The sequence below is a fragment of the Urocampus carinirostris genome, chromosome 6, assembly GCF_059441175.1.
Source record: "Urocampus carinirostris isolate Australia breed hairy pipefish chromosome 6, RoL_Ucar_1.0, whole genome shotgun sequence".
Taxonomy (NCBI): domain Eukaryota; kingdom Metazoa; phylum Chordata; class Actinopteri; order Syngnathiformes; family Syngnathidae; genus Urocampus; species Urocampus carinirostris.
In genome coordinates, this window is record NC_142354.1 from 6425514 (window position 1) to 6477138 (window position 51625).

Here is a 51625-nt window from a genome sequence, read left to right on the forward strand (position 1 = left end):
GCGAAACAATTTTTGAGTAAGTCTGAGTCCAGATGGAGATTAAAATCCCTAATTGGTGTTGATATTCAATGTCGTTCTGGCCTGGGAAAGCGGAATGTCTTTATTGAAAACAATGTAGAGTCATCGAAACCATAAGTTCAGAGTCGGCTTTTTGGGGTATTTTTCACATCTAGGGTAGCCTACCCGACTGCCTATGAAAAATGGTGGTCATATCTAAACTCCTCCCCCTTTTTTTGTTGGACAGAACCACAAACCAGAAAAACACAGTGCATAATCCAATAAAGAGTACATTTTAAAGGCTTTAATGGGACCGTAATGCTTTACAATGGTGATCAGAAGTATGCATCCTCATCAGTCATAAATGCAGAAGCAATTCGGGCATGTCTTCTATTCCATTTACAAAACATCAAAGGTGGACAGGAAAGGTATGTTTTTAAAGTGACAACAGTCAGTGACTTTGGTAAAAGTCTCTTTGGTATTGTTCCTACGTTGACCAGACGCATAGGACACATGCTTGTAAACTCATACGATCTCTTTGAATGTATACAAATTTTTGCTGAATTGTCAATAAGATTGCATGCAGGAATATAATTTAATTTTCATTGAATTGTGTATATTTTTGGCTGCTAGGTGTTGCCATATGGTGTTGTGCAAATGAAAACGGGTGCCAAAAAGCACAAGGAAAAATACAATCTACGTAGATACAAAGTGATCAAAACGCACAACTTTACATCTCCTTTTTGGGCCAACCCTTTTGGGTACCCGTAGCAGCAAGATTGTGGACAATCATGTCAGCTCCCGTTAGGTGAGCCTCATTTAATGTTGATAAGATGCATATTGATAGTACAAGAAATCATCTTTTTTTATGATGGTTTATGTATTTTTTTTGTATTGTATTAATCAATATTGTTACCACTAGAAGGCGTTAAATAATACACACTGTCCCTTTATGATGGTTGTCTTTTGCCTACATTATGTGAAAATTGTTTTATTTCTGTAAAAGTAATTTTCTTTAATGATTGTTTCGCAATCTGTGTGTGTTTGTGCGTATTGGTTTGCTTCCGTGATTACTGCCTTTGAATTTTCACATTGGGCAGAATTACCTCTTAAAAAGACTACCAGATCAACATTTTTGCGTCAAACGCCTTGCAGTCCCGTTACGAGTGTTTGAAATAAATAATGGAATCAAAAAAAGAACCCTCAACATGCCCATTGCAAGTGATTGAGTTTTTAGCCCCCTCAGTGCTGATCTACACAAAATATTTTTACACTTATTTACCAAAATCCCTAAAGAATATAAAAATCTGTTTTTTAGGCTGACCTACAACAAATTTTACTGATGGGTGTGCCTTTCTGCAGCCATGTCAAACATACGGCCCGTAGGCTGGATCTGGCCAGTTGAATGATTTAATCCGCCATACATTTCTGAGTATGTCAAAGTAAGAAGCAAGGCTCTTGGTCATTTCTATCAAAAATATATTTTTTAAATAATTGCAAACCAAGTGCTCTGTCAGGCTGCTAGAGGGCAGTGTCAAGTTTGTATAACATGGTGAGTTAGTTCAGGTGTAAAACTGAATTTACTGGATGTACTGTTAAAATAAACCAGGTAATGCCAAAGGGGAAGATCTCTTTTCCCCATTTTTTGTGAATAAATGTGTTTAGAAAAGATCCCTTGTCATCCGCAGTCATGTTATATAGGGTAGGTAACTAATGTTAAGCTGAATGATATAAATTTGGAGTTTATATTCTTTTACGGATCTGGCCCGCCTTCAAACAGAACATTTGGATACCACCCCAGAGCTAAACTGAGTTCGACACTGAATTGGACCTTTTACTGTTGGAACCTGTATTTTACACCTATTTCATACAATCCCAAAAGAAAAAAAGAATACAACTTTCGGAAAAAATACAATTATTGAGCGTGACTAGTACGATTTTGGTCACTCAGGGTTGAAAGGTGTGAAGACGCCTTTCTGCTAGTTTGTAAAGGGCAAACATCAGCATTGTATGTACACCTCATCTTTGGTGTCTATTTCAAATGTTTTTTTCATTTCCTCATCAGCATCATTATTGTGTCTCTCACATGGGTCATCCTCCATTTTGATCCCCAACTCGATTTCAGTATGAATGTCTGCAAGGGATTCATCTTTGGTATCCCTTTTCTTTGCTTTCCTATTTCTGCCTTCTTCACACTGCCTTTTGTTGCCCTCTATCAGTGCATCCGGTTCATGTTCTGTCTCTGTCTCTGACAAGCCGTCATTCGGGAAACAAAGGCCATTTTTGTGAGCTGCTTCTGCCTCTGCTGCTTCCTTGGCCTGGCGGATGCAATTCATCCACTGCTGCTTGTTGAAGGCATCGCTTGCCTGGAAACAGTGACTCTGGGACGCACCACCCGAAATCAGGTAGGACACACGGAAGAAGTTCTTTGCTGCAAAGACACAAACCAAGCTAATTACAGTAAGTAAACATGAGTACCTTGAAACACAAGAATTTCAATATAAGAGTTTCATTCAAAACAAAAGTCGCTCGCTACACGAAAGACAATCCAGGTCATGAGCAGGCCCAGGGGCTACTACTAGAGACCCCTAAAGATCGCTCACCTTTTGACTGCTCACCGCTACCATCAGCTCATTCCTTTTTGCACATGCAAACTATTACGGGGTGATAGAATCGAGATGACAATTTTCAAATGTTTACATTATAAGAATTTTGGTAGTGTTCGTATCAGAGCTTTTCTTTTGAAACCGCTGATGTGGCTCAGGCTCACCCAGACTCTGTTTCCAACGGTCCTTGGGAAAATCGAGTTTGAGACCTCTGGTTTAGGCCATCTTGGGCTTTCTTAAAAATCGCTAATAAATACAAGCAAAAATGCTGCACAATTACAGAAAAAACAGCATTTGAAGAACTACCGTAAAATTCGGACTGTAAACTGACTTTTTTTCCCCCTAGCTTTTCACCCTGCGGCTTATGCAACTACATGGCAAATTCATGCCTTTTTTTCAAACGGACCTGAGTAGTAAAGGTAATAGTGAGACATGTGGAATATATGTGTCAAGAAAGACGCAAGTTTGTGCATGAATGAAACTAGCATGAACAAACCCTCATCATGGAAAATGTGTCATTCAAAAATATTTTTACAAGTCTGTTAATTTGTAAACGGAAATAATGTGGCGAAATGAACGGACTACGAGAAGCAACTTCGAACGAAGCAGAAATGTTTATGGCGTATTCCTATTTATCTGTTGGCATTATCGTGTGTATTGTGAGTAAATATTTTACACTGTTAAATTCTATGGATTGTCCTTGATGTAACAAAGCCATTTTTGCGGACATTCAAAGAAGTTGAAGACGGCCAGTGACGTATTGGTGAGTTAGCTCGGCTTTATAGTTTTTTGGGTATCTTGTTTCAGACTGATTGTGATGTTTCTGTGATATTTTGAATACCAAGAATTTTAAGCTTTCCAATGATATAAGGCATGACATATTTTAGTGACTGGTGACATCATACAGACTCGAATTTGTTCATTAAATGTCCGGCGGCAGCCCGGCGGGCAGTCGTAACATTAAGGGGTTAAGGAACCGTATATTATCAGAACTCTGTGTACCGTCTTTCTTTATAAATATCATGTTTCAATGTGGGCACATGCGGCTTGTAGTCAGGTGCGGATTTTGTGGGTACAAAGTGATTTTTTTCCTTCAAAATAGTGCCTTATAGTTCGAATTTTACAGTACTCTTGTTTTTAAGGGTTATTCATCTAGTCGTTTTAAATATTTTTTATTGGAGGAAGGGGTTTTATTACACGGATATTTTTTCTCATTTTTTAAAGTATGTAGGCATTTGGCCTTGTCGAATGTCTGCAGTATTTCTACAATGTATGCCCCCTGACATAAGCAATAAATGATGGATTATGTCACTACTGACTGCGCTCATTGTTGCTGAAAGCTCCTCGGATGGAGCCACCCACTCTCATCTCGCCGTCCAAAAGGTCCTCTAGGCTCAGCTGTCGAATGGGGATTGGTTGCCGGCAAAGCTGGTAGCTGACAGGCTGCTCATGGAGCGTCATTGACCGGGTGATAACCAGCACGTCCTGGAACAGGAACACGTGGAGCTTCTACACAACGAAAAGAGAATAAATGTCATAGTTAGATATTAGTTGGGGTTCTCCATATTCTAAGTAGATATGTATTAATTATTTATTCAAGCACAATCAACAATTATCAAATTTATCTGGCATTTAAAACTATTGTGTTGATGAGGGCCATTCTTTACTTTGGATTATGGGATGTCAAATACTCCTCCATGTATTTATTTACTCTTTGAGTACACCAATACCAACACCAATTACCGATAATTATTATTCACCCATCAGTCCATCCATTCATTTTCATCCTTACCATATGCATGAGCCACCTGAACTGGCTCCTATAAATACGGAGGAGCAGTGGCTCTACACTAAGTTCCTCCCTAATGACCGAGGTTCTACCCTATCTCTATGGGAGAGCCTGGGGAGGAAACTCATTTCATCCGCTTGTATTTAGGATCTTATTCTTTTGGTCACGACTCATAATCTGGACCATAGATGAGGGTAGAAATGTAGATTGACTGGTAAAAGCTTTTTCTTTTAGCTCAGATCTTTCTTTACCACCACAGACCAAAACAGGCTCTGCATAATGTCAGATGCTGCATCAATCCGGCTGTCGCTCTTTGGCTTCATCCTGCCCTAACACGTATACAAGATCCTGAGATATTTGAACTCCTCCACTTGGGGCCAGATCGCATTCCCATCCCAGACGAGGCCTGCCACCCTTTTTTTATCCGCAATAGTGAGAGTTTAATATCACGGTTTGAGGAAGTCAAAAGCTCCACATAATCTGCAAAAATCAGAGATGTGATGCTGAGGCCACCAAACAAGACCTTTTCTACACCTCAGCTGCACTTAGAAATTTTGGACATAAAGGTTATGAACCGAATCGGTGACCAAAGTCAAACCCTCACGGAAGACTAATACAACTTCCTGCCGGCAAAGTGGACCAAACTCTGGCACCAAACATGCAGGGATGTGACAACCCCTCAACACCCCATACTCATTGAGCAACAGCACAGGGCTTAAGGAACACGGTCAAATGCTTTCTCCAAATACACAAAACACATTAATTTTCAAACTGCCATGATTCCTCAAGGACACAGCACAGTGTGCAGAGCTGATCCACTGTTCCAGGGCTAGGACAAAAATCAGCCTGCTCCACCTGAAATCTGATATTTAACTTCCTTCCCTTTTAGTTCCCCTGAATAGAAGTCAGCAGGGAGGCTGAGTAGTGTGATTCTCCTGGAGCTGAAACGCAAGCTTCTGAAATACGGGCACGACGACCGCAGTCTGCCAATCCAGAGATATTGTCTCTGGTTTACATGTGATGTTGCAGTGGCTTGTCAACAGACCCACAATATCCAGAGCCTTAATTAAATCCTAGCAGATGTCATCCCTCAGGAGAGCCCACCCACAAGCCACCAGACGCTACTTTTTTAAAAGGAAGATGTATTAGTTGAATAGAGAAGATAAGTAGTTTTACCAACTGTATTACAATGTCAAGGTCCGCAGCGCTCCATCTCCACTTTAAACATTGTTAATTGTGTACTGTTTTTCTCTACTGAGACGCCAGATTTTACTTAAACCCTCCAGAATGCCCTCCATGTCTGAAGATTTGTCTGTTGCCTCCAGAGTCCCAGAGGCAAAAATGACAATAGGACTCCTTCTTCAGCTTGACAGCATCCTTACTGCCAGTGTCTAACATAAGGGGTTCAGCCATGGCAGGCACCGACCATGCTACCGCCACAGCTCTGATTAGTCACCTCGTCAATGGAGGCATGGAACATGGTCCACTCTGACTCGAATGTCTGTTCGCACATCCTTTGAGACATGGGTGAAATTCTGCCAGGTAAGCATGTGTCCAAATCATGCAGCTGCAAGTCCGATGATTCAACTACAAAGTTGATAAGTCATCTGTGGCCTCGGGTGTTCTGGTGCCAAGTCAAGTCGGTTCAAGTCATGTTTATTTGTATAGCCCTTAATTACAAGAAGTCTCAAAGGGCTGCACAGACTACAGATTATTGCAAACTACGGATTATTATTACACCATACCCTGATCTAAAACCTACATGAGAGCAAGGAAAAACTCAAAAACCCCAACATGTGGAAAATGAAGAAACCTTGAGTGCACACAAAACTACAGGGAGTGCAGAATTATTAGGCAAGTTGTATTTTTGAGAATTAATTTTATTATTGAACAACAACCATGTTCTTAATGAACCCAAAAGTCTCATTAATATCAAAGCTGAATATTTTGGAAGTTGGCGTGGGGCTTTTTTAGTTTTAGCTATTTTAGGAGGATATCTGTGTGTGCAGGTGACTATTACTGTGCATAATTATTAGGCAACTTAACAAAAAACAAATGTATACCCATTTCAATTATTTATTTTCATCAGGGAAACCAATATAACAGCTCAACATTCACAAATATACATTTCTGACATTCAAAAACAAAACAAAAACAAATCAGGGACCAATATAGCCACCTTTCTTTGCAAGGACACTCAAAAGCCTGCCATCCATGGATTCTGTCAGTGCTTTGATCTGTTCACGATCAACATTGCGTGCAGCAGCAACCACAGCCTCCCAGACACTGTTTAGAGAGGTGTACTGTTTTCCCTCCTTGTAAATCTCACATTTGATGAGGGACCACAGGTTCTCTATGGGGTTCAGATCAGGTGAACAAGGAGGCCATGTCATTAGTTTTTCTTCTTTTAGACCCTTTCTTGCCAGCCACGCTGTGGAGTACTTGGATGCGTGTGATGGAGCGTTGTCCTGCATGAAAATCATGTTTTTCTTGAAGGATGCGGACTTCTTCCTGTACCACTGCTTGAAGAAGGTGTCTTCCAGAAACTGGCAGTAGGACTGGGAGTTGAGCTTGAGTCCATCCTCAACCCGAAAAGGCCCCACAAGCTCATCTTTGATGATACCAGCCCATACCAGTACCCCACCTCCACCTTGCTGGCGTCTGAGGCGGACTGGAGCTCTCTGCCCTTTACCGATCCAGCCACGGGCCCATCCATCTGGCCCATCAAAACTCACTCTCATTTCATCAGTCCATAAAACCTTAGAAAAATCCGTCTTGAGATTTTTCTTGGCCCAGTCTTGACGTTTCAGCTTGTGTGTCTTGTTCAGTGGTGGTCGTTTTTCAGCCTTTCTTACCTTGGCCATGTCTCTGAGTATTGCACACCTTGTGCTTTTGGGCACTCCAGTGATGTTGCAGCTCTGAAATATGGCAAAACTGGTGGCAAGTGGCATCTTGGCAGCTGTACGCTTGACTTTTCTCAGTTCACGGGCAGTTATTTTGCGCCTTGGTTTTTCTACACGCTTCTTGCGACCCTGTTGACTATTTTGAATGTAACGCTTGATTGTTCGATGATCACGCTTCAGAAGCTTGGCAATTTTAAGAGTGCTGCATCCCTCTGCAAGATATCTCACTATTTTTGACTTTTCAGAGCCTGTCAAGTCCCTCTTCTGACCCATTTTGCCAAAGGAAAGGAAGTTGCCTAATAATTATGCACACCTGATATAGGGTGTTGATGTCATTAGACCACACCCCTTCTCATTACAGAGATGCACATCACCTGATATGCTTAATTGGTAGTAGGCTTTCGAGCCTATACAGCTTGGAGTAAGACAACATGCATAAAGAGGATGATGTGGTCAAAATACTCATTTGCCTAATAATTCTGCACTCCCTGTACAAAGTTGATCAGTCATCTGTGGCCTCGGGTGTTCTAGTGCCAAGTGCACATATATATGAAACATCAATCCTAATCAACCTCCCCTAGGTCTCACTGTCATTGCCCACACAATCATTTCAGACCTACAGCAGAAAGAGTGTCTCCAGTAGTAGCACTATCCAGAACCCCTTCTAAAGAGTCAAAGAAGGTTTGGTACTCTGACCTGCTGTTTGATGCATAAGCACAAACAATACTCAGGCCTCGTTCCCCCACTCAAAGGCGGACAGAAGCTGACCTCTCATGAACCTGGGTGAAAACTAACGTACAAAGTTTGAGCCGGGCGTCAAATCATATTCCCACACCGGCTTTGCACCACTTACCGCAGGAAACTCAAGGTTCTCTTCTTTGGCTGCCGCCTGGCTCTCTTCAAACCCAAACTTTTGGCCCCTCTCACAGGTAATGGCCCATGGGTAGCAGGGGACCCATGTCATTCCTTCGGGCTTAACTAAAGTATTACCATATTATTATTTATTTTTCTGATTAAAAATAAATAAAATAATGACTGATTGTTAACATAATCCTCAGTTAAGGCTCAAATGTAACATTAGATTTTTGATTCTGCTCCTCAGGATTTGCAAACCATGTGTGCAGAAATTGAGAGTTAATGCTAACCAGTCCTCTGTTGTTCTTGAGCTCGCCGTGGCAACTTAGTGTCTTGGAGCGCTCGATAAGAGCGTCCCTGTAGCCAACTTCGGTGTAGAGCAGCCGGTCCTTGTAGAACTGACATTCGGATTCGCCCGCGTGCCTGTTGATGTCAGCCACTACGCTCTGGACCAGCTGTATCTGTGATGGCACAAACAATTTTGTCATATTAATTTCGGAATTAAATGAATAATTTTAAAATCAATGTACACTGCTATATAACCTTTACACGGACTACCTTTCATTGTGTCAAAGCAATGTTTGTTCAGTTTTGTTCAACTAAACATTATGATATCTCTGCAGAAATATGAGGTGTATACTCACTTTTATGACATACTGTACGTTATTGTATCATACATTATGAATCATTGGGTATTTTTTTTACTGTGCATTACTTGTCCTTAAAGAAAGTGTTGTTTATTGTTAATCGATTTTTGCATCTGATTTCATTGTATTTCAATCCAATTTGATTTTAAAAATATTTTAGGTGAGTGAATGATAGAAAATTGCTTTTGCTCTCTTTTTAAATTATTTGAGCCCTCATATGCTAAAATAACAATTACCTTTTAAATGAAGCAACTATAAACTGTAACTACTAACTTTTTTTCAGTAACACTGATTTTATGTAATCGATTTTGGACAGTCCGGGGTTTTCCCTTACCGCCCGGTCTAGGTGCGGGTGGTCTAGGTGTTGGTCGGGAGTGTGCTTGAGGATCTCTCGGAGCAGCAGCGGGTACTTGACCAGCCGGCTGCGCGGGATATCCAGGAAGTTCCACAAGTCTAACTTCCTGCTGAATGGAGACTGCTGGCAGCGCTGCAGGAAGTCCTGAACCCGCCGGTCCTGCTTTTTCTGGTCTAGCAGGGCCTTGGCCCAAACCTGGTTGCTGCAGTAGGCCGTGTACGACGACAGACACGGCAGCTGCACGAACACGGGAAAGCGCAAACACAATTTTGTTGGTCTCAATTGAATCTAGATATCAGCAGATTATTGTGCAACAATAGCAATTTTGATACCATGAAATATCTTGAGATTTACTGTACACACTTTTTGAAGTTTTGTGCTATTTTTTATTTATATCAGAAAAGAAGAAAATTGATTGTTTGCACTTTACTAATGCAGTGTTCATTTTACCTCTGAAAAGTGATGGGTCCCGGGGACTCGCATGCTCAAAAATCTATGGGTCCCAACAGAGATCTATGGGTCCCCAAAATTTATTGTTATCGAGGTTAAAATTGTAAATCGGCGACAAATATATAACATAAATCTATATATTCATTCAGTTTTAATCATCACAGTTAATTGGTAATACAAAGCAGTTATCACTTAAGATTTTTCAGTTCACAAAAATATTGTACATTATGCCAAATAATATTGCTGAAATATTAGTCTATATGTTCATGCACTTTTAATCATCACAGTTAATTGGTAATACAAAGCAGTTATCACTACAGATTTTTCAGTTCATATATTCTTTGTGGTTTGCTGTCCCGCCACTGTTGTAATGCCTTTTCAAGGTCCAATCCATTATCATCCTCCTCATAGCGTCACAAGAATATAAGTTAGTCAATTTTGGCAGAAAAGTCCTTTTCTTGCTAGGAGTATTCTTTTGTTTATTTTCTTTCGTCGAATCGTTCGCTTCAACACGTGTTTTCCTTGCCTCCGCGATCTTCCGAAGAATTTCTCCGCCGTTTTTTCGAGCCGGAATTATTGTTGTTATCACTTGATGTTGTTTCGACTTATTACTGACACTGAAGAAATTACCAATTTTGTGTTGATTTTCACCTAATACCAATTGTTTTTTCGGAGGCATACTCATACCTGTCAACCTCCACGGCTCCATGCCCTTACAAACTGTCCTATTTTCCCTTACAAAATACCAAAAAAAAAAAAAAATCATTTTTTTTTTCAGACATGTTTATTTATGTAGTTTAACATATTATATTGTACATGTGTTTCCTTAAATCATCTCATCTCATCTCATTAGCTACACCGCTTATCCTTAGTAGGGTCGCAGGGGTGCTGGAGCCCATCCCAGCAATCATCGGGCAGTGGGCAGGGGACACCCTGAACTGGTTGCCAGCCAATCGCAGGGCACACAGGGACAGACAACTCACTCACTCATTCACACCTAGGGACAATTTGGACCGGCCAATTCACCTGAAATGCATGTTTTTGGAACGTGGGAGGAAACCGGAGTGCCCGGAGGAAACCCACGCAAGCACGGGGAGAACATACAAACTCCGCACAGGAAGTCTGGAACTGGATTTGAACCCACAACAGGTACCCATGACAAGTGCTAACCACTGCGCCGCCGTGCTGCCCTTCCTTAAATCATATATATGGTTAATGAACATTTTGTTGTGAGACACTGAGTTGCTCGACATGAATGAGATTTATTATGAAAAAAAGTTCAAAAATTAAGTAGCTTGGACTTTCACTGTAGAAGGAAAAAATACATGCAAATATAATTAAGTAGAATAATACATTTTCTTATTCAAATGATTAATTCATTTTCTGCATTAAATTATTGTTGGTGATATACTGATTAAAGGGATAACCACAAACCTGTCTTTTTTAATTTTATCTTTTTATACTTCCTTTTTTTCTTAACTTCTTTATACAACATAATAGTTCGTAATATAATGCATCAAAGCAAGTGAGCCGTTTGAGAGCCGGCTCTCTTTAATGAGTTGAGCCGAAAAAGCCGCTTCTCTAAAAAGAGACGGTTTTTTACTACACAACCCGAACTCGTTTGACTTGAATGATTTGTCGTTTTCGTGACAGTCGGTGTATACCGGATGGTAGCCATAATTGACAAATTTGCATTTTTCCGTACAGATTTTCTTGTACGTCGTACACATCTTAAAATGCATAATAAACGTACTTTGTACGGCAAAAACGTACAGGTTGACAGGTATGCATACTTAACCTTCACTCAACGACAAGCAGCACAACAATGACGTCATCTCGAAGCAACGAGATCTCGTTTGCCAAAATGGGCGTGCAGACGAAAACTCGAACCGCGAGACCAAAATAACAATGGCGGATCTGCCTGACAAAAAGTTTGGAGTGCGGTAAATCTTTGTTAAAAAAAAGTAATCGGGTAATAATGACAATTTCGTGTCAAAAAAGTTGCGTCCTGGGGACGCACGTTGATTTGACACTATGCGTCCCCAGCAAAAATAATGCGTCTAGGACGCAGGGACGCGGGAAACGAGAACACTGCTAATAAAATCTTTAAATGTAAGTTTGTGTTCTTTTGTTATTTTTTTTTTAAAGAGACTCTGTAATATTTGCCCCCTAGATGTTGCTGTATTGGTAGTGCAAATGAAAACGAGTTCTTTAAAGCAAACACAAACTACAAGGACTCAAGGTAATCAACACGTCATTTCACTTTTCATTTTTCACCCAACCTTTTTGATGATTTTGGGCACCCGTAGCGACAAGATGGCAGACACTGATGTTAGCTTCCTCTAGGTGAGGCTATCCATCCATCCATTATTTACATCGCTTATAGGGTCGCGATGATGCTGGAGCCCATCCCAGCTATCTTCGGGACACCCTGAACCGGTTGCCAGCCAGTCGCAGGCCACACAGAGACAGACAACTCAATTGCTCATTCACACCTAGGGACAATTTGGATCGGCCAATTAACCTGACATGCATGTTTCTGGAATTTGTTATATAAATTAAATCAAATGTCTCAAATATTTGCTACATTTACATGATAGTTCATGTATTTTTGCTTATCATTTGATTAAATTGTTTTTTCAAATGAATTTTTTTTTTACCACTAGGAGGCGCTAAATTATACACTGTCGCTTAAGAAAGGTTGTCCGATCATCTTGGGCTGGTACTGATTATTTTAAAGTTTACACTCAAAATAAGGAGCGAAGACATCAATTGATTTTGAACTTGCAATGGTAACAGAGGAAAAAGCAACTTCTAATAAGAAATTCACACCTGATCCCTCAACCTACAAGTATTTTAAAAAAATGCATGTATTTTTGCTTATTAATTAAAACAATATAGGTTTTAGAAGAACAATACTTTCCCGTAATCTACCAGTACTACCTCATTGATCCATTGGTAGATCGCGATCTACATAATAAGCACACCCGCACTAGACAATACATCTAATGGTCAAAAATTACACAAGGACCCTTCAAGTTGACTTCTGCTTTCACAGCTGTTGCCAGTCGCAGTAAATTCATGCTTTAATTGGCATCAGTTTACAAACTAACTTTAATTTCTGTACTTGGCATGGAGAGTGATGGGCGCCACCAGGCTGTATTGCCCAAGACACACCACAAGAAATGGTGCCTCTACGACCTTTGTGATTAAGGGATGCAACCAACCCACTTGGTTCATGAACACAAAGTATAAGCAGCAACAAGTCATCCTCACCCAATCGATCAGGAGTTGCCCCACGAGTTCGGTGGACCCATCTGGTTTCCTGGCCTCGCAGAGGTGACTTTGCAAGTCTGGGACGTTAAAAAGAATAAATTAAAAAAACATGCCTTCAATCATCACTTGGGGGTCAATATGAGAATTGGATTAGTATACTTATAGTGTGTTCTACCTTCATGAAGCGGGATCAGTGAGTCCAGGGTACCAAAGATCTGGTTCAGTTCTTGCTCAGTCATGATGGACAGTTTCAACATGGGGTCGTGGTAGGCCTGCAGTGCACACATTTATGTTTACACGCACACAAAGATTGGAACGGGCTGTGTATATACAGAAAATACCCAAAAGGGTTTTAGTTGACCTTTTTTGCCAACTTGAGATCCTCCACTAGATCTTGCTCACCCTGAGCTAACTCAAAAATGGCCTGCAAAGGAAAAGATAGATCATTAAGGGGCCGGTCACACAGCCGTTTGCGGCTGAATCACGGCTAAAATTTTGCGGGTTTTTTTTGCCCGTGGTTGCCCGGGATGGAAAATGCGCAAATTTGGCCAACCCGCTGTTCATCTGTGGTATGGCTGGAAAAAAGACGCCGGCGACTGTTCCGCTTCCTCATCGCGTCATTTCTGCGTCATTTTCTCGTGTGGACCACGGGTATAAAAGCTCCCGAGCCGGTGTTGTGCCCAAATCCGACTCCTACGCAAGAGGCTCACCCCCCCACCCCCTCGCGTGAACGCGCATCCTGCTGCGATCGCTTTTGACTTTTTCATCCGCGTTAACAAACGCATTTTGTAGAATACGATCGCACTTTATTGTTTAAATTAACGCGTTATATAGACTAGGATCTCCCACTTGTTATAGGAGGAGATTGTTCTATCTTCTTTATTCATTATCCATTATCGATCAGTTCATAATACGCTTCAAAGCTCAGGAGCCGGGACTCTTACTCTCACCCAAAAGGCTAAGCTAAGGTCCCAGTATTAAAGTATTGCTGCGAATGCACCGAAAGATTTATTCGAAATGAAGAGAAACTACGCTGACGGGGATCCATGTTCACCCCCTTGACGTCACGAGCACAAATGACGTGTGCTCGGCATTCGCGCTGTTTATACGCGGAGAAAGGCGTTTGACTGTCACACGCATAACACGCTAATTTCACGTAATAACACCGCGATACAGGCGCAGAACATGCTATTACCATGCTCCACCCACGATTACCCGCTGAAATTTCCCGTCCTACCCATGTGTAAGCACGCCCTGGCCGCGGCCAGAGCACGTCGTTCCGCGTCATTTCTGCGTCATTACCTCGTGTTGACCACGTGTGCGGCACGCGGTTTAACACGTGCTCAAACTTTTGAGCAGCTCAAAAGTTTTGAACGCGGCCAACCACGTGAAAATTTCCGACCGCGAGTAAAGCACTGCTCTATCTCGTCTATATGGCGGTCTCTAAACGTCCATCAGCGCTCAACAGCATCTACTACACAGCCAGAAGTTTCTGGCCGTGGTTCAGCTTCAGTACGCTCGTGAAAGGCTGTGTGCCCGCGCTCTAAAGATTTGAGCAGTGCCAAATAATTGCCAAATAATTTCGCGCTGCCACTCGCGCGCGAATTTCACCGCTGTATCTCGTCTGAATGGCGATCTTATTGCGTCCAATGGCTAATGCGTCCAATGGCGTCCGCCTCAAAGGCAGAAATTTCTGGCCGTGATTCAGCCGCAAATGTCTGTGTGACCGGCCCCTAATATAAAATAAAAATAAATCTTTGCAACCATGAGTTTTAGAAAAAAGTCACACAATGTGTATGATAATGATTCTAAGTCATGAATTACGCTAAATCAAATGTTTCAGAGTAAAATGAATTTAGTTTTAAGAGTCAGGGGACAAAAATGTACTTTTTGTCAACAAGCCTAATTGCCAAGCGTTGACGGGCATTCTACTTGAGTGAGGTTGTTGGGGCTTGTTGAAAAAGCTCCAGGGAGCCACTAGGGAGGGCAAAAGATCTGCATGTAGCTCCAGAGACGCTTGTACATGAAAGCAGATGTTTATTGATTTTGTTGGTATATATTGGGGGTGCCTTGACACGAAACCTAGCTCATGACACTCAAAGAGGCCCAAAGAACAACTGTGTACATTTTCAGAAACAATGGTTCACCCTTTTCGGAAGCTATAAGTCATACACAGACATACATCTATGATATGCGCTGTAGAGTGCTCTTGTTACTTGGGCGTACGAATACGCAACTACGTTTTTCTCTCCAAGATTTGTGCGCAATCACAACAAGGAAAGTATGACTGCCGGTTGGTAATTCGGGTCAAACGCCTCAAATAAGCTATACAAAATATCTTATTCCCCGGATCCGATTATTTTCTTGGATTCACCACCCACACGCGCCTCCTCCATCACACCATATACTCTTAGTTTCCAAATTATTCAATATAAAATAGCTTAGCCTTTTTGAAGAAGACTGTCAGACAGGTGGTTACATCCCTTTGAGAGCCAAATCGGTTTGAACTTTTCAAAAATCCTCATTGACAAATGGCATCAAGGCCATCAACAGCCATGTGCTTCCGTTGCTGTGCCTTCGACCCCATCGTCTGTAAGTGTCTAAATCTATTCTTTAGTTGATAATGTTTTTGATGTGTGCCAGTGAAATTGCTAATAGCTTCACGTTTTTTGGCAATCATTTGTAATGTGGTGTCGGTTTTATTCTGTTTTGGAATAAATTGAAGCTTGGACGTTAAACTTGAATCAGTATTTTTTTTTCTAAGAGGAGTTAAAGCTCCAGCTAAAACACAAGACGAGCAGAACACAAACAAAAAATCGATACATTCAATTCTTGATGCCCCGTTTTTTAAATTTTTGTCAAGATTTGATTGTTGCCACTTAAAAATTAATATGAAAAGGTATTAAAAAAAATATCAAATGTGACCTCCTGTCGTTTGATGTCTTTGGGGCTGAGCGTTTGTGGGTTTCCCAAGTGGACCTCGAACGTCTCGCTCCAGAGCTTGCTGTCACGGCGCTTAGCGGTCGTCAAGGCAACCCTGGATGCTGAGGATCCACAAGAAGAAGAAGAGTTGGACTTTGCTGCTGAGGTCACTCGTGTCTTTGTAGAGTCGGAAAAGGCAACAACAGAAGGCGGAAGCGGAGGAGGAGGCGGCGGAGGTGGAAGAGCTTGATCCGTCCGGAAGCTGATGGACCGCTACGGAAGTTTGCGTAAGTCAGAAGAAAAACAAAAAATACGTGCATTGTTTCATAGTTTTTTTTCCTGGGCTCACTTGCAACGTCTGGCCGATTCTTTTGAGTGACGCGGTCTTGAGGGGCAGAAGGCTGGCCAGAGATGTCACCCTGGAGACCAACGCTTTACTCCGCTTGGCACTCGGCTCCTGAAAAATTACAATATAGAGAACCTAATTTGAATTTTGATCATTCCGAGACAGGTCACGTGTAAAAATATTGCTTCATTTTGATGCCTAAATTACAGTTTTTTTAATCAGTCTATTCTTAATTTATAAATAAATCCCAATTTGCTTGGGTCTGTGTGAGTTTGTATGTGGCTCATAGGCTCCGAAGCAGTTGTACGGATTTTCATAAAAATTCCCACAACTGTACTTTAGGCCTCTGGGTGTGCTTTTAGCTAGGTTTTGTGTCAAGGCATCACCAATAATACCAACAAAATCGATAAACATCTGCTTTTGTGTACAAGCGATTCTGGGGCTGCATGCGGCCGTGCGGCTCTTTGGCACTTCCAAGTGGCTCCCTGGCGCTTTTTCATCAAATCACGGCCCCACAACCTAGTCCAACAACCTAGTTCAAGTAGGATGCCTGGCAACGGTTTGTGCTGGTAGTATAATGATTTAAACACTGTAAACAAGGGGTGGCCAAACATTTTCAGTAGCAGGCAACATTGGGTTAAAAACATTTGCATAGGGAAGAAAAAAAAGGCTGATATATTTAATTTTTTGTACATGCCGATACAGGATCATAAATCTGATACCTTGGCAATCCATGGGGAAAAAAGATAACATAATCCATTCATTTCTAATTTGCAGTTACCTGCAAAAGTTATGTTTCATTGTCTGTTTATAAAGGGTCCATTTCTTCAAATTGGTTTTGAAATACTCAAAATAAACAATATATTCATTCACATCTAAAAACATTTATCAAAACTAATAGCAAAGTAATAGCTCCCGTTTTTATGCAATATATTTAATCATTTGCCTTGAAAAACTAATTCCACTAGGACTACTTCGGTGATGTTTTGGAGCACAAAATTTAATATCTTGATAAATAAAATTTATTTAAAAAAAAAGGTACAGAAAAATGTAGCCTGCAAGTACTGTGCAAAATGAATAACTTATAATACCTCTGAGGCATATCGTGGCCACTGTTGATTTAGGAAACATGATCCTTCAAAGGGACAGTGTGTAATATTAAGTGCCTCCTTGTGGTACGAAAACCTTTCATCCAGTAAAAAAAAAACATCAATTTGAATACTGGGCAATAATACATGAACTATGAGACCAATGTTTTTTTTTATTAAAAAAAAATAAAAATTTTATAGTGCAATGATTACCGATATGCATCACCTGTGCCCGCTCCTTTGGCCCCAACTGCCTCGGACTCTGATTGGCTCTCTGTCCCTATTTAAACCCACTCCTATCTTTCCCCTGTTGTCAGTCCGTCTGCAAACCTCAGTTAACAGTAGGCAAGCCTTTCTTTGACCCTCACTCCCACCTGTTTTTGCTCCCGTCTGTTCCCCGGCTTCAACCCGTTTTTTTATCCTGACCACATCTACTCTCCCGTCCTGGCTTTCGACCTCTGTTTGTCCCCAACCACGTCTACTCCCCTTTCCTGGCTTATGACTCGCTTCCAACCACCGGATCGTGGGCGCAACCCTTTCTCTTTCTCACAATAAAACTTGTGAGAAATGCAACACAAGTGGGTCCTGTCTCCGTTCTGGTCCTGACATGTAGGTCGAGAACTTTGTATTTCTTTAACATAGTGGAATCCCTACTTAAGTCGCCGCCATGTTTGTCTGCTGTGTTGTTGCCTGTTGCGGCACTGTTTTTTTTTTTGATGGCATTAGACAGCAGTGCCATCTAATGGTCACATATTACACATTGAGGATTTTATGTTTAAAAAATAACACAACATAAAACTGGTGCTAGGAATTTCCAAACATTTGTCAGACGTTGTACTTTGAAGTGAAAAAAGGAAAGTGTTCCTTGTCTCAAAAATGGTAGGGAAACACTGGCTTAAACAACATGCTAGGCTACGATAACACCACTCCAACGCTCAAATGACATAACAAAAACCATTCTTTACAATGATAACAGTGACGTAAATGTACTAATTGCTTTATTTATTTATTTATTTATTTCTACTGATGCAAGGGGAAAATAATGAAAGAATGAACTAGTAAAATTAGCAATGAATGCTAATCAGGTCATGCTATTTATTACGTTGACTTTAAAGCCTGACCAACTCATCAACATTTCTTGTTATACTTGAATGCACGAGGCACTGAAGCATACCAACTGGTAGTGATAACTTCATTCCAATTTCAGCAATGTCATTGGACAACTAACAGGTTAACAATCAAGGTTACCATAATCTTTGATAACAGAACCTTTGATGCTTTTCTTTTTTGTTCACCAGCAGGACGCAGCATCTGGCACACATTTGGCAATACATTCCCGGGTTTAAAAAGCAACATTTTTCAACTATTGTGCCATGAGCAAGGTCGGGAACGTTACTTTAAATAAGTAATGAGTTATAGTTACTCACTACTTCTTTCAAAAAGTAACTGAGTTAGTGACTGAATTACTCTTAAGTAAAAGTAACCAGTTACCAGGGGGTGTAACTTTTTCAGTTACTTTAATAAGAATTTATATTTTTCTGAGAAAATACAAAACACTGTGGTGACATCTTTGACCTGAGTTTAGTTGTAGAGCTGGGAATTTTTAGAGAACCGGCTTCTTCAGCTTGGCTCACTAAAAGGAGCTGACTTTTGGGTCCTGAACCGCTCTTTAGGTTGTTTTTGTAGCTTTAATCCCTACATTACTAATTAATAATTAGCATTATGCTTGGAATGGCTTTAAATGGGGATAGATGAAGAAAAAAAGACAAAAATGCAATAACAAAAGCAAAAAGAGAGATAAAAGACAAAAAATAAACTTTACATTATCATATAAAAACATTAACACAGGAAATGTAGTAAAATTAATTAATGAATTAATAAAACTACAAATAAAAATAAAATACAAAACCAGTTAACCTTTTTTATGACCAACAAATTTAAAGTCTCATAGGGGAACCAGCTGTTGATTGGTAGGAAGCCCTTTTTTCACTTTCATAGAGGCGTTTCGTTCGCGAACGATACGAGTTAGTCTCTGCGGAAATCCCGACAGCACGTTTGCCTTTTCTTTCGGGGCATTACTTAATACAATATTCATAAATGCTGTCTAACTATATTGTATTTGATATTTTATGTGGTCACATGATCTTAAAAGCCCCGTGACCCTACTGAGGATAAGCGGTGCAGCTGATGAGATGAGATGAGATGATCTTAAAAGAAGCGACGTAAACAACTCAGGGTAGAGCAGAAAACTGCGGATGAAAACAGCGTCAGGTGTGCTGCTTTTGACCGTCAGTAACGATAACGGCGTCGTAAAAATAACTCAACATTCAGCAATCTAATTTCATGCTAGCAGATTCCTATCATTTTTTTAACTTTTTATATATACATTTTTTGCTCATGAGGTAGTACAGCGAAATGTTTTTGACAACGTATATTGTTTGTTTAAGATTGTACTGCAAAATAAATAATACAATTAACCAATGAATTGTGATTAATATTTTCTCACCAAAAAACAGAATGCAGAGAAATAAAATGTTTTTCTTTTGCCAGATCTTTTAGCTCATTTTTTGGGGAGAAAAAAAAAGATAAAGATGAAGTAAAAGTCGTCAAGTCAAGTCATTTTTATTTGTATAGCCCTTAATCACAAAGAGTCTCAAAGGGCTGCACAGGTTATTACACAGACTATTTTTCAGACTATTATTACACCATCCCCTGATCTGGAACCAACATGAGGGCAAGGAAAAACTCAAAAACCTCAACATGAAGAAAATGAAGAAACCTTGAGAAGGGACCGCACATGTGGCGTCCCCCTTTCAGGATAACCAGACAGCAAAGGATGTTGCAATCAAAAATAATACAGAGATATTGTCCACGAAAAGTATAGGTTATTCATATGCTATAGAGTAGAACTTGAATTAACAGGTTAAAAATATAAAGTAAAAGTATTAATCGAAACAAATAACCTGCCTTACCTCCATGATATCCAGGGTGACCATAAATAATCATTAAAAACTTTGTTTCAATCAACATGATAATTTCAACTTTGAAAATGAATATACAACATAAAACTAGTGCTTGGAATTCATTTCCAGACATTTTTGATAGAGCAAGATTTCTCTCACAAAACAAGTGTGCCTTGTCTCAAAAAAGGAGGTAGAACACTGGTTAAAAGTCTAACCTACTTTTGCAATTAAATTTCTTAGATATGATGCCAATCATGTCATTATAGGTTCATTCAAGCACTTTTTACAGATTTTCAAAATTTTTAAATTTCTCAAATACCATAAAAACAAAAAATCCATGTATTTTACAGATCCAGAAATCTGTATGTGATTCACAAATGTGATTTTTGATCTCGTGTGTGTATATTTATCAATACCTATGATTTTGAGATTTTGAGTAAGGCATGAGTATATCTGTTTAAATATTTTTGAGACAATTCTCTCCTCATATAGGTGTTGTGTAAAAATGACAGTAATATGTAGCTTTACATTTTCAGTTGCAGGAAGTTCTCCCTATTACAACTTACCACTGGAAAACATTAACTTAATATGTGTATGGCCCATACTAAATGTTCATAATCGATGTGTAATCCTTGCACTAATACATATTTCATAGTGCCCTGTTTAGATGTAGCATGCACCTGTCCACTAGGGCTTATGACGCTTCATAGGACAATGCCATTTATCGCAAGGGAAGAAACGCAATTGCAAAGCAAGGCCACCATAGAGTAGTGTCAGCCTCATTTTTAAGCAAACTTGTTGAGAAACATGGCAACAATTTAAAACATTTACAAGTAATTCACACAAAATTCAACCACTTTTCAAACCTTGAAAATTCATCATTAAAATGTGATCAGTTTCAATGATTTCAAGCAATTGTACGAACTGGATATGAATGTCTTAAAAAGTAATAAAGAAACAAAGTCAATGTAGTCACAGAAATATAATTTACATAAAGAGCTTCTGCCAATGAACAATGGGACTGGAGAATCTGCCTCCAATCTTCCACACCCGACTCCCAGTAGGGACCCAGTATAAGTGAACTGCACTGGCAGCTTACTTTGTCGGGTAATCACCAACTGTCACCGTCCTGACCATCACTCTCTTTTAAGTTTCAACATTGTTTGTGAGGTTTGTTTGTTGTTTTTGGTTTTGACAGTTTTGTTTAAAGCAGCAGTGTGTAATATCTGACCACGAGAGGGCATTGTTGTCTCATGTGAAGGAAAACCAGTGCCAAATGATTACTGCGTAGTAGCTAGATGCCATGAAACATCGTGGCGACTACTGGGTATGGATTCCACTATATAATTATTTTTTTATAAAAATGAACATTTGTATGATGGTTTATGTATTGCCTAGTATTCAAATCAATTATTTTATTTTTTACTGAATGTAAGTGTTTGTACAACTAGGAGGCACACAATGTTACACACAGTCCCTTTAATTGTTAATTGACCATTTGTTTGTTACTTTGTTGATAATTTTGTTAATAAGTAGCATTTTTTAAGTACCTTTGCTGTGGGTCCCGCTTCCCTTCTTTTGGGTCCGCCACAAAAAATAACCGTTTCAATATTCACCGTGGTATGTGCAGCCCATTGAGACTCCTTGTGATTAACGGCTATACAAATAAACATGACTTGACTTGACTATTAACAGATAAGGGGAGATCATATTGTAAGACAACCCGTGAAGTCATTTTTATAGCCTAATGTGTGTTAGTTATTGTATAATCAAAAAAATGGATTTCTATTTGGTTTGGAGGGAGGGGGATTAGGAAATGGTAAATAGAATAGAATAGAATAGAATAGAATATACCTTTATTGTCATTGTTACAAAATGGCATTTATGTAGTGCTTTACCAGTCCCTGATTTTGCAAGGCACTAAATTGTTCTAATTTTTTAAGTGAAATAACATTTTTGAGTTTACACAAAAAAACAGAATTAAACAGGTTTTGCCATAGTCTTCTAATTTATGAAAGCTTTTTTTCACTTTCCTGTGGAATAGTCTAGCGCAGGGGTGTCAAGCAGAGAGACAGAGAGAGGGGGAGAGAGAGAGAGAGAGTGAGAGACAGAGAGAGAGAGAGAAAGAGAGAGAGACAGAGAAAGAGAGACGAAATAGACAGACAGACAGTGTAAGAGGGACAGAAAAAGAAAGAGAGTCAGAAAGAGAGAGACAGAGAGACAGAAAGAGATCAGAAAGAGAGACAGAAAGAGAGGAGAAAAAGAGAGAGGGGCAAAAAGAAGGAAAGAGTGAAATAGAAAGAGAAACAAAAATGGGAAAGAGAGAGAAAAATAAAGAGACCATTGAAGGAGAAATAAAGAAAAAGAAAGAGAAAGAGTGAAAGAAATACTAAGGAAAAAGAGATAAAGAAACAAGAAGAAAGGGAAAGAAAGAGTGGAGAGAGAAAGAAGCAAACATACTATCCTACAAAAAAGCGAATACTTCAGGACCCCATGAGTAATTGCAATCGAGTTTCTTGGATATGATGTCAAAAACATGCATTGATAACAAACGCGACATCAAAAAAGCAGAGAAAAACATGTCTTGTTTTAGAGAACATGTCATACCGGCACTTTTTTGCCCGTGTGTTTGCTTCCCTCCACTGATGAAGCAGACTTCAGGTTGTGTAGCAGGAGACCCAAACGCTTCTGGCTGGCAACCATGATGCTCCGCAAAAAAACACAAATTCAAAACAAACAAAAAGACTCCCAGTCTGCTAGAACGGTCAAGCCGAGCTCCCACTCAAAACAATCACGAAGAGCAGAGGAGCTCTTTTTCATCATATCAAATTGTAATTCTCTATCCTCTCTGTCTCACTGTCTCTTTCTCTCTTTTGCCACTCCCTCCATCCCTCCCTTTGGCTGTAATGCTCACTCAATCACTCTCTGATTCATCACCTCGTCACTTGTTCAGTAAACCCTTTATCCTTTCTTTGCTTAGTCCCCACCTTTTCCTGACTTTCTTCCAGAATATAGAAAGGAAACACGACGAACGACAGGCAAGAAAATACCAACCTCCCATTTTGCAAAATGTGATCATTTTACAAAATAAAACATTAATTGGTATCAATGTAATGTATATTCTCTCATCAATATTGTACATCAGCAAAGGATATTGCATAGGATGCCAGTTTGTTAATTTTGCTAGTATTATTACACACTGTTGTTAGTTATATTGACTCTTATGAACTGTTTACATCTCTGTCATTATCGGCCAATCATGTTGCTGTTCTTTGATTACCACAACCGGATCTGCTTTTGTAACCTAGAAGATTTAATAAAAAGAAAGGGCTCTGGGAAGGGCTTTTAGAACAGGTTGAAATTTCTTATCTGAGGTTTGGGCTCGCCCACCTGTTCTGCTTACAAGTAAAAAAAATCTTTGATGTCTTCTCTTCTCATTTTGAGTGTCTACTAAAGTTTAAACTTAGCAAATGTTCTTGACCTGCTGGAGGGTCTGCAGATGCAGAGTGAGGCATGCCATTCTCTTGCCTCATGGCAGAGGGCAATAGTTAGACTGAGGATTCTAATATGGTGCACAGCTCAGACCCAACCAATAGATTTAGTCATAGTCCAAGCAAGCTAATGGCAAATTCAGCTATCCTGTAATTTCTCTCTCGTTGGATGGATGTTACTGGGGACCAATCCTTTTAGGATATTTCTGGGGTCTTACTGTGGCTATACCCCTATTAAAACATGGTTTTAGAGTTAAGATTTGAGTTAGACTTAGTGTTAGGGTAAATATGGTGGTCAGTTTTTGGGATAAAGTTAGGGTAAGGTTAAAAAAAGCACAAGGGCAGGGGTCGCCAACATGGTGCCCACAGGCACTAGGGCTTATGACGCCCCCTAGGAGCACCTGAGTAGCACTTGAACTGGTTCTGAAATTAGCTCATCAGTCGTGTATCTTTGTGGTATTCTAGAAAATGTGATCACTACTTGGCAAGAGGAATCGTTGATATGATCAGTGCTTATTTTAACCCAACTTCTAATAATTACAACCTGATAATAATATAGCAACAACCTATTAATGAAATAAATTGGTGTTTTAGGAATGCAATTAAAACAGGTAGCCCTTTGTGCAGATCATTAACAAAAAAGTATCTCTCAGTTAAAAAAGGTTGGCAACCCCAGCATTAGGTTAATGGAATGTCTCAACGAGAATGAAAAAACAAAACTGGGTCTCTGTGCATGACTGTATGAGACACAACGAACACACTCTGGCCATTGTGTCCCATTTAAAGCAGTATCCATTGAATCACGGTCAGGCAGTGACTGGTCTCAGAGTCGGTGACCTTCCCGTCCTCTGTGTCATTTAGCCTTAAGCTCAAAACAGACGCCGATCTGACTCAAGTGGACGACCACACTTTTTAGACCGTCTTTACCACTAGTTCAACATAGCTGTAGTTAAAAAAACACCATCAGTTCCAATTGCAGAGGGAACTTGTCTAAACAAGTTAACTAATCAGGACTCCAATATTTGTGTTGCAAAGAACACCCGTAAAAAAAGTTACAAGAAAGTTAGAGTCTTTAGATTTCCATCTAATTCTTCTTTTCAACTAAACATGCTTAAAAGGACACTGTGTTGACCACTAGAAGTCGCTGTGTTGTGTAGTGCTATTTAAAACGACTGCTACAAAGCCCAGGAAACAATACAAACAATGGAATATCAAAAAGACCAAACTGCGCCATTCTTTTTCATTATTTGGCAAGAATTTCACAAGGTTTTAATTTTTTTTAGGATTAGCAGAATAATGCCAGATGTCACGTCCCTCTAGGTCAGGGGTCTGCAACCCAAAATGTTAAAAGAGCAATATTGACCCAAACAAAAATGAAAAAAATTGTCTGGAACCTCAAAGAATTAAACACCTCATAATCAATGCAACACATCCAGAATGTCACAAAAGTGAGTACACTTCTCACATTTTTGCAGAGCTTTTATTATGAAGTTTAATAGAAGAAAGAATGAAAAGAAGTCTGTCAACAAAGGCAAATGGCTTACTGGAAATATATCCGCTGGTCTGATCAGACAAATATTAATTTATTTGGCGCAGATGGTGTAAACTAGCATGTGTGGTGGCAACCAGGTGAGGAGTACAAACATGTTTGTGTCGTGCCAAAAGTCAAACATGGTGTTGGGAATGTCATGGTTTGTGGCTGCATGAGTGCAAATGGAATTGGGGGGTTGTATTTAATTAAGGGAAACACAAACTCAAGGATGTAATGTGAAATAGTGGAGCAGAGAATTATCCCCTCCCTCTAGAAACTTGGTAGCAGGGCAATGGTCTAGCCTGTCAATGACCCCAAGATAACCAAGGCTTTTCTAAAGAGGCTAAGAGTAAAGAGGATGGACTGGCCAAGTATGTGTCTAGGTCTTAGCCCAATACAACATCTTTGGGGCATCCTCAAGCGGAAGGTGGAGAAGAATAACATCTCAAATATCCCCCAGCTCGGCCAAGTTGTCATGGAGGAGTGGAAGAATATTCCAGTGGCAATTTCTGAGAATCTGGTGAAATCCTTGGCCAGGAAGATTAAGGTGGTTCTGCAAAATCATATTAGCTTTGCAAAATATTGTACTTCAGAAACTTCTTCTTTAGATTGTACTTACTTTTGTTATCAGAGTTTTAGCTACTAATGGCTATATTTTGAGCTTTTTGAGGGCAAAAAAATCAATTTACAGTGCTATATAAGCTTTACACAGACTACCTTGCATTGTGTCAAAGCAATGTTTCTTCAGACTTGTTCAATTAAACAATATTGAAATCTCTGCAGGAATGTGAGGGGTGTACTCACCTAAGCCTACTATCGAAATGACTATGTTGGATGCAGCAGATCATGTTGGGAATTATGCGTCACTACATTTGTGGAGGTGTACCAAAGTTAAGGGAAGCAGGAACTGGGACACACAAAATAAGGATGGCTTTAAAAAACAAAACTGAGAACAAAGTAATACACAACGGGTCACAAAAACACATAACATAACATGTAAAAAACAAAATCAAACCTAAGAATAGCCAAACCAGAAACAAAGACCAAACCTGAAATGGAAATGCAAGGAACAAAGTAACTAACAATGGGTCACAAAACAACAAAATGTCTAAACTAAACTGAACCTGACATAATCCAAACCAGAAACAAAGACAGAAAATGTAGATGCAAGGAACAAAGTAACAAACAAGGGGTCACTAAACACTGTACTAACAAACTGTCCAAACAAGAAAACAGAAACAAAACCAAAAACCTGGCAGGCCAGTGGAAATGCAAATCACCTTATCTCGTGTGCTGTCCAAACAGTAATTTTAAAGGGTCTGGATAATCAGGGACAGGTCAGTGTTGATTTTACACACCTGGGCCGGGTTTCAAACTAGCTCGGTAGCCTAGATGGTAGGGCGCCGGCTCCGAGACTGGGAGGTCGCTGGTTCAAGCCTCGGCCGAGTCATACCTAAGACTTATAACATTGGTACTCATTGCCTCCCTGCTTGGCACTAAAGCTTTGATGCTAGGTCCTTAGCTTGGCCAACGACATCTGCTTCACGGCCAGAAGTTTACGGTGTAGCAAGGCTTTGATGCCAGGTCCTTAGCTTGGCCTTTGATGCTAAGCCCTTAGCTTGGCCTTTTGTGAACTTTCTATGAAGTCACTATCTTTGATTTTTGCATTTCGGAGATGGAATATGAGCTTGTTCTGTCCACTCAATGCATCGGCCCGGTATTGCAGTACCTCCGGGAACGGTGCATTCGCAATGATCGCAGCAAGGCTTTAGGGCTAGGACCTTAGCTTGGCCTTTTGGTTGAGAGTAAGTGTCCCGGCTCCTAGGCTTTGTAGCGTATCATGAACTGACCGATAACGGATAATGGATAATGAATAACGAAGATAGATCAATAACCCTTAAAAACCCCCTCCGCATTAAGGGTTGGAATTGGGGGGTTTGGTCACCTAATGACTAAAATGGCTGCGCCCTGTTTGGCTGCGGCTGCATCGGCTCGCTACAGTTTAACTGTACGGGTCAGGTGTATCGACATTTCGTTCTGTGTGCATGGTTACAAAGAATGACAATAAAAGGAAATTCTATTCTATTCTTCTATTTTAATCTCTCAGGGAAGGTAGCGTACCAGATCCAAAAAATTCTAGTGTATCAAAAATAAATAACTAATGTTGCGTTTACTCTTTCAATGTCAATTCACCAGAAACACAAAGTGAAATTGAAAAATCAGTGCGGATTCCTCTTGATGATTTTGCATAAATCAGGCGTCAAAAAACAAAAAGAAAGCGATGATTGATTTTAATCAGATTATTATCTCTTGCTGAAACTGACTCAAGAGATTCAAGTAACCTAATTCTCAGTTGATTTTGAGAGTCACTGAAAGAGCTGCATTAAAGTTGTCCTGCAATTGTTTGCGAGCCATCCAATAATTGCTCAGGGAGCGTGTGAGCCCGCTCGGCAAGTTCATTAAAAACATGTCAATAATGAACTTAGACAACTTAAACAACCTCCATGGCTGTACCAGTCACATGTCTTTTTACTAGCTGGCCTGGGAAAACTAGGCTTTAAAGCAATAGTGTGCATTATTTAGCGCAGAACGGGATGACGGTTTACACCACAAAACGACAGTGAAGATGATGAAGGTGCTTTATCTAAGTCAGATCAGTAGACTTCTCATGCTACTGGTACCCATGAAAACCAGTACTCATGTTTCATGTGGGGAAGCTGACCTCTTGCCAAACGACCGGCTTGGAGAGGGATGAACACCGCCAAGCTGTACTTGTCCAAAACAGACAACAGGAAGTGATGGCCCTACGACCCTGGAGGTTAAGGGATCCGTAAACCATGAACTAGTGGTAAAACGAAACCTTAAATCATTAGAAAAAAAAATAAACTAAAGAAAACAAATTAATGAACAATCATTTGAACATAAAGTTTTTAAAACACACGTGGGTCCATGAATTAGCATGTATTTTACATAAAATGAGCATTACCTAAAGGAAGCTGAGCTAATTGTCCGTTATCTTGCTGCAATTAATACCCAAAAACGTCAAAAAGGCTGGCAAAAAAATGAGTTACTAAGTACAATGGTAGGTTTTGATCACTTTGAGTCTCTGGAGCCTGTATTCGTCCTTGGGCCTGTTCGCACCAGGGGTCTCCAACCTTTTTTAAGGATGAGAGTTTCTTTTTCTTACAAATTAGTGCAAAGGTTTTATATGCATTTCTGAAATAACAACTTCTAATGTTATTACTATGTTGTTCCTATAATATTGCCAGGTTAATTTAAAAAAAATCAGTTTACTAGAAAATCACAATGACCCAGACATGGTGAGCTATTTTCACAATAGGTCTGAAGGGTACCAGCTGTCCCTAGGGGGCACTCTAGTGCCCGCAGGCACCACGTTGGAGACCTCGACTTACACCATACAGCAATATTGAGTAGTCAAATATTACACTGTCCCTTTACAAAATACATCAAAAATCAGATTTTTCTAATGCACTCATCATAGTTACCTAATCTGTAATTAATTCACTGTTAGTGAAGTAAATTTTGAGATAAAAGGTAGATTTTATTATAGTATTGTGTGATTCTCCTATCACATGGCATTGACTGTGTTTCCTGTGCTGGCTTTAGCAAAAGTAGAAACGCCCTGGAAGTAACTGGCAAGTGTGCTAAAAATACAAAAATACATACGCATGCAGACCACAGCACAATCGGGGGCACGGAGACTGATGTTCCATCCGAGCCCACCACACCCCTTTTACGGTTTCGACCTAAAACTAAAATTAAAGTCACAAACAAAAGAAGAGACTGAGTGATCAGTGACATTGTTTTAGTGTTACCAAGGTCACATGACCTACTGTAAGACTACAAAGGCAAAACTTGCCGACAGCTCGTCCCTTGAGGCTTTACCTCAGTGCCCATAGAAAATCAGGGATGGGCAAGAAGATCAAATGTATTTATCACAAGAAAAAAACATCAGTCACATTGTGTCACGATTCCGCACTCTGAGTTCTGCTTTCCTGTACAGAGACCCCTCGCTACTTCGCGCTTTGGTTATCGTTGGTTCATTGCTTTGCAGAATTTGAATTAAATTATCTTAATTTTTATTGGTATCAACGTATTCTGCATTGTGTTCTGTAGCAGACAGCAGATAGAAAACGCTGTCACGGTTGCAGGTTGTATGTGGGTGTGTTAGTGAAACGGATGACCTGGAGTTACATTCGGGATGGTTGAATTTTAATCATCGAGGAGACCTAGCTCAGACCAAGGATACCTGATGCACAGCGAGCAGCTAGCCAACTGTTCTCTACATCGCTTTCTACACTGAAAAGAGAAACCCCCAATTTAATTGCACTTTTGTATAATGACCATTCATTCAACTGCAATTCTGTGTTTGTATTTGGAGATCTATAGTTGTTATTTTGTTTCAGTCGTATCCCCTCAGTTGGTAAGGACTTCATCTAGAGGTAAGTTTGACCCTTAGGGGCTTTTATAAAGGTGTGACAAATTTTTACTTTTCGCGTGGTGTTCTTGTCCCCATTAACCACAATAACCGAGGGATTACTGTATATTCTCTCTCTCTCTTTTCCCCTCGACCTTACCTTTTTTAGTCAATCACTTCCATGTACTAATTGGCACTTCTATCTCTTTCCTTTATCAGAACTTAGTTCCCTTTGGTTCCTTGCTAGTTTTCTGTACTCCATGTCATGTCCTGAGCACTTTTGTCTCAGCCTCTTGTTATTATTTGTACCAAACCCTTGCCTGACCTTCCACATCAAGAGTACCGCCTGATGAAGTCTTAGACAGTTCCCTTCGCCTTTTCTGTTTACTGCAACACAGACCCATCTCCTGCCGCTTGGATCACGGATGTTGGTTTTGGGTCTCTCGTGGTTGCCACAGCGCTCAATTGGCCCCGCCCATGGACACCGGCTGAGACGCACTGACTGATTGCTCCTTGGGAGTACTCAAAGGCGGTCCTTTGAGCCGTTAGTTGTCTGAGCGTCTGTGATACTTCTGTGAAACTTCTGCAAGACTCCTGTTAAACTCTGTGAAATGCCTGGTCTGTGAATTTGCCTGCATTTGATCCTGTTTTGTTTTTGGCCTGATTTGTTTGATTTTTTACCACTCTATTGTTTGGATTTCAATCCACTTCTGCGACCATCGATCCCCGGATCGAGTGTGCGCGCATTCCTTCTCTCCCTAGTAAATTGTGAGTACGTTACACTATTGGGTTCTAAATTCTGTTTCCTGCCCTGGTTCGTGACACGTACTAAATGTGCTGTATTCAAACGTATATCACTTTAAGTCTATAACTGGTGTGAGAACAATGCTACTCTCGCCAGCCTACAAAGTAAAATTTCCAGTGTTAATTTAACACTATGTAGAAAATTAGGCTGTACTTGGCTTAGATACACCACAGAAAATGGTGCCCCTACAACCTGTCTGTTTAAGGGATCCAAGTAACCAACAGAAAAATACCATACGTTCACTAAGGCAATTTCAAAAGTTTACTCTTTAAGTGTTAAGTATGTGTTAATAACACAGGTTCTTCAAGTGTACTCAGTAATGGCGTTAATTTAATATTTAAAACGTGAACTTAAATAAATAAATATAATACGTAGGTGAAAATATGGTCCCCTATCTATTAGTGTTAAACTAACACTGGTTAGTTAACCACGTAACTAGGATTTTTCCATTCATGGTTAGCGTGGTGCTATTCGACCCAAGGAAGAGTAAAGAAGAGAACTTACGTTGATGTCCAGAGTGCATAAGCTGAGGGAGTCGGCATCTCGGCTTGCCTGCTTCCTTTTCTTCTGCAATCACGAAAACACAAACTGGCATTAAAAATAGCAAAATATTTAATCAAACGATACCTGATCGGTTTGATTTTTTCAAATGATTTCTTTGTTAATATTGTTATTTTTTTACTTATGAGCCGTATAAAATGTACATTCAATTGCAAGATTTGATTTGCTCAATTTTAAAAATTGGCATTATCTTTTAACTGTATATTTAGTGCATGCATGCGCAATCAGATACAGAAGCTACCTGTGTACCAGCGACAACCCAAAGAATAATCTATGCACAATGTGTTTGAGGAAGTCTCAAGTGGCTGAAGTGAAAAAAAATACATTTAACCAATAAAATGTGTTTCCATGAGGAGACCACTTGTAAAATGTCTGGTGCCAATTGGAAACCCTTTGCAAAGAGAGACAACAAGCTGTTTACGAAAAAAACGGCACTACTCTGGAAACTGCATTATCTTCTAGGAACAGTGTGACACGTTTTTCCTGCAGGTTGCCATGCCAACAAAACACAAAGAAACTCAACTCAAAGCAACATGTGGGAGGACGAAACGAAAGGAAGCAAGGTGAGGAGGAGGCAGGCAAAGGATGTCGTGGAACAAAACAAAGTAAGGAAGTTTAACGTGTATTTGTAACGGTGAGTGTGTTTGAACTTTGTTGTTGTGAACATTATGTAAGCTGACAGGTTTGCCTTTGACTTATTGTAATGGTTCTTATACGACAATTGAGAAGTTAAGAGAATGAGACGCTTGAGTCACAAATCTACTACGTCAGTGAAGTTAAAACGACACTTTTGGGAATAGAAGAAGGTTTTTGTGATGTCAATGAAAACTCTCGGCAGTATCCCAGATGTGCACATGGAGAGTATAGAAATTCATGCAAAATGAATGCAATCTAATTGATAATTGCACTAAAATTCAATTGTTTGTTTGTTTGTAAATAAAAAAAAAAATAATTTCCTTGTATTGTCATTCTGTGTAACAATGTACATGATTCAGATTGAATCGTTTCTTGTACATGATTCAATTGTTTGTTTGTTTGTACATGATTCAAATTGAATCGTTTCTCCGGCGCCGTCACGAATGGCAGCCACTCCAGCAGCTCCCGTGTTATTTTCGATTGTTCTCAGTTATTTTCGATTGTTCTCAGCTTAGGGATGCTGCTGGAAAAGTGAATTTCCCTTCGGGGATGAATAAAGTATCTATCTATCTATCTATCTATCTATCTATCTATCTATCTATCTATCTATCTATCTATCTATCTATCTATCTATCTATCTATCTATCTATCTATCTATCTATCTATCTATCTATCTATCTATCTAAAAAACTCAAAAACAAAGTGTATTTCAAGAAGGAATTGAGCAACAGGGGGCTGAGTGGTTAGCGCGTCAACCCCAGAATCCTACTGCCCTCCCTGTGCAGAGATTGCATATTCTTCCCGTGCCTGCGTGGGTTTCCTCTAAGCACTACGGTTCCCCACCACATTTTCTGAGACATGGATGGCAGGCTGTCTGGTGACTCCAGATTGTAAGTGAGTGTGTGAATGGTTGTATGTCTCCGTGTGCCCTGCAAGGGGCTGGCAACCAGTCCTGGGTGTCCCCTGCCCACTGGCTAAAGACAGCCCTGCGCGACCCTACTGAGGATAAGCAGCGCAGACAATGGATGGATGGATGGATTATGCAACAGGATTTGAAAAAGTTATGTATACGCAGAGGAATAGATTTTCATCAGCCAAACCAGGCAATTGCATAGGGCCCCCTAGTCAACAGGGTGCTTCAGGACCATACATATTACTTACAATGTTCACTTCTTAGTCTCGGATATTAGGGCTCTTTCACATTGTGACTGCCAAGGCGCAATCACAATTTTATTTGTCTAAATCTTGTGTGTATGGATGTCTGTATGGATGTATTTATGGATGTATGGATGGATGGATGGATGGATTCTGTCACGATTCAGTCACTTGCCCACTATTGCCCTCACCTGCGCTCACTCTTTCAGCCTGAGCTGCCATTCGTTCCCTAATAAGCCCTCTCCAAATTTAAGTACGTCCTTCTCGTTCACTCCTGGTCAGTCTGTGAGCGTACTTCAGCACATGCAAGGCAAGCACTTTTAACTCTGGCTCCTGTTTTGATCCCGACCAGTTCCTGCATCGATCCCCGATCCACGCTCCCTTCTCCCATCCCGGTTACCCGACTTGTTCTGATCCACGATCACACTTCCCTCTTCCGCCCGGCTACCCGACTTGTTCCGATCCACGATCACGCTATGCTCTCCGGCCCCGCCTGTCCGACTTTCGACCTGTCGCCGGTCGCGAGGGCTTCCTGCTCCTCCTGCCCAGCAAGTACCAGATTGCAGTCTTTTTTTCTCGCCCTGACTTCCCGATGCCTTAATAAATCATTGTGTGAAACGTTACGCATTTGGGTCCACTGCTTGTTCCAGTCGTGACAGATTCATTGATTGATGGATGGATTTATGGATGTATGGATGCATTGAATAATGGATGGATAGCTCAATTGTCAGGTAATCAGATAAATATTTATTCAGAAAAAAAGGTCAATGGACCTGAAATGCATAGTCTTCGTAAAATATCAAAATTTAGGTATGTACCAATGACTTAAGTATTAAAAGAATGGATACTGTACAGTGTAAAACACTTATGTAGAAAAACAAGGCAGTAGAGCATCACCCAAAGCACAAAGCATATAGATCTGCAATAGTAGATAATTATAATTATTCATAATTCATAATCAAATAGTAATAGAATACAAAAAAGAAAATATGGAAGAATAAAAAAAGAAGGAAGAGATAAAAGAAAAGGAAACATTGGCGAGCAAACTTTAATAATAATAAAAGTGGTTTACGACTGTTTTGTTGGTTGAAAATGTATATTATCTGAAAATAAAGCCTGGTTAGTTGCCCATGGTGAAGTAAAATGTGTTTTCCTGTTGTCTTTTTTATCACTTAAAAACATTATCGTCTTATAACTTGAATCATGAAACTACATTAGAATCTGACGGATGGCATGAAAAAAAGATAAAAGACACCCCCCAGACGGCTGACTCGATTGAACATTTCCAGCGTAGAGAAATAGAAAGGACATTTGTCAAAAAACAAAAATGTTTGACTAAAGTTGATGCAGTAATATGAGAATTCAATTGATTTGTTCTCCTAAAAAAGAAAATGCTACATCTGGCGGAAGCCCAACATATCACTTCACGAACATTGCCCCCAGAGTGAAACATGGCTTTGCCAACATAATGTTGAGAGGATGTTTTTACAGCAGTAGGGGATGGGAAACTTGTCTACATACAACGAAAGATGAATGGTGCTAAAAACATTGATATCCAGGAACAAAAATCTTTTCTGTGATTTTCGATCGGAACGGAGGTTCACTTAAAAGCAGGAACCGAAGCATACAGGTAAAGAAAAACATTTTTTGATCACATTACCCCGATTTTAGCTAACCTGCATTGGCTCCCTGCTAGCTAAAGATGTGAATATAAGGTTCTGTTGGTAACATACATAATCATGCATGGACTTGCTCCCTCATATCTTTTAGATTTAATTTCGCCCTATGTTCCGATCCAGAGCCTCCGCTCTGAAAATGCTGGTCTACTAGTGATCCCAAGAGCCAAGAAGAGATGGCCAGGTTCGACAGCGTTCTCCATTCGGGCCCCTGTGCTCTTCCCCCTGAGATTCGAGCTGCAACCTCAGTGCAAATGTTTAAATCTAAACTTAAAACACACTTCTATTCTATAGCATATGAATAACCTATATTTTATGTTGACAATATCTGTGTAGTATTTGCCCTCATGTAAGTTTTAGGTCAGGGGATGGTGTCATAATAGTCTGTGGTTTGCAATAATCTGTGGTCTGTGCAGCCCTTTGAGACTCTTTGCGATTAAGGGCTATACAAATAAACGTGACGTGACTTGACTTGACTAAAGCTATGCTTACAGTACGTGGTTTAGGAAGGTTAATGTCTAAAAAAACAAGCCCCAAGCCAATTGACCTCTCTGTTACTATTTGGTGACAACCATTATCAAGTAAAATCCATCAAACTCTAAAGACCTGAAAAAGTTTAGTTTTTTTTGGAAGGAATGGGCAATAAAATGAAGGATCAACTAATTAACACTTTGTGGCCCAATTGTGGCATTTTTCTTGACACTAAGGGCATTATCCTCCTGATTCCACTATTTTTTGTTTGTTTTACCACTATAGTCTGGAATTCTGAAGAGACCGAAACTGTGGATAAAAACGGAACGTGCAGTATTTGACTTTTTTTCGTGTCACGTTTATATACAAATAAACATGAATTGACTTGACTTGACTAAAGCTATGCTTAGAGTACGTGGTTTAGGAAGGTTAATGTCTAAAAAAACAAGCCCCAAGCCAATTGACCTCTCCGTTACTATTTGGTGACAACCATTATCAAGTAAAATCCATCAACCTCTAAAGACCTGAAAAAGTTTCGGGTTTTTTTGGAAGGAATGGGCAAAAACAGTTGTAAGATGCAACAATCTCATGAGGACGTATCCCAAGAGACTTGCAGCTGAAGTTGCTGCTAAAGGTGACTCCTAAAGGAGACAGGATCAGACATAATCAGCAGAATCAACCTTTTGGAGCTTTTGGCCATTTTAAAATATCAACTCCTCAGATAAAAAAAAACATGACTATTAAAATTCAAGCCAAATCTTGCACTTCAAATAGTATCCCCTACCAACATTGAGACTCCTCCTTGCAAATTTGTAATCTCTACCATTGTCGTGATAGCGATACAATTACCTCTTAGCAAATGAAGCTCATTTAAATACCATAATTATAAAGATGTACTTGGACGTCAAACATTTGGAATATAACTGAAACAAAAGCTCATTCAGAGATTTTTCGGAGTTCCGAGTACAAAGCTTGTCTTTTAACATACCGTGATTCCAGCTAAGGGAGTGATGTTGTCATGATTACTGATGTGAATCACCTGTGCCCGCTCATTTGGCGCCAACCGCCGCGGGTTCCCATTGGCTCCCTGTCACTATTTGAACCCAGTCCTGTCAATCGCCTGATGGCCGTCCGTCTGCGAACCTCAGTGTATACGAGGAAAGCCTTTTTCGACCCTTACTCCCACCTGTCCCGTTTTTGCTCCCGTTTGTCTCTGGCTATGATTTGTTTTGATCCTGACCACGTCTGCTCTCCCGTCCCGGCTTACGACCTCTTTTCGTCCCCGACCACGTCTACTCTCCCAGTCCCGGCTACCGACCAGTTTTTCCGTCCCTGACACCACCATAGCTCTCTACGTAAGATCCACTTCTGTGTTCGGATCACGATCCGAGTGGGAGAGCGACTCGCTTCCCGCGTCCAGCGAACACCGTGGGCGCAGCCCTTCCTGTTTCCTTCAATAAAACTTGTGGTATGTTACGCAATTGGGTTCTTTTTCCGTTCTGGTCCTAACGGATGTGGTTTTTGGGTAAGATTAGTCCCTACCAGAATGGGTACTATATTTACACATCGTATTTTTCGCACTTAAAGGCGTTTTATAAAAACTAAAAAGCGCACGCCCCAAAACAATTGTTGGAATTAAAACTTAGGGGCCGGTCACACAGACATTTGCGGCTGAATCACGGCTAAAATTTTGCGGGTTTTTTTTGCCCGTGGTTGCCCGCGATGGAAAATGCGCAAAATTGGCCAACCCGCTGTTCATCGGTGGTATGCCCGCAAAACACGCCGGCGACTGCTCCGCTTCCTCATCGCGTCATTTCTGCGTCATTTTCTCGTGTGGACCACGGGTATAAAAGCTCCCAAGCCGGTGTTGTGCCCAAATCCAACTCCTACGCAACACAAGTGAGTTTTAAGCTTAGATTTAAACATTTCCACTGAGATTGCAGATCGGATCTCAGGGGGAAGAGCATTCCACAACACCGGTGCCCGGATGGAGAATGCTCTCGAACCAGCGAAACACTTCTTGGCTCTCACCAGAAGACCAGCGCTCTCAGAACGAAGGCTTTGGGCCGGAACATAGGGTGAACAATAATCTCGAATAATCACTCTTTTTCTTTAGTTGCTGTTCATTCGGACAATGGACTCAACCATTACCCTTATAAGGTCGTCGTAAAACAAAAAACGAAAAAACTAAGTACAAAAAAGATATGTTACCGTAAACAAAAATCCCAATTGAAGTAATCACGATACGTTTCATAACATTATTATCCAAATCAACAACAAAAGAATATTTGCAATCAGCATGTTAACCACAGGAAGACAATTGAAGACACCTCTATATATTTCTAAAAGGCAGAACAGTTACCGTATGCAGTATCATTTAGTTGTAACCATGCGTTTCCAATTTTTTTCTAGTATAAATGCAGGACTGGATTATAAGGCACACTTATTTAGGGCGCCTTATTGTCTGGAAAATACAGTAATATTTAATAACCATTTAGTAATCGTTCGAGGACAGTATGTTCATAATTGAAATTCGTCACTTACCCGATAGTAAACGAACAGACAGCAACCCATCATCTGTGATCCACAACTGATACGTGATTACATCTGATGCAGAAACACAATACCGATACTTGTCCTGTTCTCCGTCTTCGTGTCCTGGTTCTAAGTCAGTCGTATTCAACCCAAGCAATCAAAGTGAACATTTGCGACCTTCTGGATATGCACTGTCCAAAGAACAGGAACCCCCCCTGCATTGTGTTCGACCACTTAGCCGGTTCCCGGCGGACAAACAGGAAGTGAGGTTGACGCGGGGCAGAAAACGGCTAAAATTAGGAACTCCCGGAGATGTGGAGACCCAACCGCAAAGAATACAATAACAAGGCCATTAACGAAGAACTTTTATGATTTAAGAAGGATTGACCTTGGTGACCTGTTATCACGCATCAAACAGTGGACAGCCTGAAAGCAGATTCCGAATCACGAGTTTTTGTTTTCTTTTTCATTAAAAACTTTGAATTATATCAAACTGTATCACATGTATTACTCTACTAGACAATGTTCTTTTTATTGATTTGATCTGTGTTTTGAGCCACCAAAAACAAATACAACCTGGAAAGTATTAAAAAGTACTAAAAAGTTTCTGAAAGGTTGAACAATAAAGTACAGAAAAATAGAAAAAAAGTAGTAAAGTGCTGAAAAGTATAGAAAAGTTAATAAAGATTACGGAAATGTGTGAAAAAGTATGGCCAAATCCAAAAACTAGTGAAAAAGTATAAAAAAAAACAACAACAAAACTGAAAAAGTACTGAAAAGTAGTAAAAAGTTGTAAAATTTACTGAAAAGAATGAAGAAATGTAGTAAAACAAATGAAAAACTCCAATAAGGAATTTTTTTTTAAAGTACAAAAAAATGAGAAAAAAATTGTACTTAAGAAGAAATAAAAAGTACTGAAAACTCCATGTAGTAGTTAAAAAGTACAGAAAAAAAGTATTAAAAAGTATGAAAAAGTATGAAAAAGTACAGAAGAGTAGTAAAGCGCATTTAGGTATACAGTACTGAAATGTATGAAAAAGTGGGAAACTTTACCAAAAATTATGACCAGGATTTGTAAAGTACTTAAAGGTATGGAAAAGTACTGTAAAGTGCTGAAAAGAATGAAAAAGTATAAGTGTATTAAAACGCAGAAACAAGTACTGAAAAGAGTAAAACATACTAAATGTATTATTTATTTCTTTTATATAAGTACAGCAATCCCTCGGTTATCGCGGTTAATGGGGACCAAAACCACCCGCAAAAAGTGAAAATCCGCGAAGTAGCGACGCACCTTCAAAAATGCTTAAAATAAATAAATAAATACATTTTTTTTATTTTATTTTTTATTTTTTTAGACTGAACCCGCGAACGTGGAACCGCGAAGTAGCGAGGTCCCACTCTACTAAAAAGTGTGAAAAAAGGGTGTGTCACAGTTGCCGACTGGCCTCCGTCGTGTGGCGCCAGATTCTGTCACGGTTGCCATGGCGCCCAATTGGCCCCGCCCGTGGGCGGCAACTTAAGCTCGTTGGCGAATTGGCTCCCTGTCAATATTCAAACACTGTCCTGTTAGTCGCCTTTTGCCGGTCCGTCTGCGAATCTCCACTTTTACACCGCAAGCCCTTTTTGCCTGTCCTGTGTTTTTGCTCTTGTTTTTTCCCCGCCACGATTTGTTTTATTTCGACTTGTTCTCTTACCACGGAAGTCCCACTTCCGCGGCTGAGCAACCTACTCCCTGCGACCAACGAACTCCGGATTGAGTGTGCGCTCCTATCTTTTCTCCCCAATAAAGCTGTGAGTAACGTTACGCGAGTGGGTCCTGTTTCCTGTTCTGGTCTGGACAGGGTGAACAAGTACTCAAAAGGATTAAAAGTTATTGGATAGTACGAAAAAGTTAATGTATCCAAAAAGTACTGAAAAGTATGCAAAATATTCTGCCTGTTAGTGTCAGAACCCGAACAGACGGAGGACACCGATGTGTAATGTTTTCACACAAGCTTTATTTTACGGGAATGGGGCAGTCATGCACATGAACAGAAACACCAGTGATGCAGCAATCACTGGGCGGAAGAAGTGAGACAGAGTTAGAGTTAGAGGCAGACAGGATTGAAACTGGACAGGACAGATGGGATCGATACAGGAGCAAGATGCCGGACAGGACGGGACAGATGGGACCGAAACCGGATACTGGAGCAAGATACCGGACTTGACAGATGGGATCGATACCGGATACTGAAGCAAGATACCGGACAGGACGAAACAAACGGGATCAATACCGGATACTAAAAACTGGAGCAAGATAACAGACAGGACGAGACAGGCGGGGTCGATACTGGATACTAGAGACTGGAGCAAGATACCGGACAGGGCGAGACAGACGGGATCAATACCGGATACTGGAGACTGGAGCAAGATACCGGACAGGATGAGACAGGCGGGATCGATACCGGATACTGGATACACGAGCAGGATATCGGACGGAGTCAAAATACACGCCTTGCAAGTGCAGAGGTTCGTTGACAGAGTGACAAGGAGTAAATGAGAACACTGACTTTAAATAAGAAAGAAGCCAATTAGGCAACGGGCGGGCCCCAGTGAGGGCAATGAGCAATTGTGACAGTTAGGTGGATTCAAATTAGGTTTACATGTGCTGCTATCAAACAATACAGCACGTTTATCTTTTCCTCATGATTGAAAAAGTTTATTGTAATGTATATTAAAAAAAGCATTTAGAGGAAACGAAAACGGGCGTAAATATTCACAGTACTGTGTTTGTGTGGGTGTGTGTTTACCCCTTTAAAGGAGCATCCGACGGCTGAGACAAAAGATGAGGGCACCATCGTCTTTTGCGAGCCCCACCTGAAGAAACACATGGAAAAAGATTCATTTTTTAATCTCCATCTATACAGAATCTAGATCTCTTTGTCAGGGTTTCCCTTTTTGGGAGCCAAGGCAAAACTTTCATCATAAAAAAAACTCGAGGCAAACTGTTCATTGAAAATATTTAAAATCTTTTTCCTGCACAATTTTTTTAGAAGCTTGAATCATATAATTTGTGGACACCGCGGCTCAGGAGGTAATACAGGTGGGGGTCTTTTTAGGCCAGTAATTTTGCTGTAATTTGGGATTCTACTGTAGTATATTTTCAACACGTTTTTCAGGTTTTACTTTGTACGTATGTTGCTTTTCCTAAAAAAATAAAAGGTAACATAATTTCCACAATCTTAAGCGCATCCGGTTATTTCAAGGTGTACCCCCCAAAAATAGTCTTTTGTCATATATATTTTATTAATTGGGCACGCCAGACTATATATCGCACAAAATTGAGACTACACACACCAGTTTTACTCAAGGTGCCGAAAATACTGATTCGCAAAGTACATTCTGATAGGTTAAACGGTCTCTCTACTTTTTCACCTCTGTGTCAATAACCCCTCGGTTTTATATTTATACATAAGTAAGAGAGCTTGTGTAGTTTTTTGTTGAAATAATTTCTGTTTGTTGTTTCTGTCTTTTCCAACATTATTGAAAAGTGGAGAGACTCTTTAACTAGAATGAGTTTGCATGTTCTTCTCCGGTTTACTCCCACATTCCAAAAACATTCATGTCAAGTTAATTGACTGATCCAAATTGTCCCTAGGTGTGAATGAGCGTGTGAGTTGTCTGTCTCTGTGGGCCATGCAATTGGCTGGCAACCAGTTCAGGGTGTTCCCTGTCCACTGCCCGAAGATAGATGGGATGGGCTCCAGCACCCCTGTGACCTTACTGAGGATAAGCGGGCAGATGAATGAATGAATTAGAGTTACTTGGGTGATCAATTGAAGAAAGCCAAAACACTGAACAAAGACGATTGGGACATTTCAGACGAGTGTGCCCCGACACACTGGTTGAAAACACGGCTGTTTATTTCTGTTAATGCTTTTCTGAGCCAAACTGACATAAACAAATGAACTTTCAGGAATTGCATGACTTTTATGACTCTTTTACTCCTCCAGGAAGCGCTCCAGTAGAAATGTCATTTATTCTATGGCACTAACTGTTATAATAAAGCCAGGACTATCTAACAGAGAATGAAAATAATGCAAGTTCAAGAAGATTCCCTTTTCTGTCATCATATTTTTAAAATAAAATAAACGAATAAAATGTTACTTTTTTACCATATATTTAATGTGTAAAAAAGTTTAATGTTCTTCTCTGTTTTTTATTTTAGCAGGATGGCCTGGAGAGGGATGGATGTCACCAGGCAGTACTTGCCCAAGACACACCACAGGAAACGGTGCCCTATGACCCGAGTGGTTAAGGAGTCCACACCCAAACCATAGTGGACTAATTAAATGTGGTACTGGTACTTGAGCTTTTTAGCTCACCAAGAGGGGGGGTGGACATAATTGTCTGCCATCATGCTGCTATGGGTACCCATTCATCCATTATCTGCACCGCTTATCCTCAGTAGGGTCGCTGGAGCCCATCCCAGTTATCTTCGGGCAGTGGGCATGGGACACCCTGAACTAGTTGCCAGCCAGTCGCAGGGCACACAAAGACAGACAACTTTCTTGCTCATTCACAGCTAGGGACAATTTGGACCGGCCAATAAACCTGACATGCATGTTTTTGGAATGTGGGAGGAAACCGGAGTGCCCGAAGGGAACCCACGCAAGCACGGGGAGAACATGTAAACTCCACACACAAAGGTTTGATCCCATTACCTCTGAACTGTGCCGCACACGTGCTAACCACTGGGCTTCCGTGGCGCCCCTATTTGTATCCAAATATCTGAAAAAGGCTTAGCAAAAAAGAAGGAAGAGAAATAGTTCTTTTTGGTCACTTTGGGTCTTTGTGTTGTTTTTTTTTCTTGAGCTTTTTGGCACTTACTTTTCATTGGACTACACCATACAGTGATAACCAGTGGTCAAATAATACACTCTTTCCCTGTAAAATGAGCAAACCGATCTGTCAACTGCTATACAAGATACATGCATTTTTTTTATACCATAAACACAAGAAAATATTTCTTAAAATGAGAAAAATACTACCAACCTGGGAATTTTTTTAGCAAACCCTTATAAAAAAACGGCCAGGAGAGGGATGGGTGCCACCAGGCTGTACTTGCCCAAGACACACCAGTGGAGGTGGTTCCCTGGCATTCAAGGGATCCGTGAACAGTGAAGTCCATGATAATGCCTCATTGTTTTCGAGATCAGTAATAATGGACACCCCAAAAATTGGTGTCACAATAAATGTTTTGTGCTCGTATTGCCATGTTATGTCATAAAATGATGTCACAAAGATTTTGATGTGCAATATAAAAGAGCACTGACAGCTTTCACTGCTTTGTAGTCTGCCGTCATACCAATGCGAAAAATTGTAAACGCACACGGAAATCTGATAATGGTCCACTTCGCCACCTCGCGTGGACAAGCGGCTGGAAAATGAACATTAAAACATTACAACATGCAGCTCTCCACATCTTTTTCCTCCACCAACAATGTCGGTGTATGTTGTCCGTATTGTAGTTCCTATCAGGGACACCGTATACTTGTCATAGCAACAGTGGCCGACCTTGCGGTTTTACACCTACGCCTTTACTCCAGTTTGAATTCAAGATGTGTCGTTCGCATACGAAACCACCTCATTTTTTTTGGGTTGTTCAATTTTTTTCGAGTATAGAAAAGGTTCGAATTGTTTTGTATTTTTATGTTTCCTGTTATGTTATTATTGATAATATACTGATTAGGGATGCATTGGCCAGTTACGGTCCGTGATCAAATTTTTACTGGCTTCTCTAATAAAATTAAAATATGTGACCCCCCCAGTAATGTTGACCATAGTACAAAATAAATTTGTAACAAAAATAAAGAAATTCCCCATTTGACCAAATGATGGCAGTACCCCTTTGGCCACCTTGTCCTTTGCTTTCTGTATTGCCCTCGCTTGGGCCCGCTTGTTTGGCGCCAGGTTGCCCGATTGGCTCCCCTCCTATTTAAACTCAGTGCTCTCATTCACTCCTTGTCAGTCCTTCAACAAACCTCTGCACTTGCAAGACTTGTATTTTGACTCTATCCAGTATCCTGCTCATGTATCCAGTATCCGGTATCGATCCCGCCTGTCCCGTCCAGTCTGGTATCTTGCTCCAGTCTTCAGTATTGATCCCGTCTATCTCGTCCTGTCAAGTATCTTGCTCCAGTCTCCGGTATCAATCCCGTCTGTCTCGTCCTGTCCAGTATCTTGCTCCAGTCTCCAGTATTGATCCCGTCTGTCTTGTCCTGCCTGGTGTCTGGTTCCAGTCTCCAGTATCCGGTATCCGTCCTGTCTTGTCCTATCCGGTATCTTGCTCCAGTTTCCAGTATCCGTCCCGTCCTGTCCAGTATCTTGCTCGAGTATCCGGTATCGATCCCGTCCTGTCCGGTATCTTGCTCCGGTATCGATCCCGTCCTGTCCGTATCTTGCTCCAGTACCAGATATCAATCCTGTCTGTCCTGTCCGGTTTCGATCTCGTCTGCCTCTGGCTCTTTGTTTTCTCGCGCCTGACTTCTCCTTCTCACTTCTTGGGCCCAGCGTTCGCCGAATCACTGGCGTTTGTGTTCACGCGCATGACTGCCCCAAAAACGCTTGTGTGAAACGCTACGCGTCTTGGTCCTCCGTCTGTTCGGGTTGTGACAGTAAGAAATTTAGCCCACCCCATTTTCGACATGGCCACTGTAAATAAATAAAAAAGGAAAGTTGACAAGTGGCTCGCATAGGCTAAAGGTGCTTCTAGGATAGGATCATATTTTTTCACCAAAATACCTGCATCTGCCTCATTTGCTGTGGCTCTTTTCAAAGAAAATGATATCAAGAAGCACTGCCGGACGAAGCATGCTGACTTCTAAAAGCTAACTGGGAACGAATGCTGTGAAAAGGTGAAGCAACTGCAAACTGTTTTAACGGCACAAAAGCGTCTTTTTCACGAGACCCTGTGAGTCAATTGAAAATGCTACAAGGGCGGGCTACAAGGGCGGGCTACAGGGTTGCGACGCTGGTCGCCAAGCACTGCAAACCTTACACGGAGGGTGAATTTATTAAAAACTGTTCAAAAAATACCAGGCTGAATAGTCAGCTCTCACACATTTTCAGTTTACCAAATCTGGCCCGCTTTCTGGAAAGTTTGGACACCACTGAATTAAGGGAACCCCCAAAAAACTTTTCTTTTTTGCCTATCTTTTTTAAAAATATATTTTTTTCTTTTTTGTATTCCTCCTGTTCTGCATGATGTTACATATTACCTATGTTATATTTATTGATGTTTGCTATATTTGGTGTATTCTCATCCAATGCAACATCTACTGCAGCCTGGTCATCCTGGAAGGGGGATAAACCCTTTTCTGGCCCCTTCTCATTAAGGTTTCTTTTTTCCCCTCAAGTTGAGGTTGGACCCTCCCGACCACTTCGCGATGTTTTAACTTGCCCACATGTTGTTTTCAGATCAGGTGATTGTGTAAATATGGCCTGTGCAGTTCTTTGAGACATTTTGTTATTAAGGGCTATACTTATAAATGTGACTTGATTTGACCTGATGAGTTTGTATTCTTATAGGGGCTAAAAATGTCCATGTTTAGAGCCCCCGCCAAAATCCCCCTAATTTAGAAACGAGTATCCTTACTTCGACTTTCTTCCTACCTTGTACTTTATTCTCAACCTCAAGTAAAAAAATACAGGATGAAATAAGTCTAGTTATAACGTCCTCTAGTGGCCTTTTATGGTATGTACATCACGTTTTCTAAGTTATTTTCTGTTTATTTCGTTTAGTGCTGGGGGGTTTTAAGCCGAGGGCTACTTTTTGTCACTAATTATCGCGAAAGGGAATTGAGTATGAAGGACCAAGACTACCATGAATCAGTAAAAAAAAGAACATTCAATTAAAAAAACGGTAGCGTTGGTCCTCCATAGACTCCAAAGACTACATATTTTTGCCTATCGTATTTTTATCTTCTGCCTTTATTACGTGTTTATCCTGGAGTGCCATGTCTAATCACGTTGCAAACGATGTTCTCTATGTTGTTATCAATAACAATAGAGACTTTTGATCGCTTACTATAAACGCATAACTACGTAATTACCTTCTGTAAATATTGGAAGTATAAAAATGAAGGCTCAGTCAGCCACTAAAATATCTGCCACGTTTAATGGGATCAATAGTTTTATATGTAAAAAAAAAACAATAACAAAAAAAATTGAAAATAGCAATCAGGGTTTGGATTTTTTTTGTTTTAGTTTTTTTGTTTACTTAACATGTTTTTAACAACTACTTATTTCAAGGATATCTTTTGAGTTAGTTTTAGAGTGTAAGATGTGATAAGTTTACCAAACATTTCGTATTAATGTAACTACTGTTTGACATTTTACGTTTCGGTTATACGAGAGTATAGGTTGGGAGTTTAAAGGGACCACGTGTATTATTAAACACCTCTTAGAGGTAAAAAACGTACCTACCGATACTGATTAGAATAATAAGCAAAAATACATAAACTATTTTATAATTATGCGCTTGTATGTTTCGAAATTTGTATTTATTTTACATAAAATGAGGCTCATCAAGAAGAAGCTGATATGATTGTCTTCCATCTTGCCTCTCTTTTATGAATTAATCATAAGAATGTTAATTTCCTTTCCTCAAACATATTCCAAGGTTTGAAAAAAACGTTTTAAATTTAATTGACCAAAAAGTTCACGTTTTCTTTCCTTTGTAATGTTTTCGCTAAACAAAAATTGACAGTTATGTTAGCTGCTAAAGGTGTTGTATAGAATTTGGAACTTTGTTACTTGCTGCCGCCATCGCCTGGCTTGTGTCATCATTGCAGCCTCAGTCAGCTCATTCAGTAAACACATTTCTTAGACACGCTCTAATAAACTATTTTTTATCTTTTATGGGGGGTTTGGGTTGTGCAGGCCTTTTCTTACTTTCATTATTTTCAAACGACACTGACAATGAGTATAATATCACTCTCCACTACTTCCCCGTGGCCCCATTCCTCGAACCTAATATGTTCAGCCCTAATCAGCTCTATAAGCAGAGGAAAATAAAGCACAAGGGCTCTTTGAACTCAAAAAACATTCTACCTTGAACAATTTAAGGGTAGCTTGAACACCGCACCCCACCTTTAATCTCCTCAACTTTATCCTTATTTGCTGTTCTTTTGGGTGGTGAGAGCAGAGAAGCGGTGCAATATACCTGCCTGGTGCTGATTATTTCAGGAACAGACAAATGTCGAACGTGAACGGACAACATTCCTGCAAAAGGCGGGCGATCATTTTTTTCCTCGTGGTTCGAGTTCCTGTCAAATGACTTCAGCACGTTTTGTCGCTTGACGGCATTTCATTTTTTTTCGTTTTAATCTCGATAAAACACGAAAGTGGGATGGTGGAACACAAATGGAGAACACCAGGACATTGGATCACAGACACGGCATGCCATAAACATGACAAAAAATAATGCAAAATTAAAAAAAGGAGCTGGAATCTAAGTCACTGACAAAAATGGGACACACCCATAAAAGAGAAAAAATAGGACACAAGTTAGTCAAGAAACTGAGATTAAATCAGTGAATAGGTTGTGTGTTTTTGACTATAATGGAATACAACAAAAAGGGGTCAAAAATATTGTTACATTATAATAATAACATAATAAGTTACAGCTAACCTGAACAAATCATAAACCATAACACAATATTGTCAAAAGTATTACAATTTAAGGACATTAAAGAGTATAAGTTTCCTGGAGTGAATCTTAGCCATGATATTAGCAAAATCAAGGTTTGCGGTTCCTTTAACAACAAATTTCTGCAGTGTGTCTTGGGCAAGTAAAGCCTTACAGCGCCCATCCCTTTCTAGGTGTTTTTTGGGGTTAGGTGTTTGCTCCCCCAAATGGAAATACAGGATGGATGGTCTGGCCTGACTGGGTCATCAGCTGGGGATGTTTCGCTCCTTTAACCCCCAGGACATCTCTTTTCAAGTCAATGAAGACCTCCCAAAGCACTTTACAATGTGCTTCACACTTACCCATTCACACACACACTCACACACCAATAGGTAGTCAGCCATGCAAGGCACCTACCTGCTTATTGGGGACATTAGGGACTCAGTGTCTTGCCCAAGGACACTTCGACATATAACACGGAGGAGCTGGGAATCGAACCTGCGATCTCTTGAGTAAAAAAAAATGTGATGTGAAACACCCACCCCCACGGTACCACTGCACAACAGTTAGCCATAGCTATGTCGCGGAATACTTAACGTGGTTTCGGGACTTCACGTATTTTCATCATGCACTGTGTTCTGCATTCTGAATGTCGTAACAATCACCCCACCGCTTTTCTGCTTATCTTCCTGCCCGTCAATATACGTAATACAGCTTGACAAACATACAATATGTATGGACAAATCTTATTCAACTTCAAGTTTCTCTAAAAGACATCATGTCAACGAACCAACAAAAACCGGCAAACCATTGGCAGCCAGGCTGCAAAGGCAGAGGAAGAGGCTTTCTTTCGCTCAAAAAGTTGGACCTCTTGACCTGCTAAACTTGCTTCGAAGTAATATGCGGGTCGTTGACGCTCCCTGGAGGCTCCCTGAAACTTTTTCGGAAATAATTGATGATGTAAAAATATATCGTTTATATAGGAAGAAACAGGGCGGCACGTTAGTGTGTCGACAGCACAGTTTTGGGGGCATGGGATCAAATCCAGCTACCAGCCTTCCTGTGTGGAGTTTGCATGTTCTCCCTTTGCTTGCATGGGTTTCCTCCGGGCTCTCCGGTTTCCTCCCACATTCCCAAAAATTTGCATGTCAGGTTAATCTGCGGGTCTAAATTGCCCCTAGGTGTGAATGAGAGAGTGGGCGGTAACGAGTCCAGGAAAAAGGTCGGCAACATGTATCAGGCAGGAAACAGGGCAAAACAGGTCGATGGCCGGGACGGAAGAGCAGGGCAGAAACGGGTCCAGAAACAGGTAACAGGCAGGATAAAACAGGGCAGGAGATTGTCGGAAGGTACGGAGCTTGCCTAGCTGAAGCATAGGTTTACAGGACAGTCTGACAGCTTCCTCTTGGAAGCCGGGGGTTTAAAAGGAGTCAGGGAACCAATCAGCGCTCAGGGCTGTTGGCGCCAACAGGGCAGCCGCAAGTACCCTGAATCAGTAATCATGACAATAACTTTTTTTTATTTTTTTGTGTCCTTTACAGCATTTTTAGGTTGCCAACAAGAAGGTAAATGCAGTTATTCATAACATAAAGTAAAGTATCATGTAGGTGGATTGCATCCTTAATCAATAGAGTTGTGCAATAAACGGCCAGATTCTTTTTTAAAATATGATTCAACAGTATCAATGTTATTTGTTAAAAAACAAATGCTTATAAAGTAGAGTACTTTGATATGTTAAATACTTGAACCTTTGGTTTGTTCTTGAGTAAGTGAAAAATTAATAAGTGAATCAAGGTTGATACTTTACGGGTTTCGACTTTCCCGGGACGCAAAAAAATAGGGATAACTGTATTTATGTTGTGTGTGGAGATATGCTAAATCTAAAATGTTTGTTTGTGTTTATGTTCACACTTTTACAAATTAAGATGTATCCTTTGCTAAAAGGCATTTTTATTCATGAGTATATCATGTAAACTATCTGCTAAGCTAACCAGAAAAAGTGAAAGCGAAAACTTGATGAAAACTTGATATTGTTTTAATTCTAATGAATTATTATTATTATCATTTTACAACTGGGAGGCGCTAACTAATATACATTGTCCTTTTAAAGGAATTGAGCAACAAGAATGTTTTCTGTTTGTGTACTTTTAACCCCAAGGCAGTGGCAGCAAATCCAGTCAAGTTAAAAAAAAAAAAAAAAAAGAACACATTTAATGGATGGCCAGGGGGGTTAATTATTTTTAATTTTGTTTACAGGCTCCAGCCACAGACCGATTACAAATACATTTAGATTTGGTAACAAGAGTTTTTAAGCTGCGGCTTCACTTGTGACTTATTTCGTGACCGAAAAGCCAACTCCACTGATTAGCATCTGAAATTAATTACCACCGTATAAATCGATAGGAAAGATATTTCCCCATTTCAGCACTTGAAACACTTTTTTTAAACTTCAATATAGACACATTTCATTGCTTGACTCGTTCTCAGCAATTATTGGATGTATCTTAACTAATGTATTGTTTAGTAACCCTATTTAATGTAAAATAACGTACATCTTCAAATTCAGCACATTAACAGTCAAACACATAATCATGTCTGTGTCTTTAAGATATTGCACGTAGTAAATAAGATCACAAGTTGATATTCAGTCCGCTTGTAAGCGTCAAAGTGTGTGTTGTGATCGACAGCAGTTCTTTGCGAGTCCTTTAGTTTTTGTGTCAGGACCAGAACGGAAACAGGACCCAATTGCGCCCACGATCCGGCGATCGCTAGGCGCAGGAAGCAAGTCGCTCTTGTACTGAGTTTGCGATCTGAACACGGAAGTGGATCTTCCGTAGCGAGCGATGGCGGCGTAGGGAACGGAAAGACGGATAGGTAGCCGGGACAGGAGAGCAAAAACGTAGTCAGGGTCGGAAGCAAGTCGTAAGCCAGGAAAGGTGAGTATACGTTGTCAGGGACGGGAGAATAGACTTGGTCAGGATCAAAAACAGGTCGAAGCCGGGGGACAGACGGGAGCAGAAAACAGGTGGGAGTCAGGTTCGTAAAAGGCTTCCCTAATGTTAACTGAGCAGACGGACTGCCAAAAGGGGACATATAGGAGTGGGTTCAAATATAGACAGGGAGCCAATCAGAGTACGAGGCAGTTGGCGCCAAAGGAGCGGGCACAGGTGATTCACATCGGTAATCATGACAGTTTGTTCATCCTTCACAGTCATAGGAAACCGGCTCTCCTTTCCCACTTGCCGATTCATCTATGTGCATTAATTTCTTCTCATCTCACCTCATCTCATTAGCTGTACCGCTTATCCTCATTAGGGTCGCGGGGGGCTGGAGCCCATCCCAGCCATCTCCGGGCAGTGGACACCCTGAACTGGTTGCCAGCCAATCGCAGGGCACACGGGGACAGACAACTCACTCGCTCATTCACACCTAGGGACAATTTGGACCGGCCAATCCACCTGAAATGCATGTCTTTGGAATGTGGGAGGAAACCGGAGTGCCCGGAGTAAACCCACGCAAGCACGGGGAGAACATACAAACTCCGCACAGGAGGTCTGGAGCTGGATTCGAACCCACGCAGGAGGTTCCCACGACATGAACTGTGCCGCACATGCGCTAACCACTGTGCCGCCGTGCTGCTTTAATTTCTTGCACTGTAATTTATTTCCCTCCCTCTTCATCCATAAATATTAGAGAGACGCTCCAATTTCTGACCAGTAGTGCAGCGGTGAGGAACCTATGTCACACGAGCCAGAAATTGGCATTAGCTCAGGAGGTAGATCGCTCGTCTGGGGATCAGGAGACAGTAGGTTCGATTCCCGGCTTCCTCGTGTTTACGTCGAAGCAATCAGTGACTATTTACTCTTTTCATTCATGCAAACAACACTGGTCAGGAGGACAGTACACATTCCCATCAATTGTGGAGGTGGGCACTTACTTGGTAGGTGGTTGCCATCCATCACCTGCCTGCATTGGACTGCTACCAACTGGCCTAGATTGGCCTCACTCGACCCGTATTTGCTCACTAGACTTCCAAAAAAGCCAAAATACACTAACAAACCAAAAAGGACTGTCGCAAAACACAGAACAACAATATCCAGGTCGTTTAAGTTGCATTTCCGTCAGCAAACAGAAAGCAGGAAAGAAACGCATTTCATTTTTCCTCCGACTAAACTTTGCCCCCGAAAATTCTGACAGAGTTGAATAACGACATCAAGAAGAAGAAACAGCAACAGTGAGTCAACTGTCAATGACTCCAGTCAGTAATGATGTGTCGCTCTCGAACCAAACGGCCCGACAAGCTGGCTCTTGGAAATGAGAGCCACTGATCAAGAGCCGATTCCCTTCGAAATGCATCTCTCTCTTTCTCTCTTAAAACAACAACGTTTAAATATTATGGCAGCATAATCCTTTCATAAAAATAGATAATTTCATGCATGTTTTGTATTATTGGTAATAT

General features: G+C 40.5%; 1 protein-coding gene and 1 pseudogene across 6 annotated transcripts; one reads left to right on the forward strand and one right to left on the reverse strand.

The window, feature by feature from the left end:
• Nucleotides 1-274: 274 nt before the first annotated feature.
• On the reverse strand, nucleotides 275-51388 carry arhgef3 (Rho guanine nucleotide exchange factor 3). 6 transcript variants are annotated; one of them, XM_088337623.1, is made up of 14 exons: nucleotides 51104-51388; nucleotides 42366-42422; nucleotides 42200-42276; nucleotides 40286-40352; nucleotides 30967-31029; nucleotides 16150-16257; nucleotides 15804-16073; nucleotides 13240-13302; nucleotides 13054-13150; nucleotides 12879-12955; nucleotides 9132-9389; nucleotides 8441-8611; nucleotides 3923-4112; nucleotides 275-2428 (listed from the first exon to the last, which is right to left on the reverse strand). In XM_088337623.1, the coding sequence occupies exons 4-14, from the start codon at nucleotides 40331-40333 to the stop codon at nucleotides 1998-2000; spliced, it is 1776 nt and encodes a 591-aa protein (XP_088193749.1). In that variant the 5' UTR covers nucleotides 40334-40352; nucleotides 42200-42276; nucleotides 42366-42422; nucleotides 51104-51388; the 3' UTR covers nucleotides 275-1997. The 6 variants fall into 6 exon arrangements, with proteins under 6 accessions (XP_088193749.1, XP_088193748.1, XP_088193745.1 ...); XM_088337622.1 differs by lacking the exon at nucleotides 51104-51388 and adding an exon at nucleotides 42531-42733; XM_088337619.1 differs by lacking the exons at nucleotides 42200-42276; nucleotides 42366-42422.
• On the forward strand, nucleotides 26756-26970 carry LOC148363657 (U2 spliceosomal RNA; annotated as a pseudogene).
• Nucleotides 51389-51625: the final 237 nt, after the last annotated feature.

Excerpts from the sequence above, each read along its gene's own strand:
- arhgef3 (XM_088337619.1), bottom strand. The coding sequence starts at position 51,138 with ATGCAGGCAGGTGATGGATGGCAACCACCTACCAA. Across the intron at positions 13,303-15,803 it reads AAGACATCAAACGACAGGAG|GCCATTTTTGAGTTAGCTCA; the intron begins GTCACATTTGAT and ends TTTCCTTTGCAG. Across the intron at positions 12,956-13,053 it reads ACTGATCCCGCTTCATGAAG|ACTTGCAAAGTCACCTCTGC; the intron begins GTAGAACACACT and ends TTAACGTCCCAG.